The sequence below is a fragment of the Mesocricetus auratus genome, unplaced genomic scaffold, assembly GCF_017639785.1.
Source record: "Mesocricetus auratus isolate SY011 unplaced genomic scaffold, BCM_Maur_2.0 Super-Scaffold_100028, whole genome shotgun sequence".
NCBI lineage: Eukaryota > Metazoa > Chordata > Mammalia > Rodentia > Cricetidae > Mesocricetus > Mesocricetus auratus.
In genome coordinates this window covers 16,965,570-17,037,658 of record NW_024429209.1, presented here as the reverse complement: position 1 = coordinate 17,037,658, position 72,089 = coordinate 16,965,570, and the positions used below count along the sequence as shown (strand labels likewise).

At 44.9% G+C, this 72,089-nt stretch overlaps 1 protein-coding gene across 3 annotated transcripts; it reads right to left on the bottom strand.

Moving 5' to 3' along the window:
• Positions 1 to 23,660: 23,660 nt before the first annotated feature.
• On the bottom strand, positions 23,661 to 62,660 carry LOC110341720. 3 transcript variants are annotated; one of them, XR_002383701.1, is made up of 3 exons: positions 61,726 to 62,660; positions 61,003 to 61,064; positions 23,661 to 25,773 (listed from the first exon to the last, which is right to left on the bottom strand). XR_002383701.1 is itself a non-coding variant. In XM_021229750.1 (2 exons), exons 1-2 carry the CDS (start codon positions 61,914 to 61,916, stop codon positions 25,194 to 25,196), a joined length of 771 nt encoding a protein of 256 aa, XP_021085409.1. In that variant the 5' UTR covers positions 61,917 to 62,660; the 3' UTR covers positions 23,661 to 25,193. The 3 variants fall into 3 exon arrangements, 2 of the variants coding, with proteins under 2 accessions (XP_021085409.1, XP_021085410.1); XM_021229750.1 differs by lacking the exon at positions 61,003 to 61,064; XM_021229751.1 differs by lacking the exon at positions 61,726 to 62,660 and having other exon boundaries at positions 61,003 to 61,123.
• Between the last annotated feature and the right edge of the window lie 9,429 nt (positions 62,661 to 72,089).

Genomic DNA, 72,089 nt, shown 5'->3' with positions numbered 1-72,089 from the left:
TGAACTAAGTGTTTCTCCTGGTGTGCGGTCTTTCCTGGCTTCATTCCCAGGGTCAAAGAAGAAGAAGGGTTCTGGTTTTCCATTTCTTTTGCATTTCGTCTTCTCTGACACAGGAATTTGTTTTCCCTTAATATCTGCCAAGTCTTCTTCAAGGCTTACCAAATGCTGACCCAATGGGTTTTAGGATCCAGCTCAACTGACCTGCTCAGTGTCTGTGGGTGCATAAGTGATGTCACACTTTCCGACCCAGTTTCCTCATCTGCAACCATCTCCCTTTACCCTGTTTCTGGGTTACTGGGATTATTTTTAATTGGCATCTTACTAGAGGCGAACACATCAGTCACCCCGCTGTTTAATTCTCTAAGTAATTCAAGACATATTCTATAGGTATTAGCCAGAGTTTTCTAGAGGAACTGAGATAGTAGATTTTTATTACAAAAAGGGTTCATTAGATTGGATTACGTAAGTCAGTTTAGGTAGACCAACAGTGGCCACCTGCTCTGCAGAGTAGGCCTCTCAGCCAAGGAGTTTGGATTTCTCAGCCATCCAACCTACCCCTGAAGGGCTGAGGTTCCTGGAGAGCCCTTGGTCTTCATCCCACATGGAAAGATGGAGCAGACTGCCCTCATACGCAAAAGTTGAGGTGAGCAAGCAAAAGGCCACAGCCTCCCCTCAGATCTCACTAGATGCTGTCTCTCACCAGGAGGTGTCTCCAGCTCTGGGGGATGGGGTTCCACACTTCTCTCAGTTAACCATTCCAAGAAGCACCCACCCAGATGTGTGTTGTCGTAGATGTGTATCTCTTAGGTGCTATCAGATCCAATAAAAAGGTCACAACCAAGATGAACAAAGACACTACCACTGTCCCATTTTATGCCTTAAAACACAAGATACACCAGAATAAAAGGGATTGCTCAGACTCACAGTGCTGGGAGGGGAACTCCAGATCCCATTTCTCTTTTTCTCGCTCAATTGGCATTATTGAACACCACATCCATATTTAACAAATACCTGTCATCGCCATCATTATCATCCTGACTGTAATGCCATTATCCCTCACGGCCATCACCACCATCAACTTCATTACCATCGTCATCACCCATAATTGTTAGCACCACCATTGTCATCACCATTACCTATATCACCATCATCATCACCCTCATCATCACCATCACCATCATCATCACCATCACCATATCATCACCATCATCATCATCATCATCACCATCACCACCATCATCACCATCATCACCATCATCATCACCATCACCATCACCATTATTGTCACCATCATCACCATCACCATCATCACCATCGCCATCATCACCATCACCATCACCATATCATCACCATCACCATCACCATATCATCACCATCACCATCACCATCATCACCATCACCATCACCATCATCACCATCACCATCATCATCACCTTTAGCAACAGCACTACCTCCATTGTCCCTCTCTAGAATTCATTTTCTCTGCCTACCTTACTTGACTGTTTTATGGATTTCCTAAGCAGTATCTTCTAAATGCAAAAGGTTCTTCCTATTTTTTAATGGAGTCTTACTTAATCAGGGTTGTTGTTGTTGTTGTTACCAAGAAGTACATCTGAGTTATCTTGTTTGTTTATTTGCTTGTTTTGATCCATTAAAAATATTTCTGAGAGGCTAGATAGACAGATAGCTCAGTGGTTAAGAATACTTGCAGCTCTAACAGAGGACCTGGGTTGAGTTTACACCACACACGCTGGGAAGCTCACAGTCACTTATAACTCCAGCTACAGGGGACCCAATACCTGACCTCCGTGGGTACTGCACTCACAGGCACACACTCACAGATGTATATGTATACACACAATTTGAAACTCTAAAGCCAATAAAGTCATTCCTGAGCAGGATATTTGTCTGGGCTCTGTCCTGATCTGTATCCTGACAAACACATCCTAGGAAACGATCACGTCCTGGCATCTTTTACTGAGACTTACAGCCAAAATCAGGCCACTTGCTTCAAAGCTTTCCAGACACTGAAAACAAATTGACTCTAAGTCATTTCTCTTCGAAATGTGTTAGCGCTGAGAGAATCTGACATGAGCCACACTTCTTTTTTGAGGCAGGGTCTCATACATCCCAGATTAAACTTGAACACACTGTGGCTGAGGATGACTTTGAACTCTTGATCCTACTGCCTCTACCCCCAGAGCTGAAGAATTTACAGACACGTGCCTTAATAACCAGGTTACACCGGGCTGAAACCAAACTCACAGCTGCACACACACTAAGCAAGCATTCTACCAGCTTGGCCGCATCCCAGCCCACACCCATATACTTAAAGAACAAAAAGAAGCTCTCCCTTAGTGTTGAGAACATCCGCTATCTGTGCATTGCAAGACCCTTAGCAGTGTCTCTGCTCTTTACCTTCTAGAAGCTAGGAACCAAGTTACATTCCTACTTGTAAGAATCAAAAAAATCTCTTTGGATATTTCTGAGCCCCCTGAAGGAGCAAAACTGTCCCCTTGAGATTCTAGAGTGGCCCCTTGAGCAACTACTTCAGAATAAATATTTGTAAAGCTCTCTATGCTGTTCCCTATCAACCATATATTCCATACACGATCAGTGGAGGTCAGGGGTGTGGTGATTTCTTGATGATGCACCTAAATATAGTATTTTCCCTTCTAGACTTGAAGCCGTGCTTATAGATGCCGATGCCAAATCTCCACCACGAAGGATGGAGCCACAACCGATTCCACCCGATGTGGACACAGAACCAATTTGTTGCCCATGTTGTCACTTGTAACATGAGTCAGGCACTTGGGAAAGAGTCACACAGAGGTGGTCTCTCCACACTTCCTCTGCACCAGCCTCCCTGCTGCTACAGGAAGGTGGCCTTCTCCACCACAGACGAGAAGGGAGAGGGTCGCACACGATGGCCCGGAAGCTGCACAGGTGAGGATGAGCTGAGGACAAAGGGTCACGGCTCTCACTCTGAAGTCAGTATCAACTGCTAAGTTACAGTGCTCAGTTACAGTGCTGAGTTACAGTGCTCGGTTACAGTGCTGAGTTACAGTGCTGAGTTACAGTGCTAAGTTACAGTGCTGAGTTACAGTGCTAAGTTGCAGTGCTGAGTCACAGTGCTAAGTTACAGTGCTGAGTTACAGTGCTGAGTTACAGTGCTAAGTTACAGTGCTGAGTTACAGTGCTAAGTTACAGTGCTAAGTTACAGTGCTGAGTTACAGTGCTGAGTTACAGTGCTAAGTTACAGTGCTGAGTTACAGTGCTGAGTTACAGTGCTAAGTTACAGTGCTGAGTTACAGTGCTCGGTTACAGTGCTAAGTTACAGTGCTGAGTTACAGTGCTCGGTTACAGTGCTAAGATACAGTGCTAAGTTACAGTGCTGAGTTACAGTGCTCGGTTACAGTGCTAAGTTACAGTGCTGAGTTACAGTGCTCGGTTACAGTGCTAAGTTACAGTGCTAAGTTACAGTGCTGAGTTACAGTGCTAAGTTACAGCACTGAGTTACAGTGCTAAGTTACAGCACTGAGTTACAGTGCTAAGTTACAATGCTCGGTTACAGTGCTAAGATACAGTGCTAAGTTACAGCGCTCAGTTGTGCTGAAGTAGAACCGACATGTTGACTCTGAAGCTAAGCTAGAATGTGCAGGCACCCGTGGCAGGGGCATCCTTCCTTTTAAGAGCTGTCCACTTATTCCTTTAGGTGATTGTCTCTGTGAGTCATGTACACAGCTATTCCCCCAGTCACAGGGCTGGCAGGGCAGCAAGAAGCTCAGGCTTTGGTGCAGAGCTTGCCTGGCTGTTAAACCGTCCATGCAGGAGCGCTGTCCTGCCATGATCTGCCAAGTCCTGACTAGACCGGAGATACAAACACACAGCTGTGCTTCGTCTCCATCCCCCTGGCTCTGAGGATCCTGCGGACTTACAATAATGAGTATGGAGAAGGCTCTAGAAAACCTTAGTCAGGCAGGCACCATGCAAATCCCAGAACACATCCCTCCTTGATTTTAAATGCCAGACCTGAGCACTACTCTTTCTTTGGGGCTGGTTGAGACAGCACTACCCTGCCCTTGCTAATGCCCACAGAGGTCTAGGATGCCTGTGGTCCAGTATGCCTTTGACCCAGGATTCACTCAGCCACAGAAGCCAGGAGCTAAGCAGAACATTTTACATATCAGCAACAGGACCTCATCCTTCCAAAGCTCCTTTGATGTCAACAGAAGGCTGGAATGAAGGATTGAACACTGGATAACACATCTCACTCCATTACCCAACCCACCAACGGACAGAAGGATCTCCTGGCAGCAACCTGAGTTTGGCAGGCAGATAATAAAAGAGCTTTAATTTGTCCATCCAATGGCCACACTGCCAAGGAATAAGAAATGAAAAGGGGAGTGGAGGGGGGGGGAGGAAGGAAAGGAGGAGATAAGTGGGAGAGCGGGAGGGAGGGAGAGAGGGAGGGAGGGGGAGGGACGGAGGGAGGAGTATCCAAATACCTTGGGAATGGGGTTCACAGATTGCTAGAGTTCAAACAAAAGCCATCTAGATGGCTTTAAAATGCTTTGTCAACACTTTCAAGCTTGCTTCGGGACTCTGTGGTGGTAAAGGGGGGAAGTGATGCCCTCCTAGCCCTTGCTGAAGAAAGCCAGAATTTGCATACTTATTGCTGCTAGAGTCTGACTTTCTCTTAATGGTGTTTCCTGGCACAGATGGGGCAGAAGCGGTAGCGGCAGGGAATCCATTTGTTTCTTCCGCATTGGCTGAAATTTCTATTCATGAAGAACGTCTCCAGCATTCAGGAGAGCGCAGACAGGACTCACAATGGCTGCTCCAGGCGAGTTTGACTGTCTGCCGGGATCATGCTTGTGCCACTCGGCAAACAGATGGTGCAAAACAGCTAAGTCATCATTTCTTTACAGGCATTCCAGAATGATCTAGCTCCAGGATAATGTGCTTGGCAGACAGATAAGTCAGAGAACTCTGCCTACACTGCGGGCACCTGGCAAGGGCAGCCATGCTTGTTCTTAAGTCCCGCACCAGAAAGTTTGATTTTTACTTCATTGAGACTTTTTTCAGTCTTGTGTGAATACAAAACATTGTTCAATGACCCATTAATGTTTTTAAATTTCAATTCCTCTATTACCTTTATTTTTCAGAACAAAATATGATCATATCTGCTCCCCATTTCCCCTTTCAATTTTCCCCATATCCTCCCAATATGCTCTCCCCAAACTTCAAGCCTTTTTTTTATAGTCCTCCATGTCCAGTGAATACTGTTCATATGTGTTCAATGTGGGGCATCCACGGGATCACGGGAAACCCCCCAATGGCCACATCTTCAAAAGAGAATGATCCCTGCCCTGACCCCAACATCTATCTACGTCAAAAAGCTTCTCAGGAACGGTTAGGGGTAGGAGATCTTCTGCCGGTCTGTGCTGGGATTTGGGCTGCTTGATCTGGCATTGTTCTTTACAAGAATCACATCTGCTGTGGGTCCATGAGTGTGGTAGCCATGGCATGTCCAGAAGGCATTTCACAGCTCTCTTCCCATTCTCTGTCTCTTGCATTCTTCCTGCCTCCTCTTCTGGAATGTTGCTGACTCTTGACAGTGGTAGGATTAATATGGAGGTTTCACTTAGGACCACACACTGTTTCTGATTCGCCTTTACATGAGGTCCACAATCACATCCTGAGGGCCTGGAAATCATCAGTCCTACAGCACAGGACTCTGGTTGGGGCATAATTCAGCCCCTAAGAGCCCAGCTACCTATTGGTTCTTTGTGTTCTCTAACAGGCCTTGTTACTCAGCAAGTATAAGCTTCTTTCCACTTAATCTCCAATACACACACACACACACACATACACACACCACACACATACCACACACACACACCACACACATACACACATATACACACATACACAACACAACACACACATACCACACACCACACACACATACACACATATACACTCAACACACACACAACACACCATACATGCAACACACACATACACACGCACCACACCACACACACACAAACCACACACACACACACTACAACACACCACATACACACACCACACACACATATACACACACCACACCACACACACACAAACCACACACATACACATACTACAACACAGCACACATACATACACACACACACACACACACACACACACACACACACACACACGTACTGCTGGGAGACAGATTAGCAGAATCCTGATGTTTGTTTTGTGGACTTGGATGAACGCTCTGAGACAGGAAAGTCAACTCAAGCAGGAAGGGTTTGCTTTGGCTTGTGGTCTGAGGCACCCAGTGCATCATGACAGCAGGAGCTTGGGCAGCTGGTCACATTGTATTCATCATCAAGAGCCTGTGAGCAGTTTGCTTTCTCCTGTTTGTTCAGTCTGGGACCCTGGCCCACGGGATGGCACCACCCACGTTTAGCACAGAACTTCCTTCCGCAGGTTAAACTCTGGGGAAGCACCTTCAGACACACAGGGGTACATCTTCTGGGTACTTCTCCATGCAGTGATGTTGACAATGATGATTAATCATCACTTTAAGCTATTAACATATTCTGGAGGGGTCTTATTTTCATATAAACATAAGCAGACCCAGGTTTTTAGTGATCTATAAACACTGAGAGTAAAATACTGAGTTTTAAAATAGGAAATGTTTCAATTTAGGGCATATCCATCTTCATTCTAATATAAAAGCAGAAAACCAGTATGCCTTTAATTTCAAGGAAGAAAACGTACTCTGGTCAACCTGAGCAAAAAGAAATACACCTACAAGGTAGATCTGTGGTTTTGATTTAATTTTCTTCCTTCTTCCTTCTTCCTTCTTTCCTTCCTTCCTTCTTTCCTTTCTTCCTTCCTTCCTTTCTTTCTTGTGGTGATATAATGTTTATGATCTAATAAAGCTTGCCTGGAGATCAGAATGCAAAGCTATCCACAGCCATAGAGATCAAGCAATGGTGGCACATACCTTTAATCCCAGGACTCAGGAGACAGAGGCAGATGCCTCTCTGTGAGTTCAAGGCCACCCAGGGCTACAGCAGAGTGAATCAGACTAAAAGAGAAACAGAGCTGACACAGAGTTACCTCAGCACTTGGGAGCTCACGCCTTTAACCCCAGCAATAGAGATGTACATAAGACAGGAACAGGGTCTCAGAGCTGGCGTTCTAGCAATTAGTTTCCAGTCACATTGGGGCATTTAGTCTCTAGCCACGTTGAGGAAAGGGTCACACTAGCCTTGGTAGACGTGAGAGCTTTCTGGTAGTTTAGCTGTTTTGCTTCTCTGATTTTCAACTTGAACACCAGTATCTGTCTCTGGGAAACACAGAGATCTGCCTACCTCTGCCTCCTGAGCATTGAGATTAAAGGCGTGTACCACCACACCCAACTGAAAATACTTTTGAAAATCTGTGTTTTGTTTGTGCTGATTATGCAAAGGCTGTTTGTCCTTGTTCCCTAATAGAACATTTATTTACAAGGTATTCATGTTTTTGCTAGATTTTGTAAATAATCTAGAGATGTTGTAAGCTGACTCAGCTACAAGGAGAATGTGCGTAGATTGTGTATTATTTACTCAAGTTTTATATAGAAGGGGCTTAAACATGTTTGGATTTTGATGACTATAAGGCATTCTGAAAACAAACTCTTACAATAAAGGAAGGACACTATACTAGAAACTAACTAGAACTTTACTTTCTTACTCCTCTCAGTAGAGAGACAACTTCTACAGAAATTAAGAATTAACGAGTTTCCCTGTATTGAATGAACCCTAACACTACACTCCCATGATGAAAACCACTAGATTCACATGGAAATTAAGTATTGAAATGAGGCTTGTATGAAAAGTACAAGAAAATTAATGTAAAACACTCAGTGAATCAAAACTAAAATAATTATTTAAGTGACAATGTTTATAATATATCAGATTAAATAAAAAATGTGCTCAAAACTATTTCTTGTCACTTTTTAGTGGCTATCATTTCCTACCTAGTTTTTCTACTTAAATTCTTGCCTGCTAGGCACATATTTTCTAGCAGTTTCCAGAACATTCCCTATAAAGTATAAGTCATACCACATCACCCTTCTACTTAAGAACCTCCAATGTATTTCACATCACACAACATAAATTCCAAGGTCCAAAAAATGGCCTTCGGCACCATAAATGATTCAGAACCCCACTCCCTGCTGTCCTGTACTGTTCCTCATGCCTGTGCATGAACTGGCCTCCATGCTGGTTTCTGATGTGTGGGGAGCATGCTCACACCCACATGTCTACTCCGGCTCTTCCTCTTCCCAGGAGCTCTCTCCATCCAGAAACATATTTTGTTCCTGTCTTCACTCAAAGTTCCCCTTCTCAAAAAGAACTTCCCTGACAGCCAGGTTCATTTATTCACATTTTTAGAAAAACGACAACTAGTATGAAAAACTTTCATGAGATGACCTTTTGTTGACTTTGAATTTCTTATATGGTAATGAACAAGAGACAACAGCTACTGAGAGTTAATGGATTGTGGCGGGGCGGGAACCTACTAAATTAAACCAGCTTGTATATTTTTAAGGATATCTTAACACTTTAAAATGGAAGTCATAAAGTATGCTGCACTGGGGGACAGGTTATGACTTTATTTCCACAGGACACAAAAAGTTATAGATTTCTTAAAACTTAATAAAGATCAGAGTTGACCAGGGGCGACATCCTGAGGATCTTAGCTACCGACATGAGGGAAAAGACTGAAGGACAGGTGGCTTATCAGCTGATCCCTCAATGTGGGAACAGCTCTGAGACGTGACAAATCTTGTTGGCTACAGAATCCTCATGGCTTATTATTACATGCCGTCCTTTCATATGACATGGATAGGGGTTTATTTTATGGTTTGGTTATATAGTTAAAACAGACTTATAAAGTTAACAGATGCCGTTTACCAGCTCAAGCACAAAACAAAAACTCCTGTCTTTAGATAACTTGTGCAAACCACACATGCCATACTTGTGTTAATACAGATAAGTGTGTCACCTCTAAAATTTCATATGTTTTCAATCAAAAAGGAAAAAAACTACAAAATCCAACACCCCTTCATGATAAAAATGTTGGAGAGATCAGGGATAACAGGAACATACCTAAATATAATAAAAGCAATATACAAATCAACAGCCAGTGTCAAACTAAATGGAGAAAAACTCAATGTGATTCCTCTAAAATCAGGAACAAGACAAGGCTGTCCACTCTCTTCAACCCTCTTCAATACTGTACTTGAGCAATAAGACAAAAAAAAAGAAGAAGATCAAGGGGATACAAATTGGAAAAGAAGAAGCCAAACTTTCACTATTTGCAGATGATATGATAGGTTACATAAGTAACCCAGAAAAACTCTACCAGGGAACTCCTACAGCTGATAAACACCTTCAGCAAAGTGGCAGTATACAAAAAAATCAGTAGCTCTACTATATACAGACGATAAATGGACTGAGAAAGAAATCAGAGAAATATCAACCTTTACAATAGCCACAAACAACATAAAATGCCTTGGAGTAATGCTAACCAAACAAATAAAAGACCTGTATAGCAAGAACTTTGACTCTTTAAAGAAAGGAATTAAAGAAGATATCAGAAAATGGAAAAATCTCCCATGCTCTTTGATAGGTAGGATCAACATAGTAAAAAATGGCAATCTTGCCTAAAGCAATCTATACATTCAACACAATCCCCATCAAAATCCCAACACAATTCCTCACAGACTTTGAAAGAGCAATTCTTAACTTTATATGGAAAGACAAAAGACCCAGGATAGCCAAAACAACCCTGTACAATAAAGGAACTTCCAGAGTCATCACCATCCCTGACTTCAAGCTCTATTATAGAGCTATAGTCCTGAGAACAGCTTGGTATTGGCAAAAAAATAGACAGGTAGACCAATGAAATTGAATTGAACACCCTGATATGGACCCACACACCTATGAACACCTGATTTTTGACAAAGAAGCTAAAATTATACAGTGAAAAAAAGAAAACCCCTTCAACAAATGGTACTAGCATAACTGGATGCTGGCATGCAGAAGACTGCAGATAGATCCATATCTATCACCATGTACAAAACTTAAGTCCAAATGGATCAAAGACCTCAACATAAGTCCAGCAACACTGAACTTCTTAGAAGAGAATGTAGTGGTACCCTTGAACGAATTGGCACAGGGACATCTTCCTGAACATAAAACCAGTAGCACAGACACTGAGATCGACAATTAATATATAGGACCTCCTGAAACTGAGAAGCTTCTGTAAGGCAAAGGACACAGTCAATAAGACAAAATGGCAGCCCACAGAATGGGAAAAGATATTCACCAACCCCACATCTGACAGAGGGCTGATTTCTAAAATATACAAAGAACTCAAGAAGCTAGTCACCAAAACACCAAATAATCCAATTAAAAAGTGGGGTACAGAACTAAATAGAGCATTCTCAATAAAGGAATCCAAAATTGCTGAAAGACACATAAGAAAGTGCTCAACATCCTTAGCCACCAGGAAAATGCAAATCAAAACAACTCTGAGATACCATCTTACTCCTGTCAGAATGGCTAAAATCAAAAACACCAATGACAGTTTATGTTGGAGAGAATGTGGAGATAGGGGAACACTCCTGCACTGTTGGTGAGAGTGCCTACTCATACAGCCACTTTGGAAATCAGGACGGCAGTTCCTCAGGAAAATGGGAATCAGGTTACCACAAGATACAGCAATTCCACTCTTAGGCTTATACCCAAAAGACGCATATTGATACAACACGAGCATCTGTTCAGCCATGTTCATAGCAGCATTATTTGTAATAGCCAGAACCTGGAAGAAACCTAAATTGAAGAATGGATGGAGAAAATGTGATACATTTACACAATGGAGTATTACTCAGTGGGAAAAAACAATGGAATCTTGAAATTCGCAGGCAAATGGATGGAACTAGAAGAAACCATTCTGAATGAGATAATCCAGTCACAAAAAGACAAACATGGTATGTGCTCACTCATATATGGATTTTAGACATAGAGCAAAGGATTACCAATCTAAAATCCACACCACCAGAGAAGCTAGGAAACAAGGAGGACCCTAAGAGAGACATGCATGGTCCCCTGGAGAAGGGGAAAGAGACAAGATCTCTTGAGATAATTGGGAGCTTCGGGAGGGGAGAGGGAGTTAGGAGAAAGAGAAGGGGAGAAGAGGGGGGAAGGGAAGGACATGAGAGAGCAAGAAGATGGAGTCAGGGGAAGAATAGAGGAGAGCAAGACAAGAGATACCATAATAGAGGGAGCCATTGTAGGTTTAAAGAGAAATCTGGCACTAGGGAAATGTCCAGAGATCTACAAGGTTGACTCCCAGCTAACAATCTAAGCAATAGTGGAGAGGCTACATTAAATGCTCTTCTCCAATATGCAATCCTAGAGCCTTCATCTAATAGCTGATGGAAATGCAAGCAGACACCCACAGCTGAACACTGAGCTGAATTCTGGAACCCAGTTGCAGAGAGGGAGGAGTGATGAGCAAAGGGGTCAAGACCAGGCTGGAGAAACCCACAGAAACAGCTGACCTGAACAAGGGGGAGCTCATGGACCCCAGACTGATAGCTGGGAAACCAGCATAAAACTGTCCCAGACCCGTTGAATGTGGATGTCAGTTTGGAGATCTGGTTAATCTATGGGGCCTCTAGTAATAGATCAGTATTTATCCATAGTATACGAATGGACTTTGGGAGTCCACTCCACATAAAAGGATACTCTCTCAACCTAGACACACAGGGGAGGGTCTAGGCCCTGCTCCAAATGATATGACAGACTTTGAAGATCCCCCAGTGGAAGGCCTCACCCTCCCTGGGGAAGCAAAAAGGGGAAGGGATAGGGGGTTGGTGGAGGCCAGGGGAGGAGGGGAGGGAGATGGAACTGGGATTGACATGTAAAACAAGCTTGTTTCTAATTTAAATTAAAAATAACAAGCAATAATAAAGACAAGTATCCCAGGTGATCCAGCCTCTCAGAATGCCTCTGATACAAGCTCCTCAAAGTTCTGCATCCAAAACAACGTCAAAGCAGCTAGCTGATATGGTCCAGCCTCATGCACTACTCCAGCCAGGACTTCAGATAAGCTGTACACGTTCCCATCGCATAAAAGCAAAACAAAAATAATACAACTAGCTCTCCCAGGACTTGACGATTATCCCAACCTTCTTAGGGTCCCCGAAAGATGCTGTCACCCCCAAACAACAAAAAAACACAATGCCCACATTTCCAAAAGGTGAGAACGGTGGTTTTAGGTCATTCAGTGAATATTTATCATCATTTAGGGGAGTTGATTACAAGTTGTTACTGGTCATGGTCAGGAAAGGAACTAAACAAAAAAAGATTAGATTCAGGGATCTCATTCTGAAAAGAAAAAGGGGGGACTGTTGTGGGATTTGCACACTGTGTAAAGATGCATTTCTGTGATTGGTGCAATAAAAAGCAGAATGGCCAATAGGGACGAGGCAGGAGAGGATAGGCCAGAGTTCCGGACAGAGAGAGAACCCCAGGAAGAACGGCGGAGTCATCAGCCAGGCGCAGAGGAAGGAGGATGGGTGGTGTGGAGATGAGGTAAAGAACCTCATGGAAGAACATAGATTTAAAAATATGGGTTAATTTAAGTTATAAGAATTAGGCCTTGGGGGCTCTGTAGGATCAGCACAGCTCCACCCCAGGTCCCTAGACTTGAGGCTGGAAGAATTCACCCATGAGTCCACCAGGAGTCTCTGGCACTGAGCTGTCAGGCACCTTTGTACTCTCAGCAGAATCACCTTATCAGTCCGTGTGTCTGGATAAATGACTTTTGTTTGACGCTGCATAGTGTGGCCCTGAAGAGAAAACTGTGGCCCGCATAGCACCAGCAAGACTGAGCAGGAGAGAAAGACCAAAGGGCCATTCTAGTGCTCTCTGCCCTGGGGCTACCCAGGGGCTACCCAGTGCCTGCCGGGCTCTATTACGATGAGAAATGTATGGTGGGGTGTGCCCTGCAGAAAGAGGCAGATCTGTGGTGGGGTGTGTCCTGCAGATCTGAAGAGGAGACGCCAGTGAGGAGCACAGACCTACTTGCCACCTGGGGCCTGAGCTGAGGCCAAGGGCCATGCCTGCACCTGTGGCCACGCTGTAGCCATGGTCTGTGTTGAGATCCCTAGCTCCTGTTACCACTGAAGGCTGAGATGATAGGGATGCACAGAGTTGGATCCGCCCCGCCCCGCACCGGTGCAGCACCAGGGAGAACTAATCCTACCCCTCACCAGCTGCAGCACTAGTCATGCACCCCACCTGGGCAGCGTTACAGAGCTGACCCTGTTGGTGGGCGCATGGGCAGGCTGACCCTTAGGGCGTGAGAGCGGGAGAGCTGGCCCTGCCCCCACTGTCTGTCATGTGGTGGTGAGGTCAAGGGAAAGATGCCCCCACCGTCCCCATGGCCCCCCGCCGCCCCCACGGCCCCGGCCGCCCCTATGGGCCCCGCCGCCCCCACAGCCCTCGCCACCTGTGTCAGGAAGGGGCGCCGACCTAGCCCCTTACCAACTGCAGCACTAGGGAGAGCAGGCTCTGCACCTCACCCGGGCAGCACAGTGGAGCTGACCCTATTGACAGGGATGCATGCCAGCTGGCCCCGAGAATGTGAGCATGGGAGATCTGGCCCTGACTCTCATTTGCTCTATGGCGATGTGAACGGGGTGGGGGATGTTGGGGGGGGAAATCTTCTCCCTCTCCTACCCCTCACCACCTGTGGCAGGTGGGATAGCTGGCCCTGAGGTCAAGAGAACTAGCCAGCTGGGCCAGCATCTCAAAGGCTGCAGCATTCAGGAGAGCAGGCCCTGCTGGTGATGGTGTAGGTGAGCTGGCCCCGAGGGCAGAAGTGTGGGAGAGCTAGGCCCACTTCTCACCTGTCATGCAGTGTGTGGGGGGGGGGGATGCCCCTCTTGCCCCTCACCCCTCGTTGCCTACAGCGCTCAGGAGAGCTGGCCCTGTACCTCACCTGGGTACCACAGTAGTGCCAACCTTACAGATAAGGATGCAGGTGAGCCCGCCATGAGGTCTTAAGAGTGGGAGAGCCGGACCTGCATCCATATCTGCCATATGGTGATGATGGAGAGAGACAATGCCCTCCTCCCTTACTCCATGTGTGGCAGATGAGAGACCTGACTCTGCCCCTTACCAGACACAGAACCAGGGAGAGTGAGCCTTGAACCTCCCCAGGACAAAATGGTAGAGCTGACGCCATTGATGGAGATGTGGGGAAGCTGACCATGAGAACTTGAATGTGAGAGGCTGAACCCCACCCTTCACCTACTATAGGGTGGTTGAGCAAGAGAGAGAAGCTTCGCCCGCATGCCTCTTAAGGCCTGTGGTAGGTGGAGGAACCATCCTTGAGGTCACTAGAGTGAGAGAGTTGGCCCCGCCTCTCACCGGCTGCAGCACTAGGCAGAATGACCCTACACCTCGACTAGGCAACACAGTAGAGCTGGCTCTGGTAGTGTAGGTGTGGGTGAGCCAACCCCAAGAAAATGAGAGCAGGAGAATCGGCCCTGCCCCCCTTGCTACTTACTACGTAAGGGTGAGCCAGCCAAGGCAGTATTGAAGGACTCAGCCTGGTATTGAAGGTGAAGGAGAGTTGCCGGGCTGATCAACCCAGCAACCACCTAGACCCAGAACCAGAGCTATGTGTTGGCCCATCCCAACATGGCCCATCCCATCCACCCCATCTACAATCTGCTGGAGCTCTGCAGACTCAAAGTTACACCATCTCCATGGTATAGGACATCCAAGAGAAGTCCCAGTGAGGGCCCAGTATTGATGATGTTGCAAAAACCAGAGACCTCAAATCAGACCAACAACTCAATGAAATGAACACGTGCAAGTAACAATATATGTACTAAAAGACTGTGTAGCAAATTGTGTCACACTATAGCTCCCACAAGAAAAATGTGATTTTTCTTTTAAATTTTATCTTGTCTTATCCTGGGGGTGAGCATTGCAAGGGTAAATGGGAAGGAATGAGGAGATGGGTGGAATCGAGATGCATTATGTGAAATCCACAAAGAATCAATAAAAAGTTAAACTTGAAAGACAACTAGTTAGGAACAAGCCTAAGCTAAGGCCAAGTTTTTGTAATTAATAATAAGTCTCTGTGTCATTATTTGCAGGCTGGCGGTCCCAACAAGAAAGTACTACTATACCTCTAACTAGTGATCATCTTCATCTACCTTCTAAGTGCTGGAATAAAAGGTGTGTGCTTCCGCAACTAGCTACTCACCATTCTTGGTCTGTTTTAGCCGGATTTGTTTTCTGTTTGCTATCGCATTTTCCTCCTAGTGAGCATGTCATTGTACTGATGTCAGTGCACATTCTGCTCATCGCTCTTAGGTATTGGAGGTCTTTTGCATGACTTGAATGTAAATTCTATTAGAAATAAATTTCTAGGTCTCATTGTTCATTCATGCATCCTAAATGTCTAGAAAAGATGCCCAGCACATAGCAAGCCTTCACTAATTTGTTAAATGAATGAGTGACCATGAAAAGATTAAGAACCTGCCTTCAAAGACTCTGTAATGCAGTGTGCTTAGCTTCATAGATACTGGTCCTGATACAAAATTGCCCTGCAAGGCCTGTGAGTACCCATTCTTTTTTTGTTAAGATTTATTTTATTTTTAATTATGGGTATATGCTCTGTGTGTGTGTGTGTGTGTATGTGTGTGTGTGTGTGTGTGTGAGAGAGAGAGAGAGAGAGAGAGAGAGAGAGAGAGAGAGAGAGAGAGAGAGAGAGAGAGAGAGAGAGAGAGCAACATGGGGGGCGGGTGTCTCTGCAGGATAGAAGAGGGCATCAGATCCCTGAAGGAGAGCAGCAGGTCATTGAGAGCCATGTGGCCTGGAAGTTAGACTCAGACACCGTAAGAGAGAAGCCAGCGATCTTAATCCCTAGGCCATCTCTTCTGTCCCAGGAAGATTTCCATTCTTATCTAAAGTGACCATCTCCTTACCTGCTCAAGAAAGGAACTGGCCATAGTCACTTGAAGAAGAAAATGGGAAACATTTATTATCCCACTTACTGAAAGGATATCTGTTGGCTTTTCTTGACTCCTTTTCTGGAAGCAAAGGCAAGCCATGGACCCTCTTCCTGTCACGTGAGCTACAAAAGCATCTGATGTCAGTCAAAAGCAGACAATGACCTAGTCCCCACCGCTACATCCTCAACATGGAGGACGCGTTCACATTTTATGATGCCCATTCCATGACCTTAACATCTGTTTCTGTCTGTGGAATATTTCAAGCGACCAAATAACATTAAATTCATCTAAAGGAGTTTCTTTATTAGTTATAAACTTTTACAATTCAATTTAAAAAAGTTTATAGTCCTTAACGCTGTGGGAACTGCGGTTTCCCCAAGGGCCATCCTGTTCTTTATCACTGGGGGGGCTGACAGCATTTCTGACCTTTGCCAACATCTTCCCTGAGATGAAGATTTGAAAACTCGGTAACAAATGCCCAGGGTTTTTTATGGCTACTCTAATGTGCAATAGTTAAAACAGGTTGTGGTTATGAGAGCCTGGGAAATGACGCCTTATTGCTCATTTGCCTGCTCTCTACGAGCAGGATGCATTTTTTTAGTGACAAAACGTTTTCTTGTGAGTTTTAAAAATCGCAGAACAGATCAAACTTTCTAGGAGCACGGTGGACGACACCGGCTCAAGACATCCAGTGAGTCTGCGCATCTCAGGAAAGGGGGCGGGGCGCATGGTTGGGAGGGGGGAGGGCGGAGTGGGGAGCAAGGCTGATTTTTTTCAGCTCCCAAAGCCTTTCCTGTTGGAGCTCTGGGACAGGGCAGAGGGCGGGGGGGAGACAGGACAGTGGAAAACACCAAATACGCTTCCTGTTGCTTGTAGCTAAGGGAATACTGGCCGAAGGATTTGTGCACAGGCAGCCTCGCCCATGGGAAATCAAGAAACAGAGTTAGGGAGACAGCTCAGTGGGAACAGTATATCACAATTATGAAGACTTATCCCCAGCACTCATGTAAAAGTGGGGCGTGGCAGCATACATCTACAATCCCAGCACTGAAGAGGCAGAGTTATAGTAGGACCCCTGGGGACCAGCGGCCAAACTATCTAACTGAAATGGTGGCCCCTGGCCTCAGTGAGGGATCATGTCTCAAAAGATAAGGGAGTGATAGAGCATGACACTTGGTGTGGACATCTGGCTTCCACAAGCACATGCGCCAGTGAGCATACCTCACACATACATGTATTTATACATGTATGCCACACACAGAGAGGAAAAAAATAGAAACAAAAGTTTAAATTAAAAAAAATCCAGGCTTCCATATATAATAGTCCTAGCATTCGGGAGGCTAAGGCAGGAGGGCTGCTGCCAATGAAGGGTCAGCCTGGGCTACATTGTGAGTTCCGGGCTAGCCACAGGCTTTAAAGTATGCTTCAAAAAGACGATGGAAATATCATGTCTGATGGAGGTGATGGAGGAAGGAGCAGCTCTTACCTCACGGAAAGCCTGTACAGCATCAGCACTCTTCTGCAGCTCAATAAGGGAGGCACAGGCTTAGATACCCAGGACAAGCGTCCTGTGCAACCTTGAAACATTCTCCGTTCCACTCACGTCCTGAAATCCTGCTATGCTTTTTCTACTCTTCACAGCTCAGAAGGCATAACTCGAGTGTCACAAGTGAGGAGATTTAGTCATTGGACTGCTGGGTTAAGCCCTCTCACAGGCAAACCTAACAGGAACTTGTGTCTGGCACAGGAAACTCTCCCTTCCTCGGTTGTCATTACTTTAAAAAAATTAAGATTTATTTTCCCTTTTATGTGTATGGGTGTTCTGCCTGCATGGACGTCTGTACACCACATACAAATGGTTCCGGCGGAGGCCAGAAGAGAGCATCAGATCCCCTGGAACTGGAGCTACAGTTGTGAGCCACCGTGTGGGTGCTGGGATTTGAACCCTGGTCCTCTGGAAGAGCAGCCAGTGCTCTTAACTGTTGAGGCATCTCTCCAGCCCCTAAAATTGTTTTTTGGCCTTTTAAAACTTCTTCCAAATAAACTGCATGTGTTTCAAGTTTGAGGTGTTGGCTGTTTCGCGGCCTTCCAGTGACACTATCTCTAAAATGCCCATTGGTAAATTCATTGGGGGAAAATTAGCCTGCCCACAGTATCATGTTTCTCATCTAAAGCCACAGTCTGTTTCCATGAAATTGGGTGAATATTCACATCTCATGACACCTAGCAATTAAATCCTGCTATGCCATATTATAAGGAATGACATTCAGAAACACAGACTGTACAATACAATGAAGCCCATGTACGGATCACCAAACACAAGTGTGCTTGTGTCAAGAAGCTTCAGAATTGGGTGAGAGACCCTATAACTCATTTAACTTCTCCTTGGACATAAGTTTATTACACAAGATGGCCATACTGGCAGTAAGCATAAATAAATATTTTAAAAAAAGTTACCCCAAATGCTACCACAAATAAACCTGCTGACCTGGTGAAGGAGTGACATTTCATTATCTTCACTGAAAATTCACCCAGCCTAGTAAGTTGTAGGTTCTGCGGGTTACACAGAATCATCCTGGCCAATTTTCCAAGAAAGGAACTGTAAGCCTACGTGTGAATCTGATTGGCTACTGGGAACCTATGCTGTTTTATAAGCACACAGCTTGTTTACTTCTTGGAACAGTAAATGGTTTGCATCTGTGGCAGAGAGAAATTTACATAGGCCATCTCTAGAGAAAGTTTATTGGAGTAAAATAATCTGTGAACTAGATCTCCGATGCCAGGGCCTTGTGGGAGTTGAGATTTATATTGTGTGATTCAATAAGCATTGGCATTTTCATTTTGTTTGCTTATCAGCCTGAATCCATCAAAAGAAAGAAAATAAAAAATTCAATATCAGGGATGGGCCAAAGCTTCTGAATAAACATAAAATCTAAAGCCATCAGGTAAAAATTTCATTTGAACTAATAAAAAAACCTAGAGTCACATGGTTAAAAAAATAAGAGTATATAAAATAAGCAGTGTTTGAATATGCATATGGATACATTTACTTTTTAAAGCTTACTATGTAAAATTATAAGAGTTAGCCATCTAGTACATAGGTTTTAAAACTAGCATTCTCTTTTTAGTGATTTACTTTGTATGTGACGGTGGGCCCGTGTGTGGTTATATGCACATGATGTGAGATGGGTCGGATGCCCCTGCAGCTAGAATTGCAGATGGCTGTGAGACACCCGGCATGGGTGCTGGGATTCTAAGCTGAGTCCCCCGCAAGAGCAGTTGATACTCTACAGTGCTGGTCATCTCTCCAGCCTCAAACTGACACCCTTCGTGCTACCCTGAATTTCATAAAGCAAAGGTGCTGGCCACTCTAGGACAAATGGTGGCTGGCAAGTCACAGTTGGATAAATACACAGATAGCAGGCTAGGCTACTAAGAAAAACCAACATTTGGCTGATTATGTACGATACTGTCTGGTTGCTCTGAGTTTTGTGGAATGTCATCCCACATATAATGTACAAAACTCAAATCTTTGAGAGAGAGAGAGAGAGAGAGAGAGAGAGAGAGAGAGAGAGGTATTTCCCTAATGTTGTGTGAGACATACTTTTTTAACTGAAAATTTTATTTGGTTCTTTTATATGAAACCTAAAGTTAACTGGACATCTTGTATCTTATTTGTAAAATAATATACTCTAGAAATGGAGAAAGGCAAGGCAGGATTTGTCTCAGACAGGGAGTTGACATGAACGCCTTCTCCAAACCAGAGACACGTGAACAGGAGGCTGAGTTGAAGAGAGGGTAAGTCTCATGCCTCAAACCTAGAAAGGCCGACCACAGAGCTGTGGTGGCAATTCTGATGAGCTCCAGTCAGTAACAGAGGCGGTGACAGAGAAACCGCATGTCCTCCTGAATTCCACAGCATTCCAGCTAGAATTCTCAATCTGTGGGTCATGACCCCTCTGGGGTTCAAACAACCTTTTCACAGGGGTCACCATAAGAAAACACAAATATTTGCATTACGACATGGGGCAGTAGTAAAATTACAGCTATGAAGCAGCAGTGAAAAGGATTGTGTGGTGGGGTCACCACAGCTTGAGGAGCTGTGTTAAAGGGTTTTGGCACTAGGAAGGTGGAGAACCACAACTTGAGGAGCTGTGTTAAAGGGTTTTGGCACTAGGAAGGTGGAGATCCACTGAAATAGGTGGTTAAGTAAGAAATCAGCATTAAAGCCTTTATCACACTATTGCTTGGCTTTAATGAGCAGGACTTAGCTTATTCGGGTGTCAAGCACATCTGGTTTGTTGTTTTACGATGCTCTTAAATAACCACGGGAGAGCCAGCAGGTGATAAAAGCAACACGCGGAGCAGTACACAGTCACAGGAGGAGGAAGGCTGATGCATAATGAATGTGGAGGGCAGTATTTATGTTCATCCTCTGTAACAGGTTCATTAAAAACATCATAAGCTGGTTTATGACTTTTCAATGTTGTTGTTGGCATCCATTCAAAATAAGGGAGGTTTTATTTGATCTTTAAACCTTTATTCAACAATCATTAATGCTCGCTTGTTCATCAGGTCATCTTCAGTCACATGTTCATTATGGTACTAGTTGTTATAACAGAAAAATGAAGTATATCCAGTTCTGATGGCACACACCTCTAATCCTAGCCCTTTGGAGGCAGAGGCAGGAGGGCTGTGCTCCAGGGCAACCTGGTCTGCTGCTGTGGTGATAAAACACCCTGGTAAAAAGCAGGTGAGGGAACGAGAGCGTTATGCTGGCTTTCAGGCACAGACGTGTAGAGTCCCATCATGTCAGGGAAGGAATGGTGACAGGAGCAGAAAGCTGGCTGGTCACTGGTCACCACAGTTTGGCACCTCATAAAGTCAAGAGCAAGTGCTTGTGCCTGCGTGTGTGTGTGCGCACATGTGTGTACATGTGTGTGTGCACGTGTGTGCCTATGTGTATGTATGTGCGTGTGTGTGCATGTGTGTGTACTTGTGTGTGTGCATGTGTGGGGGGGTGCATGCATATGTACGTGTGTATGCACGTGTGTGCCTATGTGTATGTGTGTGTGCCTATGTGTGTATGCACATGTGTGTGCATGTGTGCATGTATGCGCGTGGGGGTGTATGTATATGTACATGTATGTGCGTGCGTGCAGAAATGCTTGAGCTGTTGTGTGTGTGTGTGTGCGTGTCTTCTTTGCAAATGATGCTACAATTTGCATTTGTGATTTAATATGCCACAGATGCACCGAGTGACCCCAAAAAGATACCTGCTACCCTTTTAAACAGCTGCATAATGTTCCTTCTAAAAACACCTTACAACTTATTCAAATATCCTTTAACTTGGGAAGATTTGGGGTTTTTTTTTCCTCCATTTCTCCCTTGCTCTGCCCTTTCCTTGTCTTCTCTTTGTCCCTCCCCCACGCTCCTTTATTTCTTCACATTATCTCAAACTATGTCTCAATAAACACTATTGAACATACATGAAAGAGTCACTTAAACAAGCCAAGGGTTCCAGGGTGGTGTTAAGATATGAAGGTACTACTATAAACTGATTTTTTTCACCATTATCCTCTTGCACCAGTTGAGATTTCAGAATAAACAAGTGTGGTGGTTACTTGTCTGTTGCTCTGATAAAACACCATGACAAAGAGCAGCATAAGGAGGAAAGGGTTTATTTTAGCTTATGGATCCAGAGGGATAGAGTCCATCATGATGGGAAGGAAGCAGTAAGCCGGCTGATCACATTTCATCTATCACCAGAAACAGAAAAATGTAAATGGCGTTGTTAATTGGTCTGTGTAATAAAAACCCAGAGTCAAATATAGAGGGAAATGCTGAGAGCCACAGCACACCTTACCTCCTTAGCATCCCAGCAGACAAGAGAGCGACTTCCTGTTTCTCCCTGCTTACACCCTGTTTCTGCCCAGATACCTCACTTCCTGTCTATCTGTACAGACCTCCAGATCTCTATGGTTAGCTAGTGGCAAGCTCCATTCTCTGACCCTCCTACCCCCACAGACAGGCTTTATTTGTAGAAGAAAGAAATCACCACAGAAAAAGAACAGGGAGTGGGGTGACTATTTAAGCCCTCAAAACCCACTCCTGGTGAGGTACTTCCTCCAAGACTCCACCCCTCAAATGTCCATAACCTCCTTTACCAGCACCACCCCCTGGGAACAACATGTTTAAACACTTGCCTGTATGGGGACTGTTTATCATTCAAACCACTACAGTGGAAAAAAAATAAAGGATGTCATAATCCCATCCTCACAAACATTTGTTCATTTTAAATACAATTGTGCATTGGTGAACAAGTTACCAGATAAGACACGTTTCTCAGAACACAAGACTTGTACAGAGCTGAACTTGAAGATCTAAAGCATGGTGGACATAGGCTATGGAGCTGTGGTTCTTCTAACAGCAGCTAGGTACAGATACCTAGAGACAGAAACTGTGGGATTGTTTGGGATACACACCTAAGCTCACGAATGAAGCTACTGAGGTGTCAATGATGACGGCATTGTTTATCAGCTAGACAGATTCATACAATTGTGTAGCATAACCTCTTTCCTCAGTGACTGGTGTGACCACCATCATAATGAGGCAGAGTAGCTGTGGTGACTTGCCAAGACCTTGGACTGCAGCTCTAAGAATGAAATCAATGAATTCTACAGTATGTGGCTAGGTCTGTGGGACTGGGGCTATTCAGATTACCACCTGAAGGGATGACAGGTCACAAGGTCTCCACGAGACCCTTTAAGATCTTTCCCTGAATAGTTCCCGAGATCCAAACACAGCTCCCTCCTGCCTCAGCTACCCGCCATTTTAGAAGTACCAAAGTGTCTATGGTAGAAGGTTCACTGGAGGTAGGACTTTTGGGTGGGACAACTGCCCATCCCTGGGAAGAGTTTCAACTGGGGAATCATCTAGACAAGCCTGTGGCATGTCTGTGGGGTGTTGTCCTAGATATGAATTGACATAGGAGGACCCATGCCACCAAGAGTGGCACCATTCCATAGGCGGGATCCCGAAAGAAAGGAGAGAGCTCGTGAGTGTAAGTGGGATGCAGGAGTGCTGTCTGTCTCTCTGATCCTAACGGAGGATGCACTGTGACTGGCTGCTTGAGTTCCTGCCCTGACTTCCCATATGTATGTATGCATGCATGCATGTATGTATGTATGTATGCATGTGTATGTATGTATATATATATATATGTGTGTATGCGTGTGTATGCATATGTATATATGTGTATGTGTGTATGCATGTGTGTATGTATATGTATATATGTATGTATGTATGCATGTGCATGCATGTATATGTATGTGTGTATGTATGTATATATGTGTGTGCATGTATGTATGCGTGTGTATGTATGTATATGTATATGTGTATGTATGTATGCATGTGCATGTATGTATATGTATGTGTGTATGTATGTATCTATGTGTGTATATATATATGTATATATGTGTGTGCATGTATGTATGTGTGTATGTATGTATATGTATGCATGTGCATGTATGTATATGTATGTGTGTATGTATGTATATATGTGTGTGCATGTATGTATGTGTGTATGTATGTATATGTATGCATGTGCATGTATGTATATGTGTGTGTATATACATATATATGTATATATGTGTCAAACTACAATCTGGAACTGTAAACACGTTGACCCTTTGCTCCCCCATGTTGCTTTTGTTCAGGGTGTTTTATCACTGCAACAGAAATGAAACTCATACCAAGTACACAGCTGTTTTATATGTCTCCTCAGGAAAACTTCACGACAGTTCTCTGGAGGTTTACACGTACAGGACGGAGTGCCATTGCTCTCTGTTCTTCAGCTCAGAAAACTGCCGCACGAGGTGTTTGTGCGGCAGAGGCGGGACCAGGACACAGCAGACCAGGACACAACGGACCGGGACACAGAGGACCGGGACACAGCCTCCAGTGTCGGGTCTCTAGGGTTTCTAGTGCTTGCATACCGTTGTTCCAGGGCAAAAATATTTTCGGATAATAATCTACACCGCACGAGGACATAATGAGGACACCGAGTAAGATGGATGACTCCTGTTCTCCCGGGGCATGGTCTGATGAGGAAAGCAGACACTCACCAGAATCCATGGCCACTGTGGGAAGGCAAAGGTAAGCCACGAGTGCTCAGGGCAGAGGCTCGCCTGCCTGTAGGGTGAGCCTCAGCTGAGAGTTAAAGTCACACGGGATGGAATGGGGAGGGCAGCGCAGCAGGTAAAGAATGTCACCTGAAAAGGCTACGAAGCTGGAAACATTCTGAAGAGCTAGAATGAAAGCCGCTGAGGCAGCTTGGATGAGAACTGTCCCCCACTGTCTTCTGCACTTGAACACTTTGTCCCCAGTTTGTTGTTGCCTTACTGGAGAAAATGCATCCCTAGAGCTTCAAGAGTAAAAAGCCTTGCACTACTTCTGCTTGGATCTCTGCTTTGAGCCTGCAGTGGAAGACATGAGCTCTCTCTCAGATTACTGCCCTGACTGCCAGGCCTGCTGCTTGGTGCCACACCTTCCAGCCGGGGCGGACTCACTCCTCTGGAACACTGAGCCAACATCAAGTTTTCCGTCCATAAGTCACTTTGGTCATGGTGATTGTCACAGCAACAGGAAAGTAGCTAATACGCAGGTGACCTTCTGGAGGGGAAACCACGAGGAAAGTAGCTAATACGCAGGGACCTTCACGAGGAAGAAGAGGTAGGCCAGGAAACAATTGTTGGGGATACATTCAGCAGCAAGTCAGAAGGGCACCTGGGTGAGTGAGTTCCACAGCTCGGAATCTACTTCTTCACTCTGCAAGGAGACTTGAGGCAAGGTGGTTGCATGGCCAGAAACTCGGAGTCCAAGATGGTCCTGCCAGGCTGCGACCCTCCAGCTGTCTACCCTGCCTTCCTCAGCGTGTGAGCTTTGGTCCTCCGGCTACAGACTCTGGGGTCTCAGAAATGGCTGCTGCAGTTTCTGGGGTTTTCTCCTTTCGTAGTTACATAGGGAAAATGGGGCGGCTCCCTAAATTGACAAAAATCGCCTAAGTAGATGGATGCTAGTGTTCATATCTGTATTAGTTACTTTCTGTTGCTGCATTAAAACACCACGATGAGAAGCAGCTTAGAGGAGGAGGAGTTTGGTAGAAGACAGTCAGTCCACCCACCTTGTGGCACAGGTAGTAGATGCTGCTGTGATAAGCAAGAGATAAAAGCAGCAGAGCGGTGTGTGCCCTGTGAAGAGAGGCGGAACCGGGGATGTGGTGGTGGTGAGGACCAGCCTGGTGTGAGCAGCCTGGGCTGCCATCTGAGGTCATGGTGATGTCCATACCGGTGCTGTTGCCCAGGGCTATGTGTGGGTCCGTGTTCCTACTGCAGCCAGTGTCTGTGTTGATGTCCATGGTCCATGTTGCCACCGGAGGCCTTGCAGACGTCCATGGTCTGGGCTGCCATTGAAAGCCATTGTTGATGTCCGAGCACCTTGCTGCCTCTGGGGGCCATATTGATGTGAGTGGCCTACAAAGCCACCTGAGGCCAAGCTGAGTGACATATGTGGTCCTGGCTGCCTCTGAGGGCCTTGTCTGAGTCTGTGGTCTTACTGTAGCCAGGGGCTGTGTTCGAGGTCTGTGCTGTTGCCATGGTCCATGTTCCTGCTGACTATAAAGAGCAAGGAAGTTACTTTTGCAGTGATGCCGGTGACCACAGAAGCACAGTTGAGGGGGATGCGGAAGCTTCTGTGCAACCCCTATCCCCACCCTACCCTCACCCTAAAATGTAACAGCCCAAACAGGAAGCCAGAGGAGAAAACGCTTAGAATGTGCAACAAGGATGCTGAAGTTAGCTCTCCGCAACTGATGGCTTCAGGTGGAGGCATGGGAGGGGAAGGCTTCCGGCAGGGGTGTGGGAGAGGGGTACTCATGGCAGGGGTATGGGAGGGGAAGGACTCTGTCCTAGTTAAGAGGCAGGTCAGTGAGTATATAGATAACACAAACTGGACCTGCTTGGATTTTCTTTGTCGTTGTTGTTTTTTTGTTTTTGTTTTTACGAAACAGGGTTTCTCTGTATTGTTTTGGAGGCTGTCGGTCCAGCCCTGCCTCGAACTCACAGAGATCCGTCTGCCTCTGCCTCCCAAGTGCTGGGATTAAAGGCGTGCGCCACCACCGCCTGGCCCCTGCTTGGTTTTCTATTGCGGGGGTTTACAAGGGTGACAGGGCGGCAGACATAGAAGGGCTTGGAAATAAGTGCAATCGGGGTGCATGATGCAAAATTCCCAAAGAATCAAAAAACATTCAAAAAACATAAAGAAGAAGAAAGAGTTTATTTTGGGTTATAGTTCCAGAGGGATAGAGTCCATAACGGTGAGGAAGGCATGGCGACAGAGGCCAGAACAGGAAGCTGGTTAGTGGCATTTCCATCTCAGAAAACACAGAGGAAACAGAGGGAGAGAACAGGATGTAGGGGATGGCTGTGAACTCTCAGGGCGCCCCCTAGGGGTGCAGTTCCTCCAGCAAAACTCCACCTCCTAAAGGTTCCTAACCTCCCCAAACAGCACCACCCTCTGGAAACCCAGTGTTCAAATGCATGAGCCTAAGTGTGACAATACTCACATGACCACCACAGTGTGCCTTTGTATAGAACTGGACCAGAAGAAGAGTGTGGTACCTCAAGTTCATCAGTCGTGTGAAGACAAGTTTCCCAGCTTCCATCATGTTCCTGCATTGATGTGCTCTACAGATTATCCCCTTTATAATTTACACTGCATCTTTAAGCCATTTATGACATTGCTTTATTCTTATATCTTTGTAAATTATGTTTTATAGGCAAATGGGTTGTATGTTTTATATTAGTATATTAAATATAAAGCCTGTATATCATAAACTAGAGGTTGAAAATATATGTAACTATCCAGGTAGTGATGGCGAACTCAGGAGTCAGAGGCAGGCTGATCTCTCTGAGTTCAAAGCCAGCCTGGTCTACAAAGCAACTTCCAGGACAGTCAGATCTGTTACACAGAGAAACTCTGTCTCAAACACCTAAAGAGGGAGAGAGAGAGAGAGAGTGTGTGTGTGTGTGTGTGTAACTAGGAAAAAGTAAATGTATAGAAAGGTAAATGCAGGGGGAAAAGATAATATAGGTAAACAAGAGCAGAGACACAAAGAGAAACAGATTAAGCTAAATTCGAATTATAAAATTCCAACCAAAGACTCTTTGTTCATTGTTCTGAAAATCGGTGTGTCCTTCATTTAGCTAAGGGATGAAGTTAGACATAGAGAGGTCTGATAACACATTAGCACCAAACAGATTTTTCAGTACTCCAGAAAACACCATGGGGAGAACACAATAAAGGGATGCCTTTACCCTGGTTTCCTGAACTGATGCCAGTCAAAGCTGTGTCCATCCACACAGGTCTTGCGCATGTCCTCTCTTTAGGAGACACCACTGTGTGGGGTGGGATTGCTGACTCCCTATAAACTAAGTGTGAGTGGCACAGTCAGAGTTCAGACTCAGGTAGAGGATGTGCTGGCATGGGAAGAAGCAAGCCCGCTAAGGGGCTCACTGGAAAGTGCTGAGGTTGACATAGGGAGAGCAGCACAGGTGATTCCTGTGGGGATACAGACTTGAAAGGCAAAGTCTCTCTCAGCACCTTCTTGAGTTCAAGAGCGTCATGGTGCCAGTGGTTTCTACCTCTTAAGTCTAGGAAGACATCCCCGTCCCGTGTGTTTGCAACCAAAGCCCATCGGCGGAATATGGAATACAATGAATTCCTGTGGAGCAGGCCAACATTACAATCTTTAAAAAAAAAAAGAAAAAAACTGTTAAATGTTTGTGTGTGTGGCCGTTTTGTCTGCATGTATGTGTATTTCCCATACATGCCTTGTACCCGCAGAGTCCAAAAGAGGGCTTACGATGCCTTGGAACTGAAGTTACAGATGGCCATGAGTCACCACGTGGGTGCTGGGAACTGAACCCAGGTCCTCTGTAAGCGCAGCCAGTTCTCTTAACCACTGAGTCATCCCTAAACTTCCCACGGTTACACTCTTACAGAGAGTTTTCTCTCTTCGGGGTGTTTTTAAAAAATAACCATCTACCAAGATCTCGAAGATCCTTCCTATATAAAGGTTGTTTGCAAGTATACTACATCACCAAGGAAGGCTTTGGGTTCAGCAGTAGCAGCAGCAGCAGCAGCATAATCATCTGAATCATCATCACCACCACCATCATCATCATTGTGAGATGTTCCTATGGTGTGGGGGCTGTGTGGGTCTCAGAGCTCATGTGGTGGCTAGAAGAAAACTTTGTGAGCTCAGTTCTCTTGTCCACCTTTGTGTGGGTTCCAGGGATCAAACTCAGGTAACCAGGTGTATATAGAGAGCACCTTTACCCCCCAAGCCATCTCACTGGCCAGAAGAAGTCTTTGGCTAAAGGGGTTAATTTGTGCCAAAATCCAATCGCTATCCAATACAAGATTATCTCTGTGAACAAAATAACTACAAAATACCTGAGTAATTAATCCAAGATGAATATAAGATAACTGATCTCTGAGAAATCATGGTGGAGACAGATCATAAACCTGCATGGCTGATCTATAGTGCACCACTGGGAACTGTATTTCATATCCACAAATGACTGTAAAACAATAGCTTCTGCTGTGTCCTCAGGGCATGAAGAAATATTAATCACTGCCAGAGAGGCTGGGGCATAAAATATGTATTATCTTCATTTCCCTTTTTATTATCAGATCTAAATCTTAATCAGGAAGTAAAGGGCTCTTTTGTGGATTCAATCTTTTCAAGAAAAAGGAACATGTGTGTGGCTTCCTTCCAAAGGTCCCCCTCCCCCATCTATTATCTCCACCCCAAAGTGGTAAATTCACATATATACAGAGAGAGAGACAGAGACAGAGACAGAGAGACAGAGAGAGAGAGAGAGAGAGAGAGAGAGAGAGAGAGAGAGAGAGAGAGAGAGAGAGAGAGAGAGAGAGAGAGAGAGATTTTCCTGTGGGTTGTCACAAGAAGTTTTCCCCTCAGTGCTCTGCTGTGGATCTCTGCATCTGCTTCCATCAGTTACTGGATAACGGCTCTGTGATGACAGTTAGGGCAGTCATCAATCTGATTACAGGCAAGGCCAGTTCAGGCACCCTCTCCACTATCGATAGGAGTCTTAGCTGGGGCCATCCTTGTAGATTCATGGGAGTCTCTAAATGCTTCCCCGCCATCAAAACATCTCTTGCATTACTCTCCCCCTCTATGTCACCCCAGTGTGGTCCTCATGTTCCCCTTCTCACCTACCCACGTTCACCCAGGGTATCTCTTCTATTCTCCTTCTCACCTACCCCCGTTCACCCAGGGTATCTCTTCTATTCCCATTCTCACGTACCCCCGTTCACCCAGGGTATCTCTTCTATTCCCCTTCTCACCTACCCCCGTTCACCCAGGGTATCTCTTCTATTCCCATTCTCACGTACCCCGGTTCACCCAGGGTATCTCTTCTATTCCCCTTCCCACCTACCCCCGTTCACCCAGGGTATCTCTTCTATTCCCATTCTCACCTACCCCCGTTCACCCAGGGTATCTCTTCTATTCCCATTCTCACCTACCCCGGTTCACCCAGGGTATCTCTTCTATTCCCCTTCCCTGGGAAATCCACGGTTCTTCTTTGGGCACTCCTTGTTACCTAGACTCTCCATGGCTGTGGATTATAGCATGGTTATCCTTTACTTTACAGCCAGTGTCTACTTATGAGCTGAGTACATGCCATGTTTGTCTTTCTGGGTCTGGGTTACCTCACTTAGGATGATTTTTCTTCTAGATGCATTCCTTTGCCTTCAAATTTCCTGATGTATTGTTTTTTTAACAGCTGAGAAATACTCCATTGTGCAAACGTAACACATTTTCTTTATCCATTTTTTGGTTGAGGGGTATCTAGGTTGTTTCAGGGTCTTGCCTGTTACAAAACATGCTGCAGTGAACATAGTTGAGCAAGTATCCTTGTGGTATGACTGAACATCCTTTGGGTATACTTCTAAGACTGGTATAGCTAGGTCTTGAAGTAGATTGACTCCCAATTTTCTGAGAAACTACCATACCGATTTCCAAAGTGACTGTACAAGTTTGCACTCCCACCAGCAGTGGAGGAGTGTTCTCCTTACTCCACATCCTCTCCAGCATGATCTGTCACTTGGGTTTTGATCTTAGCCATTCTGACAAGTATAAGATGGAATCTCAGAGTCATTTTGATTGGTATTTCCCTGATGACTGAGGATGTTGAACAATTCCTTAGGTGTCTTTCAGCCATTTGAGGATTATTCTATTGAGAATTCTCTATTTAGGTCTTTACCCCATTTTAAAATTGGATTGTTTGGTTTTTTGATGTCTAGTTTCTTGAGTTCTTTGTATATTTTGGACATCAGCCCTCTGTCAGATGTGGGGTTGCTGAAGATGTTTTTTCATTCTGTAGCTGCTGTTTTGTCTTATTGATGGTGTCCTTTGCTTTACAGAAGCTTTTCAGTTTTGTGAGGTTCCATTTATTAATTGTCACTCTCAGTGTCTGTGCTACTGGTATTCTACTCAGGAAGTGGTCTCCTGTGCCAAGGCATTTGAGGCTACTTCCCACTTTCTCTTCTATTATGTTCGTTGTAGAGGGATTTATGTTGAGGTCTTTGATCTATTTGTATTTGAGTCTTATGCAGGTTGATAGATATGGATCTATTTGCATTCTTCTGCATGATGACATCCAGTTATAACAGAAACATAGCAAGCAGTGTTTGATCCCAACAAAGCTCACTCTGGGGAACCATTGAGTTTTCCGCACTTTCTTACAGGGCATGGGTGATAGGTTGCAAGCAACAACTGAGAGACTGTTGGAGACTTTGAGAGTTACAGCAAATGACAACTAGTGTTCAACAGGCCAACCTACCAGATGAGTGACTCTCTGATGGGGAGCCCCACTTGGCATGACCATGGGGTCACTGACTGAGGATAACTGTCTGTCTCTGTGTGTAATTTCTCTCATGAGTCAACTTCATTTCCCACTGCTTGTGTGTTTATCTTGTGAAAATACTTTATCTACCAGGCACATATATTTGTGGTTAGTCAGGAAGATGATTTCTCTCTATACTATGTTCTCCACATGGTGGCGAGAAATTTAGAAGCCCATTCTCTATAATTAACTCCCTGACAGAAATCCTTGTGGAGTGATCACAGGAGGAACTTTCACAGAGCGGAATTGCAGGTGCCTGGCCTTGCTAGGTCTAAGTCCTTCAAAGCTTTATGACAAATTAGGGTGGTATTGCAGGTGTCTGTCCTTGTTATAGTCTTTCAAGAGGTCAATGGCATCTAACTGACTAACCATGTCCAGATATCATTAATCACACTTAAGAAATGTAAAATAATGCACATATTCTTTACCTTTTCCTTAGATCTCTCAATGTTTTGGTTTTCTCCCTTTGTAACCTGTAGCAGCCCCTTCAAGAGACAGCTGGAACCATCCCACTGCTGAGGTTAGCTACAAACTGACTGATATGTTTTGCTACATGTCTTCAAAGAATGCTTGTGTCCCCGAGAATTTTCCTTGTTTTTATTTTATTGCTAACAAGCTGCTAATGATTGAATATATATGCTTGGGATTTTTTTTACAACAGAAGAAATGAAATTGGAAGAGTAAAGATTGTAGAAGGATAAAGACTGAATGAAAATGGAGGAGGAGGAGGAGAATGGCTGGAACAAAAGGAACTGGAACAGAGATATGTAATTGTAATTAAAATTGAGGTAGAGAATTAGAGCTAAGAAATTATAGACAACTAGGGTAATAAAATTAGAATTAAAATGAACCATAAAGAGACAGGATTGGAACTGCAAGTATGTGAGTCTTTGCCCTCTGTTTAGAGCCATCCTGAGATCCCTTTCACTACATTGGGGCAACTGACGTGAACTTTTGCAGGAAGCCAGTAGAGCTGGACTCTGCTGGCTCCTGAAAGACACCCTACAGCAAACATTTTGGAATATGAACACCCAATATGAGTGCGGCCTCTCTCAGTTAACCTCCCCCGCCTATATACTCTAATCCTTCACCGAAGCTTCAGGCCATATGCAATTAGGGCAAAATTGCATACAAATGGTGGCAAGGAGTGGCTGGGTACAAGATTGAGGGTCCAATGACCCTCCCCATCCTCTCCTTACATGAAGGATGTCTACAGTGGTCCGGTGTGTCCAACTGTGATAGACTCTTATAAGCAGACACAGCTGATCTCATGAGGATGGCACCTGTTTTGCTAGGAAGACAGGCCTATATAACACGGATACATCTCAACCTTTGCAAAATACATCTTAACCTTCGTATTTTCAATGACTTCAAAGGCAAATTTAATAGCTATCCTGACAAGCCATCACACTGCTTCCGGCTGAGATGACTTCCCCTGAAATAAGAGTTGTGATATTACTGAGTTGTGTGTGATGATATCATAATGATCTATTGATCACAAAATTCTGTAACAAGTTCTTCACTGCTTGCTGAATCATAGCTGACTCAATGTACAACATTTTATAGAAAACCAATGCTTGGAAAAGCATATCCTAAGCAGAGTATCTGACTCAGCGCTTCAACCCTGACTGGGATGCATCACAAGTCACCCCCTAGACCTCTGTTGGGAGAAAAGTCCCCAATTTCAGAGTCAGCACGCCCTTCTTCTCGCACATTCTGAAGCTGTCAAAGAGTCTGTTGAAGTGAACAAATACACAGACATGTGTTTTGAAGCTCCGCCTTTCTGACATGGGCCTCCATGGTTCAACAAGGCAGCCCAGGAAGATGGGAACAACTGAAGTTGCTCAAGGAGAATAACTATCTACTCTCTAGGGGGCAGCAAAGAGCAAGGTTTTAGCCACAGCCTCCCAGAGCCACCACCGTAATTGGTGGTCCAACTTCCTGTCTGTGTCCATGCCCACCTAGGACAACAGTGTTTCCAAAGGGCTACTTTGAGACATTGTTTCTGGGTCCATAACCCGTGCCCAGGGATCCTATAAGCAACCCAGAGACTTTCAGGAAGTCCCTTTCCCTTTAAACAAACAAGCTGTGACGTGTGTTGCTTGCAACTAAGGGTCTCCAGTGCCAAGGCTCTGTACACCTGTTCTTATAATTTGAGGGTTATCGTTTCTATTTTTGAAAGTAAATTTAGTGTATTTTCAGAGGAAGCATGCAGTGGGTTTTTTTTCTATTTGCTTTAATCCAGTTAGACGATGCCTTTTTATTTACCTGTGATGTGGGTGTCTGCTCTATTTCTCTCCGACTTATTCTTTTGAGATAGCATCTCTCAATGAATCTGGAGCTGTGATGGCAGCAAGTCCCAGCTATCCTCCTTTCTCCACTTCCCACCCCTCAGCACTGCGTTTCCAGATGCACGCATGGGCATTCCTTCTCAGTGGGTTCTGGGGATTTGAACTCAGGCCCTCAGACTTGTGCAGTAAGAGAACTTACCTGTGGTGATATATATTATGTATGACTTAATAAAGCTTGCCTGAGGATTAAAGATGCAAAGCCAGCCACACTAGTTAGCTACAGAATTTAGGCAGTGGTGGTACGTATACACCTTTCATCCCAGGACTCGGGATTAAGAGGTAGATGGATCTCTGTTAGTTCAAGGCCACAGTAAGATACTCAAAATTGATCCAGTCCTGAATTTAAATAGCTCACACGAAGGTGATCTCAGCACTTGGGATCACACGCCTTCAAGCCCAGAATTAGGGAGGTATAGAAGACAGGAGAAGGGTCTTAGAGCTGGCATCCAGTCTGAGAATTAGTCTCCAGCCACACTGAGGAGAGGAGCAGTCTGGGATTGCAGTCTGAGGTTTGGTGGAGCTAGGATCACCATTTTGGTCTAAGGTAGAGGTAAGAGCTAATGGCCAGCTGCTTTGCTTCTCTGATCTTCATCTTGAAGCTTGAACACCAATATCTGTCTCTGGGTCTTTTATTTTTCATGCTACACTTAGCCATGGAGCCATCTTCCCAGCCTAAGTCTGACCTTAATGGGGACACTTCATGCTTGTCTTTAATTACGGGTATGGATAGGTAAGTGTTACCTTGTCACTGGCTTTATACTCCCTCCCATTCTTTGTACCTCTCCTTTTCCTGTCGTACACTATCCTGTTTTTTGTTTGTTTTTTGTCTGGGTTTTGTTTTGTTTTGTTTTTTTGATTGGCTGAGTGTTTTCACACAGTCTTTCATTATTTGTTTTAATATTCCATTATGTTTCATGTAGTTGCTATGGAGAACAAACTCAAATTATGTGTTCTTACTGGTTTCTTTAATTATAGCAAAGTGCATCCTTAAATTATCATGATACATTGCTGTCTTAGGTAGGGTTTCTATTATTATGAAGAGACACCATGACTATGGCAACTCTTACAGAGGAAACATTTAATTTATGTGTCTCCTTTATAGCTTCAGAGGTTCAGTCCATTTCATCATGATGGTGAGCATGGTGGCTCATTCAGACAGATGTGGTGCTGGCTACATCTTGACCAGAAGAAGGCAGGAAGTCAACTGAGTCACTTGATGGTATCCTAAGCATAGGAAACCGCAAAGCCCGCCCCCACGGTGACACACTTCCTCCATCAAAGCCACACCTCCTAATAATGCCACTCACTATGAGGTTACAGGAGCTAATTACATTCAAACTGCCATAGTTAGCAACTAATGTACCTTTGTTTAAAATGTAAGAAACTAGTGATGGTGTAACCCTGTTTATCACCTCTGTACTTTTGCCTCTTACTTTTTTATTAAATAACTTTGTAATATTGTTTTTAATTACATTTTGGAAAGAAATCTGATGAAAACTTAGATTTGGATACTTTACTGTGTATTTACTATTTCCAAGCTTCCCATTGCTTCCTGTTGGCTCAGAATTCAAAAAAAAATCTCCTCTCCTCTCAGATACAAAAACCAAAAACTTCCTTTAGCATTTCTTGAAGCAAGTGTATTACTGAGGAAGCCGGTGTTCCCTTATGTTTCTTGTTTAATCCCAGCACTCAGGAGGCACAGCCAGGCAGATCTCTGTGAGTTTGAGTCCAGCCTGGTCTACAGAGTGAATTCCAGGACAGCTAGAGCTACAAAGTAAGTCTCTGTCTCCCTCTCTCATTCTCTCTCTCTCTCTTTCTCTCTCTCTTTCTCTCTTTCTCTCTCTCTCTCTCTCACACACACACACATTTAGAAGGACTTGGAAGGAAACTTGAGGACTAGCAGAGCCCACAAAGGCCAAAAGAAGGCATTGAATTTCCTGGGCCTAGAGTTACAGAGAGTTGTGAGCTTCCGTGTGGGAACTGACCCTGGGTCCTGTAGAAAAAGAGCAGGCTTTCCTAACCTCTGAGAACTGCATCCAGCCCCAAATCGATATTTTTTTGCATCCCCTATCTTCCTATTTTTCTTTCATGCACATGAAATCTGCTACCCAACCACAGAGTCCCCCATACAAATTCTGAACTACTTCCTCCAATACAGATCACACGGGTCTGCCTATTTCTAGGTAACAGCAAAAAGCAGCAATATCATCATTCAGTGCCCATCTCAGAGGAGGTATATTGCACTTAACCAAGGAATAGCTTTTGCAGAGGAATAACACATAAACCAGCCACACCATCATCCTGGGTCTTCAGAAAACTGTTCAGAATTCATAAACATACACTTTCATCATACCTGTCCATCGCGAGTAAACTGGAAGCTGACCTGTGGGATTGTGTCTCTTTAGAAAGGAAAGTAGCAAGTCAAAAGCATGGGCTTGGCTCTGTAAGAGAAACTCGGGCTCTCCTTTCTCACGACACAGACACCCCAAGTTATCCCGAGTGTGGTAGTTTAAATAAGAATGCCCCCCTAGGCTCATTTGACTGGACTGTTTGCAGAAGACTAGGAGCCTCTTTAAAGACTCACTCCATCCATATGGTCTCTCTGACTCCTGCTTGTAGATCAAGATATGAGCTCTAAGCCATGCTTTCTTCACCCTTGTGATTCTAAGTCTCTGAAATCATAAGCCCAATTAAACACTTGATAAGTTGCCTTGGTCATAGTGTTTTGTCACAGCAATAGAAAAGTAACTAAGACACCCCCACACCACGAAGTTCTGCAGCTGACCCTTCAATGGCTACCACCTAATTCAACCTGATGGGAGCTGGAATCAGATCCCAGAGACTGAGGCCTCAGTTTCATAACACCGCCTCTCCACTTCAAGCACCAGACACAAGGACAGGTTGTATTGTAGTTTATGCAGCCAGCTATGCCTAAGAGTTCCCATGATCCCCCTGTGAATTTGATCTGCTTGCTAGAGTAGCTTGCATGGAGGAGCACTACATTACCTACATTTATTATAAAGGCTATTAAGAAGGACTCAGATGAACAGCTCCAGAGGGTCAAGAGGAGAAGCAGGCCTGTGGGGCTTCTGTGCTGTCTCTGGGCATGCCACTCTCTAAGGTCATCTTGTGTCCAGCTGTCTGGGAGTTCATTGCCTTTTCAACCCTTTGAGGGACTGTTTGGGGGTAGGATGATCTAGGTAGTTTTATGTCAACTTGAGACAAGCTAGTGTCATCTGGAAGGAGGGAACCTCAATGGAGACAATGCCTCCCTAAGACTGACCTATAATGCATTTTCCTAATTAGTGATTGATGTTGGAGGGCCCAGTCCATTGTGGGTGGGGCCACCCCTGGATTAGTGGTCCTGGGTTGTATAAGAAAGCAGACTAAGCGAGCCATGGGGAGCAAGTCAGTAAGCAGCACCCTCCACGGCCTCTGCATCAGCCCCTGCCTCCAGGCTCCTATCCTGCTTGAGCTCCTGTACTGACTTCCTTTGATGATGAACAGTGATGTGGAAGTGTGAGCCTAATAAATCCTCCCCCTCCCAACTTGCTCTGGTCATGGTGTTTCAACACAGTAATGCTAAGACAGAGGGCTAAATTTTATTAAATTGTACAGACATGTTGTCTATGTATGGATGTGTGCACACGTGTACTTTTTTTCAAGCCAGAAGAGGGTGTTTATGAGACATCTGTTTTGAGTGCTGGGAACTGAACTCTGTTCCTCTTCAAGCGTCATTTACCCACTGAGTCATTTCACCAGCCCCCTTTGAGTCATTATGGAAGCTTTGGTCCATGAGCATAGTCTCTTACTGACTAGCACTGACCTTCTAAAGCCCCAGTCTTCCTTTTGGAACAGGTTAGAAGCTGGAACGCAGAAGACCTACAGGCCATGGAATCTAATTCTAAAACTGTTTCTATGTTTAACTCCACCTTACACAAAACGCCTTCTTACCCTGAGTTAATCCTCTGCATACTGAAAGTGTTGAAAGCTCACAGTGTCATGGAGATGAGAATAAATAGTGAGTGTGATACCTGGAACAAAAAGAGAACCAGATTTTAAAGGGGCTTAATTCTCCTTTCAGGGTTATTGAGTCCAGCAACATTACAGTGGGTCTGATGTCTTGCAAAATATGTATTTATTTTGTTGTGTATGTTTGCATGTGTGTCTGTGTGTATGTGTGTATGTATCTGTGTCTATGTGTGTTTATGTGTGTGTGTATCTGTGTCTGTTGCATGTGTGTCTGCATGTGTGTGCCTGTGTGTATCTGTGTCTGTCTCTGTGTGTATCTCTGTGTGTGTCTGTGTGTGTGCGTGTGTCTGTGTGTGCACATAGGTGCAGGTACTCATGGAGGACAGAAAAGGACATCAGATGCCCCTTTCTGGCTTTTTTTGTTTGTTTGGGGTTTTTTGACCTTCTGCCATTTTTGCCTGCTTTATAAGTTACCTTGATAATCACTGATCACTTAGTAAAAAAATAAATAAATAAAGGACAGCTAAGAGCTCCTCTTTGTAATGTTGCCAGGGTGAACTTCTCTTTCTAACCCTTAAGTTACAGTCTTTTCCTAGCATCTGGTTGAAGGAATTAAGTTGTCTGCCATTTGGTTTTTTAAAAAAATCACTTAGAATCATTTTCAGTAGTTGTTGAGATCATCTTCATTATTACACATTTTCTTCCTCTCTTACTAATATTTCTGATAAGACAGAGAAACATTCATTGAATCATAATCTACAATGGTTACTTTTAAAATATAAGCATGACTCACATAAAGCAATGTCAAATTGTTAATCTCCTCTGCCCACATGTGATCTAATTAAATACTCTGAGGCATGACTTGTACCAGACAAAATGCAAAATCAAAATAATTGCTGACATCGTGGGTAGTCTAAAATAACTACATCAGGAAGCTTGCATATCAAATTACTTCCGGGCTCATAAGGGATCATTGTATCTGAGAGGACTTGGGAATTTAAAAAAAAATCTAATTGCTATAGTTATATCAAATGAATTTTCAAAGAGAAAAAAACTTCCCTTGTTTGATGCTTGGAAATCATGTAATATCAAGTTTGGAGGTACATTTTCAAAGCTCTAAAAATGCACGCCTTTTCTTCATATGGCAGATCCAAGACAATCAACTACTTTTCCATCACACACCTAGTGCTATGTTGATGGATATGGTAAAGAATGGAGTAGACAAGGTAACCCAGTAATGAAGACATTGGTCTTTTGTATACATGTGAATGTGGAGGTCAGAAAGTTGACACTGGTGTCTTCCTCTCCATGTCGTCGCATTCTTTTTAATTTTATGTTATGCGCATGGGTATTTTGGCTACAAGTATACATCTGTAATCCTAGCACTCCCATAGTAAGATGGGAGGTGGAAACTTGAGAAATCAGCTAGTCTGGCACATACAGCAGCAAACAAGAGATGCTGTCTCAAACATGGTTCAAGATGAAGATGGATACCCAAGTTGTCCATGGCACACGTGTGCCCTGAATTACACACCACAGAACCATGCACATGCACACTTACCACAAGCTGAATTGATTAAAATAGAATAGTGTATTCTATCACAACTGGAGAGGAGAGATGCGGGCAGAATTCATTCGTTTTGCATGCTTCAGTAGAATCTGCTCTGAGTCTTGGTCCTGGACTGACAGTGGCCATCAATTTCCTGTCCTTTCCCCCATCTCTATATACTGTCTTCCTTTTAAGGCTATATCAGTCAGTAGAGTTAGAACTGACTCTAATCAAATAGGACCTTATCTAATTACATTTGCGAAAGCTCCATTTCCAAATAGGGTTGTGATATAAAGTTCCAAAAGGGCATGAATTTTAAGAGTATAATGTGCAACTCACAATGATAATGATGATAGACAATAGATAGAAGGTTGATGGATGGAGAAATAAATGGATAGATGGATGATAGAGGATAGATGATAGATGGGTGGATGGGTGTGGATGGATGGATGGATAAATGGATGGATGGATAAATGGATGGATGGATGGTAGATAAATGATGATGATAGGTAGGTAGATAGAGAGATGATAGATAGATAGATAGATAGATAGATAGATAGATAGATAGATAGATAGATAGATGAATGAGAAAGAGAGAGAACATATTTTTTTCTAGAGCAATGGAACCTTTCATGGCTCAGTTGTGCATGACCCAAGAACCTAAGATGCCAGACACTCACAGTCATCAAAAATCAACCTGGGACAGTGGCTCTGAGATTGCTGTCTATACCAATGAAGGTTAATGATGCAGACCTTCACAGGCATATATAAAGCAGAAGCAGGCTTTACTAAGAATTTTTACCACCAAGCAGTGGTGGCGCACGCCTTTAATCCCAGCACTCAGGAGGTAGAGACAGGTGGATCTCTGTGAGTTTGAGACCAGCCTGGACTACAAAACAAGTTCCAAGACAGGATCCTAAAGCTACAAAGAAACTTTGGCTTGGAAAAAAACAAGAAAAAAATAATTTTCACCAAAATATGAGAAGTTGAAGGAAATTGAGAAATCAAGGAAAAGTGAGAAACTCTGGAGAGTGGGAGGTGTTCCCAAGAGAGGAAAAAAATAACCTTCAAACTTCCTTCTTCAGGGGTTTTCTTGGGGCCATAACAGAAACTGGACAGAGACTGAGGTCATCTCTTTTGAGATCAGTGAATCCTCTGGGCTCCCATGAGTCATCGAATGGAAGGTTCACACACACACACACACTGTGCATGTCCCATGGCCCAACCAGTGAGTGGGCATGTGTTGCCCACCCAGGTGGGAGTAGCTGAAGTCCTCCTCTGCCCATCTGTGCTTTGCTAACTGCTGATCTCGACTTCTGGCTAGCTGTTAGATGTCAGGCGGGGTGGGCGTGGCCATCTCAGCCTTGTTAACTGTACCAAGCATCCTTTGTTCTCACATTTACATGATCAGCTTGTAGCTTTCCCTTGGTAGAAAGTTAACTCATCGAGGCCTCCCAGACACAGCTGAATGCTTTCTCATACTTAGCTCCTTGTTTGTGGAGTGTTTTTGTTGTAGCTGCTTTTTAAGAAAACATTCCTATGTGTGACACTTAGATGCCTTAGAAGCAAGGATGCCTGGAAGGACAACAGCACTTACGTACAGTCCTCAAGGGCTTTGGAGAGAGAAGAGCCGAGCTACGGTCAGTGGTGCATAGCGTTGTTCTTCTTATCTGTTTGGCTTGGTCATACCCAGCTAAAGTCCTCCTATTCATTCTCTTCAGTGCCCCAGACTTTGCCATCTTAATCTTTAATCCTTTTAACCCCAGTCTTTTTTTTTTTTTTTTTGGTTTTTCGAGACAGGGTTTCTCTGTCCAGCCCAGCCTCGAACTCACAGAGATCCGCCTGCCTCTGCCTCCCGAGTGCTGGGATTAAAGGCGTGCGCCACCACCGCCCGGCTAACCCCAGTCTTAAAGACAAACTAAAATGAGGTTTCCGGGATGGTCTCCAAGCACCTTGACCTATTTTCTTGTATTTCTTGTAGGAGATGAGGAGGACCACAGGAGGGAGGCACGTGGATGCATAGCTGCCTACAAGCCAAAGAGGAAGGCTACAGAAGAAGCCAATCCTGCTGACGCCTGGGTTATAGACTTCCAGCCTGTAGCACTGTGGGAAAGTAAGTTATGGATGAAGCCACCCAGTCTGTGGTCCCTTAGTATTGCAGCCATACTACACCAGGGACTAAGCTGTCGTGATGGAACGAGATGCAGAAATATATTTCCTAAGAGGGGTGCAGAGTGGGGCTGAAGGAGGAAGGCAGCCAGCAGAGCTCTGAAGGTCAGGATTTCCACTAAAGAGAGAAGGAGGCTGTTTGTTCTTATCTCTCTGTAGGCCTTATTTTAGATTAAAAGGAAACTTTTTATGCATAATTGAGGGTGTGTGAGTACAGCGCCTGTGGAGGTCATTATGGGGGTATCGGGTTTTTTGGAGCTAGAGTTACAGCTAATTGTGAACCACCCATGTGGGTGCTGGGAACTGAACCCTGGTCCTCTGTAGGCAGACAGGAAGTGCTCTTAAGAGTTGAGCCATCTCCCCAGACCTGTAAGCCTTTTTTATGACTAAAACAAAATTCAGCAACTTACGAAACAGTCTTACATGTTATAACTGCAATTATGATTAAGTTTGGGAGAAAACTGCCCCTATTTGTCACATTCTATAACAAGGGCTGCTAAGCTCCTGGCATTGCAAGAATTACCTTGAACTTATCTGCTCCTTCATTGGAAATGTCACTGTGATAAAAAAAAAATCATTCAGAAATATCAACAATTTCGTGGCGGCAAGATTTGATGGTATTTAATATTTTATATATTGTATCTCTTTTATCTATATTTTAAAAGAAAATATAGCATAATTTGACTTACACCTTACTATCCCAAGCCTTCTCCTTCCTTCCAAAGAAATCGTTACTGTACATACTCTTTAGATTTTGTGCTTTCTTGTGTTGTGTGTGTGATGCACTTGTCTCTAAAGAGGGAGACGAACACATCCTAAGTGCGGCCTGCTGCACTTTGACTTGCTATGAATATAGAACTTACACAGACTTGCCAAGGCGTGCTCGGCTGTGAATGGATGGCAGTTTATTCACTAGTCACCCTGTTGATAAGAAACGAAGTTGTTTTGCTCTTTCAGCTGTGACAAACAGTGGTGATGACTGTCTCTACATCTGTCACTTCCTGTGCATAAGGTGGTCTTACTGCTGCTTCCCTCGACTCACTCCATAAACCATGCCTCCAGCCGTACCTGAGACCTTGGCCTTTATTGCTCTGTGTATCCCCTAGAGACACTGCCAGCCCTGTGAGGGGTCTGCTGATACAGGCTGAACAGAGGCAATGGCCTCTACTTTTGTGGCTGCCATTCAGATTTGAATTCCAGTCTCCAGATGTTGCGAGGCACGAATCACTTAATATGAAACTATATTGAAGGGATTGTACCAGTCCCTGGGTGAAGAGGTTGAAAAGACCAGAAGGCAATTATTCATCCTGTTAATCATTCTTTTGCTCAGGGGAAGAAACAGAAAAACAGCTCCGTTACCTGCTCTCAGACAGAGTCATGAATCCCTGCTCCCTGAACAAAGGCAATATTGGGACTAGGAAAAAATAAACTCATCCAGAAGTACATGGGAATTTCCCACCAAGCTCTCCCAAACTGCATTAAACAAGGAAAGGTGTGGGGGTTAGAGCTAATGTTTTTAGTCTATATTATGGTGTGCTTATAACATTCCATTGTTTACCTTTGTGCTAAATTTCAGGGCTTTCATGCGTGTTCACATGTGTTGTGTGTGTGTGTGTGTGTGTGTGTGTGTGTGTGTGTGTGTGTGTGTGTATGCTAGCAGTTAACCTTGGGTGTCATTCTTCCAGTGTCATCTGCCTCCTTTCTTGAGAAAGGCTCTCTCACTGGGACTCGGACCTTACTTACCTAGAAGACTAGGCTGGTTCACTAATAAGTCCTTGGGAATCTTCTGTCTCTGTTTCCCCAGGGCTGGTATCGCCAGTGTCTACCTTTGTGCCTGGACTCGTGTCCTTCTACTTACAGACTAAGCTATCTCACAGTTCCAGGGATCTCACTCTTGAAGGAAGGCAGAACTGTAGATACTTATGTCCTTCTCAGCTAAAATAGAAGTGGCCCCATCATACTCACACGGCAGTTTAATCAGGCACATGTACAAATGCATATCAAGCACTTACTAGAATAACAGCTGCCTATGACTATATAGCTTATTACATGACATCTAGAGAGGCTGACTTCATGTATTACCTTATTGAATATTCAAAAGAATCCAACACAATAGGAATCGCTGTCTCCAGTTCAGAGGGGGAGATACTGAAGTTCAGGAAGTTTCAGCAACTCATTCATGTTCACACAGGAGAACCGGGCTGGAACCCTGGTTTGTCTGACTCAGGTCCACACTCTCTGCTCTTCTTGGAGCTACTCTGTATGTTCTAGAGATACTAGAAGAAGCAGATACCAGCCCAGCCCTCAAGAGCCTCTCAGTCAGTCGCTATGAGCCTGATAATAAGGAGAGGAGATGTGTCTGCCTATTTTCCCAACGTGTGTTCAACACTGTACTCAGCATGTAGCATATACTAGATGGCCACCGATGGAATAATGAAGGAATATATCAATGAAGGCACACAGCGTGGTATGAGTTGGAGCTTGTAAAAGCAAGACTGAGTGTCTGGTCAAAGGACATCCCGGCAGACACCGTCACGTGTGCGAAAGCAGAGGTGGAACCCCGGGCAGTGTGAGGGGAGCAGTGTGGGTGGTAGCAGCCATAGGAATAGTAGAGGATGTGGCTGCAGACTGAACTGAGGATTCGTGGGGACCTGGTCAGAAAGATGACATTCCCAATTTTTAGTCAGTGAGCATCGTTCTAATTTGCTTTCTGTCACTATAATTAAAAATAAATAAGTAAAATAAAGCACTGACTAGAGCCAATTTCATGACGGAAAGGGCTTGTTTGACTTACACTTCCAGGCCACAGGCTATCAACAAGGGAAGTCAGGATTGGAAAACAAGCAGAAACCATGGCTGAGTATTGTTACTGGTTCACTCACAGATCCGTGCTTAGCTGGCTTTCTCTTAAAACTCAGGACTACCTGCCTATGGACGGTGCTACCCACAATGGGCTAGGGTCCTCCTACATCAATTGCCATTAAGACTATCCCCCCACATATGTACCAATCTGATACTGGAAAACTCTTAGTTGAGATTCCCTTCTTAGGTAGCTCCAGGCAGTGTTAGGTTGGCAGTCAAAGCTAAGTATAGCAACCATATCTCAACCTATTGACTGATTATTTCTGAAAAAAACTAACACAGACCTTAAAATCTTCGTTTATTAAACCCAGGTGGATGCTGGGCAGTGGTGGCACAAGCCTTTAATCCCAGCCCTTGGGAGGCGGCTCTCTGTGAGTTCGATACCAGCTTGGTCTACAAGAGCTAGTTCTAGGACAACCTCCAAAACTACACAGGAAACCCTGTCTCAAAAACTAAAACAAAAAAGAACAAGGGAGAAAAAACTAAATCATTTGTGTTGCCCTGATGGTGTACATGAAAGTCCACACACTCCCAGTGAACATCACAGAAAACAATCTTGACAAGGAATACTCCTTTAGTTTCTGATTCTTAATTTAAAAAGAACAGTGCAGAAGGTGATATCAGGGCAGGGGAATATCTCAACTAAAATGGTGTTAGGCTGAAGTATTCCACATGAGCAGGAGTTGGGAAACAAGTCTCTATTTTCTGGGCCCTTGGACATTTTACTGGTGCCAGAAAACTGCATTTTTTAAGCACTGTAAAGTGTCTCCCTTTCCCTCTCTGCACATGGGAAATGTCATCACACAAATAATCTAACTACATAACAATGGCACCAGAGAGACTGGGATTTATATTCACGAAGAATGCACAGACGCATAACTCATGAGCAGTACTGTCACAGTAAGTAGTCAGAGGGTCCCCGGGGGACCATACATCAGGCCTAAATCTCCCATATATTTAGTACATTGTTGAGTTGCACAACTTTTTGTCATATGAATTGTCATTGGGTAGATTGCATTCTGGGCTTGTAACTGCTGAACTATGGGGGCTTCAACTGATGGACACGCAAGTGGCCTGTGCTTTATTATGTTGAAACATAAAGTTTCACCCATAATTCTGTGGCGACCTGGTGGATGTGATTTATGGTGCATCCCAGATTCCAGAAGGACACTTTGCAACCTCAGGAGAACATGGCTGAAAGGACATATCATGAGTGAGTGTAAACCTCTGGCCTCTTGCACGGAGTTTATTAAAATGTCATTAAGTCTTCCCCTCTAGACTCAGTTTTGTCCTAGCATTTTTTAAGGAAGATAAACAGTCGAGTAATTTATGTTGGTATCATCGAGAGGACAAGGCCTCCCATCCACCTCTAAGTATAGAGCCACTGAATAAAGTAGCAGCCAAATCCGTGTACAGACAACTGCTTCGTCAATAAACCATCAACTTCCCCTCAAATTGAAAACTTCAACGGCAGCTTTGACGGCATCTCTCTCGCCCATTCCCATTCATTCCGTCCTGTGTAGTTTGTCCATTTGCTCCTGGGGACTTCACGACATGTCCACAGTAACAGTTTAGTATATAGCTTTAATTTTAATTAAAAATCAGTGGAAATATTAAAAACTTCAACAAGTGCACACAGGAGATGACTGGCTCCTTGTGCTTAATTATCCAACCATTAGGCGATAAATGAGAATCACTTTCTGATTATGCAATGTAATTAGGAAGAAGTGTCTTTCGCTATCAGAAGAGGGAGCTGGACAATTTCAAATTAGCTTCTGAAAAGAAACTGGGGAGGCAGTTCTAAATTAGTTTTTTGAGGATAAGATTGACAGTTAATATGTATGCTAATTGATGCCATATATTTCCTGGTATATACCAAGATTACATATAAAAATGTCCAGAGGATGCTTTTTAAAAGTCCCTTTTAATAGGTGAGGTTGGAGCCACGTGGGTAAGAGGCCCCGTATCAATCTCCTTTGGATTATTGGGTAGAGCAAGTCCTAGGTCCCACCCCGAGGAGCGTCCTTTAGTCCCAGGAATTAATAGCAAGCTTGAGAGTAACCTGGCCTACAACACCGAAAACATGCCAGTCCTCATGATAAGTTATCATACAACACCGAAAACATGCCAGTCCTCATGATAAGTTATCATACAACACCGAAAACATGCCAGTCCTCATGATAAGTTATCATACAACACCGAAAACATGCCAGTCCTCATGATAAGTTATCATACAACACCGAAAACATGCCAGTCCTCATGGTAAGTTATCATACAACACCGAAAGCATGCCAGTCCTCATGATAAGTTATCAGTGGGTGGTATTATGGGTTATCATCCTCACAACTAAGTAATGTAAGTATCGCCATTTCCTCTATGTGGGCAAAGAGACCAGGGCTCAATGAGGACTCACACTGACAATGGGTCTTTAAAGATGGAGGTTTCTGTCCCACCTGGTCCCATACTTGCTTTGTCCCAAATAAACACGCAAAGACTTATATTAAGTATAAAATGTTTGGCTAATGGTTCAGGCTTCGTATTGGCTAGCTCTGTCTTAATTATTATCCCATTTCTATTAGTCTATGTATTTCCACGAGACAGTGGCTTATATATATTCCAGCATGTTACTTGTTCGGCAGCATGGCGTCTCTTGGTGTCCTCCCTCTGCCTTTCTCTTCCCAGCTTTCTCCTGGTCTGGTAGCCCCACCTATGTTTCCTGCCTGGATACTGGCCAATCAGTGTTTTATTCATCAACCAATAAGAGAAACATATACAGAGGGACACCCCCTCATCAGGTCATTGTGTAGGGAATGAAATAATCTGGTTTACACGTATAGTATGGCAAGGTTTTCAACTGTTTCTGAGCTCCGCAGCTCTCCAAGACAACAAAACATGAAAGATCTCTAAAGCCTTTGAAATACTACCTTCATACCTGCTTCTTCTTATGAAAACGATGTTATCTGTGGGATAGAGAGAGATTACCGACATTTAAAAGTGACTTCACTCTTAGTCTTTTCTGTATTTGCATACGTGTGGGGGTGAGTACACGAGTGTGTCCGTGTAGAGGCCTGAGACTCACAACAAGAGTCTTCCTCAGCTTCTCATCATCCCATTCACCGAAGCAGAGTCTCTCACATGAACCCTGAACTTGTGGACACAGCTAGCCTAGCTACTAGTCTGCACTGACTCTGCCTTCCTTCTGAATGATGGAATTACTGACAGGCCACCACACCCACTTGACATTTGAGTGATTTCTGGAGAACGAAACCCTGGTCCTTACCCTTATACAGCAAGCATTTTATCCACTGAGCCATTTCTCCAGCCCACACTTTCAGAAGAAGTATAAATATCCACTCAACACCTACGGTTATCCGCTCCAAGCACCCACGAAAGAGCTCCACGTCATCACTTAGACATCTTAAATGCTTTGCCATTTCCTACTAAACTGTTTTTCCTGCCACATCCATCTCTGAATCCTATTCTAAAATGTGATCTTTTGTGCTTAAAATATTTTATTGATTTATCTACTTCTCAGCAGAAAAAGGTGTACAGGAAAACTGTCAAGTTGGAGTTAAAATATCTGTGACCACAGCCCTTCAGTATCAAAATGGTTCACCCAGTTGGTTAATAACTACAACCGTTATTAGCTCAACTGTGAACAGACAGCACAGGTGTTTCAATAATGCTGCCCCTTTCTGCCCTGTTGCCTCCTGACTTTCTTGATCCATGACGTCTCTAAATTCTGACCTGAAATTATAACCCTTATGACCATGCTACTTCCATCTCACAGGATTTAGCACTTTTGCCTCCAAGGAGGTCCTTGTGTCTATTCTAAATACCTTAGGAAAATGTAAGAGGCACTGAAGAGAGGACCCCCATCTTCTCTGCTCACCTCTGTATCTCCAAGAGCAGTGGGAGCCACAGAGACAGCAGCATGTATTTGCAGAATGCAGGGAAGAATGGATGTGAACATCAAATGTGAGGAAACTTGGATTTGGAAGACATCCGGAGATTAGTCCAACATCAGTTAGTTTGAAACAAAGCTTTCAGTCACTAGGCTTATTTTATTTCATACATATGTGGTCTGTGTGTACTTCTATGTATGCAATAATGCATGGGGATGCCTGCGGATGCCAGGAGAGGGTATCAGATCCCCTGGAGCTGGAGTTACAGGTAGCTGTGAGCTGCAATGTAAGAGCTAGAATCCAAGCACCAGTCATCTTAGAAGAGCAGCAATTGCTCTGACTGCTGAGCCATCCCACCAGCCGAGTCTCTAAGCTAATTGCTCTAATACAAAGTAAACCCAAGCAGCAAATGGAAAGATTAATAGCACATGAATAGTCACACCTTCTGAGAGCGTCCACACCCACTGGCTGTGTGTACAGGATGCACAAAATTTCCTCCCATATGATAGTTTAACAGACCATTTAAATGCTTCACAGAATGCATTTCAAATGCTAAGCAGAGGGGACGTTTTATAAGATAGTTCAGCAACAAACATAACCAAAAGTTTAAGAGCAGCAGTAATCTACCCTTGTCTCTGGAAAACAAAATATCTCTCGATGCTCACTGATCTGAGCACTTAGACTGAACATGTGACCATGTGTTCCAGACTAAATCTCTGCTATGGTCTGTTTTAGTTACCATGCTAGAGTTCCATGCTTTTGTCTCCAGCCAATAGCTCATTATTTACAGGAAGCTACTGTCTCTACTGAGCCTGTGGGTTGTATGGCACACTCCAAGATCAGTCAAGAGTTTATCTCAGGATAGTTAACTTGTTCTGAGATAACTAAGCACAGGGAATGCCTTTAGTTGATTGGATTTATCACTTACTAAGTTAATGGTCATTAAAAATGTGATCTCTGCAGGTTGGTTTCACAAGACAGAGGTATAGCCAGCCTTCAAGGGGGTCCTTAGCAATGCTCACTTTCTAATATGTCCCCCTCTGGGCTCTCAGAAGTTCTTTGGAGATGTCCCTGCCTCCCCAAGCACCTTTGTTTTTAGCTACTCGGCCCTGATACTGAAGGCAAAGCCACAGAGTGGGAAGCTGCAGGCCCAACCACATACAGCTTGTACCACCTCTGTGTCTACGATCCTCTCATCCTTAGCCTCTACCTTCCCTGGGACAGAGCTGAGGCACCACCCCCACACCAGGCACCAGCGGCCCCAAGACTGAGGATCATCATGCTAGGTCCTAACCCTGCACACAGAGCTGGAACCAGGGTGGGCTATACCTTGCTCAGTAGCTTTGTTTCTGTACATCCAGTAGGCAGCCAGCACTTGGTAACCACGTGCCTGGGCCTTTGGCACAGCTCGGCAGGATAGAGAGGAATAACCCACTCATGCTCTCAGGATGGCTTTCCTACTGTCAAAATCCCCATTATTGGGGTAACCCAAAACAAGGTGCTAACCCCAGAAGAGGAAAAAACAGATCGAAACAGAGTGTGACTTCTGATGCTGGTGATACTGTGACTCTCGGTTCTCATTTTCTGAGACTCCATGATTAGCCTGTAGATCGGATCTAAGACTGTCTCCTACCAGCCAGTACCACAAGATCAAGTATTCTGTCATTGAGTCCTCCTTTAGAAAGTGGAGTTCTCACTGACATCTACAGTAAGCCCAGGAAAGAACCTCCACCAGAAGGACCCGTGTAAGCTGCTTCTAAATCCCTAAGACTCCCTGAGAGGGCCTAGAGGGACAGCTCAGCAGTTAAGAGCACTATCTGCCCTCCCAGAGGACCCACGTTCAGTTCCCAGCACCCACATGGTGGCTCACAACCACCTGTAACTGCAGTTCCAGAGGATCTGATGCCCTCTTCTGACCTCTGTGAACTCAGGCACACATCACATATGGTGCACATATATACATATACGCTTGCTGCGGAATGCTCCTTTACACTGTGTTAAGATGTGTCACTGTTCGCCAAAAGCTAGGCAGGAAGAGGTTGGGCGGAACTTCCGGGCACAGAGAGAAGGAGAGGAGATGAATCTAGGTACAGGAGAGGAAACAGGAGGTGCAAGATGCAAGAGAGGCAAAAAGTCGAGAGACAAAACATGGATTAATGTAAACGGGTTAATTTACGTTATAAGACCTAGTGGGACAAGCCTAAGCTAGAGGCCAAACTGCCGTAATTGATAATAAGTCTCTGCTGGCAGCCCAAAGAAAGTCCCATCCACATACACTGCCAAATCACCAATACACATAAATTTTAAAATAAGAAGGAAACCCTGGGAGCTAATAAATGTTTATTGTTCAGTCAGAGTGTTGGGGCATTTCTGTGTCACAGCAGATCACCAGCACATTGTGTTAGTCACCGTTCTGTTTGCTGTGAAGAGGCAGCACGACCACAGCAACTCCGTAAAGAAAGCACTTAATTGGGGTTTGCTTACAGTCCCTGAGTTTGCTCGTGATCATCATAGCGGGAAGCATGGCAGCGTGCACACAGGCATGGTGCTGGGGCAGAACATGAGACCTTACACGTGACCCTCGAGTAGCAGGCAGAGAGGGGGAACTCGAGACTGAGCCCGGTGTGGGCTTTTAAATCTCAGCCCCACCCCCAGCGACACACTTCCCCCACCAAGACCAAGCATCCAAACATACGAGACGGTGGGGGCCGTTATTAGTCAAACCACCATGTATTTGTTAAGCCTCTTAAACACACACACACACACACACACACACACACACACATACACACATACACACACGATCATTCCCTAGGGGATGTGGACCAAATTCTAATCTATAACTACAAAACAGTGATTCTCCCAAAGGCGATAATTTTACAGTCCTAAGTGCATTTTTGGAAGCGAAAAGAGATGGCTCAGTAAGGAAAGTGTTTACCTTGCAAGCCTGAGGGCCTGAGTTTGGTCCCCAGGACCCCTGGCAGGGGGAGGGAGTTAGACATCCCAGTGTCGTGTGTTACTGGAGAGGCAGACAGGCAGATCCCTGGAGTTCACTGGCAGGACAGACCAGCCTACTTGGTGACCTCCAGGTCCAATGAGAGATTCTGTCTCAAAAAAGGGGGGGATGTGGACAGACACACCTGTGGTTGCACACATGTACACACACATATGTACCCATCTACCCCACCCACATCTTACCCACATGTACACAACCACACACACACACTTCTACACCTACACACACACACACACACACACACACACACACACACGACCAAAGAATACTGTTTTGAAATATTTCAAGACAGTGACACCATAAGCTACAGGATAAATTCGTACAAAGAAATCAGGCTTGCTTTGGTTGGTGTCTTGCTTCCCTAGGTATGACTTGAATTAAACTCATTCTCTTGCCTCTTTATTTAATCATCTAAAAAAAACTCAGGGGCTAAAAGTCAATATTTCAATAAACCCACACATTAGCTCACACCCTGTTTTCAGTTCACACAGGGATTATCTCTCTCTGTCTAGGTAATTTTGACCTTCATGGCAGGTTCTATTGCTGGGTTTTGAAAGAAATTATTTGCTTCTCTGTGATATTGTTTTGAATTCTTCAAATTGCAAGGCATTAAAATTGCACGGTAGGTGGAACAGTGAATGAGCTTAGCGCTTGCATTTTCCGTCTGTGAGCTATGAACACTAGGTAACGGCTAATTGCCACTGTAGATCTGTACTGAGAGGATGGACACAGTTGCTCTTGGAGGGAAATAATGTCCAACAGGACTGGTAATTAATTGGATTAATTAAAGTCCCTATCACCTGACTTCTTTACTTCACCTCCGTGTCTAAGCCAATGCTTAAGAAATAGCCAAAGCACTTCCACATTATCGTTCCTATAGAAAACTCTAGGAACAGATGGCATCTATAAAGCTGACTTCAGCTAAAATAAGCACTCGGGGTGCCTCTGAGATCCAGCTACCATTATGGAATGTCTACAAGCAGAAAAGAGATAATTCAGACATGCCAGATCTAAACACTCAACTTTGCCCAGACAGTCATCCTTTTTTAGCATTCTGTCTGATTTCAGCTGAGCCCAGAGTGGCTTTTACCTGATGGATAGCTGTTGCAAGCTCCCTCTGCCACAGTCTTCTTTGTTTAGGCTTGGCCTGAAAACATATTTCCAAATGTTAACTCGCCATGCCCTGTGCTCTTCGAACTTGTCAACAAGTCCTTCTTTAAAAACTCACAGTGGAGCTGGAGAGATGGCCCAGGGGTGAGGGAGCTTGTAGCTTTTCCAGAGGACCTGAGTCTGGTGTCCAGCATCCATGCTGGGCAACCCACAACTGCCTGTGCTTCCAGCTCCAGAGGCTCTGACACACCCTCTGGCCTGCACAGGCATCTGCATGCGCGCACGCGCACGCGCACGCACACACACACACACACACACACACGAACATACATGCATGCACACAGGAATACACACACACATATGCATGCTCACACAGACACTCCCATATGCACACACACATCCATTACACACTAAAAATAAGAATAAAAATTGTGCAAGTCTCTACACCATATTATTGTGTAAGTAGCTTCTCCTGTACTGAGGAAAGTGGCTACTCTGAGTATGTTTATTTGCAAACAGCTGTATTCCTTCATCCTACATAATGCCTTTCACAGTGTGTGTGTGTGTGTGTGTGTGTGTGTGTGTGTATGTGTTCGAGTGTGCATTCCTGTGCATGCATGCAAGTATGCGTAGGTATGTGAAAGCCAGAGGTCAACTTTGGATGTCATTCCTCAAGAAATATTGACCTTTTCCTTTGAAACATGGTCTCTGACTAGACAGTGAACCCCAGGAATCCAGTTGCCTCTGGCTCCACAGTGCTGGGATCACAAATTCATGCCACTATGCCAGCCTTTTATGAGAGTGAGGGACTGAGCTCAGGTTTACACAGCAAGCATTTTACCAAGGGACCCATCTCTCCAGCCCCATGTTTCCTCTTGTTCCTGGCTCCAAGAGAACATTGCTTCCTCTTTGCTATAGCCGGGCATGTCCCCATGAATTCCAGCCAATAAAACCCTCAGAAGCAGTGACAGGCAGGACTGCTGCGCCCACACCAATGCTTTTCTACACATCTTCCTTTCAGTTCCTGCAGATGAGCCAGACCCTTGGAGTCTGTGTGTCACAAACAAGGATACTCCATCCCTAAACCCTGGACTTGGCAAGGGGCCCTTCAGCCCGTGGATATTGACCAATTTCGCATCCATTAGACAAATTCATTTCAGCGCTTGATGGACTATAGATCAGTCTGTTCTTCTGATGGGCCTTTGAACCAATGGTAACGGCTTATTGCTCCCCTCGACAATAAGTAATTGAAGTAAAATCATTGACCTTCCATCTATATTTGTAGGGGAGTTGAGATTCGGTCCCTCCAAAGTATTACCACAACAGCATAATTACTGTCCACGGCAGAATCGCAAGTCATCAAACATCGTCTCTCTGCATCTGCTTGCTGAGGCTAAGATTTTTTAAGATTATGTTTAACTAAGCGTATATATGTGGGTCTGTGTGCGGGTATCTGCACGATAGTGCCTGTGGAGGCCAGAAGGGGATGTTTGATCCCCAAGAACTAGAGTTATACAGTGGTTGTGAGCCACCTAACGAGGGTGCTTGGAATTAAACTCAGGTTCTCTTCGAGAGCAAGTGCCCCTCCCCTCTGGGTCATCTCTATAACCCCTTGGAGTTACTTCTTTAAAAAGCGGATCAACGCAGGTGTGACCCCACCCCATGACCTGACCCAGCACCAGCTCCTCAAAGCAGTGCTGACGCTGCTCTTCTCTGAGGTCTCAAGGAGAGAGCCCATCTGCCCTGACTTTGCCACGGCACCCGCCTTAAGGAAAGCCGCTTCGAGCATGCACCCCACTGCCCGCCACTGCTCCCTCCACACTGGTGACTCTCCTCTGCTGAAGGACCTCGGTGAGTTACAGAGAAGGCTTAACTTGAGCCAGCCTGTGGAAGCTACCAGCAGGCAAGAGAGACAGAGTCGGGCAGCGTGAGGCGTTTTGCAGACACATCGGTGCTGGCTTTTCAAAGAGAAGAAACACCGAAGAATAAAATATACTAAGCACATTTCCATGCCGGGATCCTATTTTCTGAAACATTGCATATGCAAATTCTGTAGTACTCCACCCAGGTGGAATGACAAGTGCTCAGACACACAGCAGACATTGGTCCTTTACTCTCACAGACATTCCCTAAGCTTTGTTCTATGTGGAGCCGTCAGCGGGGCTGCTGTTTGGCTAATTCTCCACGGCCTTCTGTTCCCTACCTTGACCCCTGCATCTGCCCCAAATGCTCGTACTGTGGTGTCACATCTGCTTTTAGTTTTAATGAGAAGTGCTCCTCTTCCTGAAGATGGGGAAAGATATGTTTGGACCAGGAAACTGAACGGGATACTAATGGGATAAACTGTGAGGGATATGCTGATATGTACAATAAGGCAGACAGACACAACAGCGTGGATTCACTTGTCTGAGATACCTAACATGGCTAAATTCACTGAACCAAAGAATGGAATGCTAGGTGTCTGGGGCTAAGAGGTAGGGAAAATGAGGAATTACTAGTCATGGATCACAAAACTTCTGTTAAGTGGCATGAAAAAAGTTCTATGTAGTTCCTGTACAGTGCTGGGCCTGCAGTCAAAACTAGTGTGATGTATACTTAAATGTTTTTTTCTTGGAGGAATTGTTTCCTGTTAATTATTTTTTACCACAATCAAATGGACCTTATAGAACATTAAACTAATTGTATTAGCTACTTTACTGCAGCGGTAAATGCCCCTTACCAAGGCATCGTATGGAAGGAGGGGTGTCTGAGTTGCTCTTAGAGGAATGAGTCCATCATGGCAGGGAGCTCTGAAGCAAGTAGCAGGCGTGTCAGGAGGAAGACTGGGCAGGAAGCTGAGAGCTCACATCACCCAGCACCACAGGCAGGAGGCAGGCAGGGCAAACAGGAAGTAGGGCAAGGCTATGAACACTCAAATCTCGCCTCCACGGTCATACTTCTTCCCCCCAAGACTACACCTCCCCAAAATTTCCAGTCTCCCTCAGCAGCACCACCTCTGGGGACCAACAGTTTAATTACTTGAGTCTGTAGGGGACGACTCTCATTCAAAAACACCACACCGACCAAGTCATCAGTCTTATGTGACAAGAGATGGTTCCCACAGAATGTACAGTATGTAAGTCTATTCTTACATTCAAACTCCAAGTGGTGGGAAGGTATAGGCTTCAGCTCCTAGTCAATGCCCTTGTTCTAGAGATTTTGCTTTTCAGTGAATTACACAATTTCTGTTTTTTTTTTAAAGACTTTACCAGACAGCATGTTGGGAGAGGGAACTAATATGGATACCTAAGGACAGGTTTTTTTTTTAATGTGCCATATGGGCTGGAAAGATGGCTCAGCAGTTAAGAACACTGGCTGCTTTTCCAGAGACCCTGAGTTCAATTCCCAGTGACTCACAACCATCTATAGTAGGGATCTGATGACCTCTTCTGGTGGGCAGGCATACAGGCAGATGTAACACTCATATACATTAAATAAATCTTTTTTAAAAAGCTCAGTGTAAGTTTAAATCAACTGGAACATATTAGAAAAATAAAAACCAGCTTCAGGGCCAGCTGTATCCAGAAGCATCCAGTATTGGCACACATGAGGCTCTGCTTTGTCTGTCTGTGTCTGCTTGATTTCCAAGAAGCTAAGACTGCAGTGCACAGTCCTAAGGTTGTCCCACTAGTTTAGAAGGCTCATTCTTGAACAACTGTAGTAATACTAGGATGCACAGAAACTGTGTCATGATTGAAGTTAACTCCATTTGTTTGGGGGCTGGAGACATGGCTCTTGCTGCACAAGCATGGGGACCCGAGTGTAGATCTCAGTACCCGTGCGAGAAGCTGGGCACAGCCTTGCATGTGCTTATAGCCCCAGTGCTGGGAGGAGACCTGGGACAGGAAGTCAGGAAGACCACTGGAGCTCACTGGCTGAAAACACAGCAGCTTTGGGTTCAGTGAAAGACCCCATCTCAGGGGAACAAGGAAGAGAGTGAAAGTACAAGACGTTGGATGTCTTCCTCTGGCTTCCTGGGGGAGGAAGCCATCCCCAAAGTTCTACACCCTTGAGACACCGGGCTTCTTTATTCTGAGATTTACTTCCCATAACCTCCCTGTGTTGGCCACCTCTGCACGATCCAAGATCCGCTTTTGTTTTTCCTCTGCATTCTGTCTGAAGTCACTGAGCCGCAGCTCATGATGAATGCCTATCCCATGACTTCTTGACTTCCATTTGGAGGGGTAGAAAAACAATACTAGTATTTATGGCTAATATACTTAAGGTACTGCAGGAAAGCACAACAAGGCAAAGAAAGCCAATGAGTTCTGACAATAAAAGAAATGAAACTATTTGGCAAGCTCGTTGGGCCTCAGCTGGGAGGCATTTGGCTCAAGCAGAAGTCATCGTTGCCAGGCTAAGTCATGGCGGTCACGCTGATGCGTTTATAATGGCAAAGTTGGTTTTTCAATCCACAGAGCAGAACCCGGAAATGTACGCATCGCCCCTGACAATGGCCACCTACAGCTTTCACTCTCGTTGGGTATCCGGAAGAAAGGAAGCTTTGTCCGTGTGCGTGCCTACGGACCATGGATCTTCTCTATGTCCCCTACCCATTCCCCTTTGTACTGATGTTACAACGGCAGGGAGAATGTAACCACGTACTGCCTTCATTCTGACCCCACCTCTCCCACATCTGATTAGATAGATCCGCTTCTTCATGTCGTCCTCACAAAGACTCTTCCTACTCTGGGCCAACAAAGGAAGGCCGAAGGAAGGAAATAGAAGGCCAAGATGAGAGCGGTCAGCAGGGAACTGTATGTAAGTGTCTCAAACGGGGTGGGGCTGGAGGTGGGGCTGGCAGAAGCTCTGCTCGGTGCTGAGCTCCACAGAGCTGACAGGGTGGGGGAAGTCAACCAGCCTTCAGAACACACAAGTGCCATTTGCAGCAGTGCAAACAGCCAAGGGTAAATGAGAGAGGGCCAGGCCCACTTCCCTGCCCCAAGGTTACAACATGGAGGAGAAACATGCAGGGAACAGCTCTAAATGTGAGGGTGGTCCCACAGAACACTCAGGAGATGGGCAATCAGGAAAGACTTCTAGACCATTCTCACACTTGCATACATTCAATTTCCTAGGGATAAAAGCATGGGTTTCTATCAATAAGCCCAGGCTACCACTTGAGCCTCTATGCTTTTCTTTTCCTTAGATAGTATCTTGTATTTCTTGAGAATATTCATACATGGATACAATGTATTTTGATCAGATCCGTTCCCTACTCCACCATTCAACACCCCCCCCGCCCGCTTCACAGCATCCTCTCCCTCCCAAATTCATTTCTTTTTTTACTCAGTGAATTTAATTAGTGCTACCCATATGTTCAGGGATGTAGAGCCATCCACAACAGCATGAGCAACCTACCAAGACCCATTCCCCAGAAGACAGCTCTTCCTCTTCCCTAGCAGCCCCTAACTGCATATAGCTCCTCAGCAAAGAATTCAATAATGACCAGTCTGGCATGACATGCCCATGGGCACAGTAGTGGTATGAATGCTGTGGGGGTAACCAACCGCTTTCTGCTTGAGTTTAAGTCCGGCTCTCCAGGAATGAACTCAAATCTGGTACTACAAACATAGATTAAAAACCAATGGCTGGAGAGGTCATAAAAGCTGGGAGAAAGCCTACTACTATAAATGTGCTAAATGGATATAGTGTAAACTGCCTTCTAAATAGTTTTCTTTATCTCCATGGGTTGACACAGCCTTCAGCCCTCATCCCTAGCCAGATAATCTTCCTTTTGCAGGGGACAGCAGTTAATACAGAGGTTTGCAACTGGTCAAAGAACAGGGGATACCCACCTATGGAGTACTCAGCCATAAAGGAGACATCCGTATCAAATCTCTGCCTCCCTCAAGGCTCAGGAAAGCCAGTGGAAGAGAGGATGGAAAGGCTGTAAGAGTCAGAGGCTGGGGAGGACTGTGGCAAAGCCTTGTCTCCCAGACACGACAGGTCCATTGCACACATGAACCCCCAGCATCCATGTCTGCCTGCCCCCATGATACCTACACAGATCAAGGCGGTCACATTCCAACATGGATCAGGGAAGAGCTTATGAAGCTTCTGTACTTTTCAGGGGCTCCTTCGTAGAACAGCAAAAACTGTTGAGCACAGGCCACGCTTCTAGTAGCAAGCTTTGGGAATGCCCCTTGCCTGGCACTTTAAGAGCTGATGATATTTCCCTCAAGGGAGCATGGGTGATATTCATTTTTGGAAATAACTGCTTAATCTTAACCACATGAAATCATAAGAGATTAAAACTTACAACTTCCTTCAAGTAGTTCATGAGTGGAGATTAAGTTGGAAATAAACTTTTAGTGAAGATAATAAAAGCCTAACGGAATGTTCACATTATGCATTTCTTGACAAGAAACCAATTAAACAGCAAAAAGGTATGAGTTGTATGTTTTCTTGTGCTGTTATTTTCAATTGTAAGGTTAAAAAATCCTCAGTTAGTAGTCTGTGAGCTCCATGAGTCCAGAGGTCATGCTTTTTATATATAGTTTCCTACCTAGTATCAAAGAGTTGTTGAGCCATAAATATTAATAATAAATGCAAATCATAATTTTCTAGCATTGATTGTATGTGTTAGTACCTTCTTATAAAGTATCACTTAAACTACGTAGTAGCATGGTTATGTAGATGTTATAGGAATTTGATCCATTTAAGCCAATGGCATTTGGAGTGACTAGCCCTATGGGCGTGGTTTTCTCTGGATAATATTGAGGAGAGGGTAGTGTGCTCTCTCGCTCTCTCTCTCTCTCTATCCATCTATCTATCTCTCTCCCTCCCTCAGGTGGTCAGAGCAGGAGCAAGCTCCTTGGGCAGAATGACAAGACAACAGCAGCTGGATCAGCAGTTGCATCTGCCTTGTTCTGTATTCATGAATCTGTTTTTCCTTTACACCCTTAAGGAATTATTGACCAGACTTTGTGTGTTCTCACTTCAGGTAGATCCTACAGTTATCCTCAGACTACAGCCACGGAAACACAGGAGCATCTTTAGGTACACCAGAGATATTCACCTAACTATCCAAATATATATATATATATGTATATATATAATTGTGTCATACAGGTATTAAAGGAATATGTATCAAAGGTTAAACTTTCTGATAAGGGGATCAGTTGAAGTTACAACTAGCTCCAAAAGAGTCAGTGCCACACATTTATAATTGGATAAAAAGAAATGAGTTTATAAGTGGCCTTAAACTCAAAATGCAAAACTGTTCAACATCTCCAGGGCAATATCAATTGCATTTTACCAAACTCAATTTCCTTTTAATAGATGAGAAATATTTGCATTCCTCTAAGCGTCATTATAGAGCTCTGAAATCACAAGGCAAAAGCCCACAAAGGCAGAGCTGGGGTTGACAGAATGAGTCAGTTGGTACACCATACACTTCCATTTTTACAATCATCATGATGGAGGTCACGTCACAGTTAACTCTAAGCGAAACCAAACACAAAGAGATAAACACGCAGAGGGCACAGCTCCATGGCATTGTGGGAATATCTTTAAGTTCTGAAACTGTCCTCTTAGCACACAGTCAAAGCATGAGAATGGTCGCATGTTTCTAGAACATTGATCTTCCCAGAATGGAACAACAACAAAAATTTCAGGGAGCACTCAAGCTTCGTAGACATTGCTTAGCAGGGCTTCCTATTAGCTATTCTAACATCAGACAGTCTTTAGACTTTGTAGTTAGTATTTTAAAATGCCTGAGTAGCTGATAAATTACCCAGCATCAGCACCAGCATCCTCCTGCATTTACCACCTACATTAACTACTTAACCACAAACAGATGTGGCAGAGCTCATCAGGTCATCTCAGCACTGTCCTCATACAAGGTTCTAGAGATTAGCACTGTCTAACTCTACTGACATGGCTATGGTATTTAGGGTCAAAGCCTTGGTAGGTGCTGGGACTTACAAACTATGCTATGATCATGAAGGCATATGAGCAAAATAAAAATCTAAAATACAACCAATGTCAAGCTTGTTACTCAGACTTGGGTACCAGAACCATAGGCTAACAGAGCCCTCTGACATGGTTGCTATTTTGAAGCATAAAATCCTACATCTGTGTCTCAAGGGCTGCTTTGGGGTTGATTGTAGCAAGTATCTGTGTGGGAGTATGGGTGCCTGCACTGGTACGCAGGAGCAGATGTGACAGAAGTCCCTCCTATCCACAATGGATACATTCTAAGACACCTCCTCCCAAAAGATGCCACAAAACACAGACAATACAACCCTGTATGTGCTGTCTTTCCTCACACATACATACCTATGATAGAGTCTGATTTGCAAATTAGGCAACTAAATATTAACAATATGATGATGGTTCTACCTCAATAGTAAGAGAACTTCCTGATTTTATTATTAAAATGGAAAACATATACAATATGCTGAAGGTGAAATGTGGGAGCCAGGGGTTGAGTTTGGGGTGGTTCTCTTCCATCACTCTCCACCTCACTTTTGGAGACAGGGTCTCTCGCCTGGAGCTTGTTATCTCTGCTAGACTGGCCAGCAAGTCCCACAGTCCTCCTGTGTTCACTGCCAGAGCCAGGGCTACAGGCATGCACCCAGCTTCTACATGGGTCCGGACGACCTGCACACAGGGCCTTGTGTGTGTGCAGCAAGCCATGCTCAGCCTAAAATTCCCATCTATTCTGTGCATCCTAACACACCATTCATAGTGTCTTACACAACGTCTTCCTCGAGGTCTGCCTCGCTCAGTCTCTCCAATGACCCCCACCATGTTCTGTAGCACAGCGTAAGTTCAGAGATCCTCCAGAGATGCCAACTGGTGTCAGCTAGTAAAACCAAAACTGCCCCAAAGTTGTGTCTCTGGAATTGTCCTAGTTGGGGTTATCACAGCTATGGTGAAACATCATGACCAAAGCAAGTTGGGGAGGAAAGGGTTTATTTGACTTACACTTCTGAATCATTGTTGATCACTGAAGGCAGTCGGGACAGGAACTCAAGCGGGACAGGAACCTGGAGGCAGGAACCAGAGGCCATGGAGGGGTGCTTCTTACCGACTTGCTCCTCCTGGCTTGCTCAACCTACTTTGTTTAGAACTCAAGACCACCAGCCCAGGCATGGCACCACCCACAAAGGGCTGGGGCCCTCCACCATCAATCACTAATTAAGAAAACGTTCTACAGGCTTGCCTACAGCCCAATATTTCAGAGGAATTTTCTCAGCTGAAATTCCCTCCTCAGATGACGATGGTCTGTGTCAAGCTGGTATAAACTCAGCCAGCACAGTTAACCCCTTGACAACTTTTTAAAACACAGCACTTTTTAAGACATAACCTTTCCTTTCTTTTTTGTTGTTCACCCTCAAATTCTAAGGCTATTAAACATGACAAATATAAAATGTATTACAAACTTAAAAGTCCCACAGTCTTTACCAATCTAACACTTTAAAAGGTAAATCCCTGTAAAAATCCAAAGTCTTGTTTAAAATCCAAAATGTCTTTTAAAGTTTCAAAGACTCTCAACTGTGGGCCCCTATAAAATAAAATAATTTTTAAAAACTTAAGAACTTTCTTACTTCAAGAGGGAAGGCCCAGGGCACAGTCACAACCTAAACAAAGCAAAGCCACACTCCAAAGTGTAAATGATTCAGTGTCCAGCATCTGGGATTCACTCACCACTCACGATCTTCTGGGCTCCTCCAAGCTCCAGCTCCGCCCTCCGCTGTCTTCCAGGCTCTGCTGGCTCCACTCCTCTGCTGCTGCTGTTCTTGGTGGTCATCCCATGGTACTGGCGTCTCCAAACATCTGGGGTCTCTGCTGCAGCTGGGCTGCATTTTCACCAGTAGCCTCTCCTGGGCTCTCTTCATGAGGCAGAGCCCCAACTTCTCTCCATGACCCCTTCAGTCCTGAGGTTTCCACTGTTACCCCAGCTGCACCTTCACCAATGGCCTCTCCCGGTCTCGCATAGGGCCAAGCCTCAGCTGCTCTCCGTGACCCCCACCTTCAAAACCAGTACCACCTGCATGGCTCTTACTCAGGACCAAGTTCAGCTGCCAGCACAAGGTACAACCTTGGTCACCTCTGAATACAGTTCTGACTCTGAGGAAACGCTTCCCGGAAGATGTCACCTCGGTGATGCCAATTCTTCAGCCCCCAGCTGACCAGCATCCATTGTCCCAGCAAAACAAAGTCTACTTTAGCAGTTCTGGTCCCTTGTTTCACAGCTGATTCTCAGCCCCAGCTGGCAAGACTGCCACAGAAAATTTACGCAAATAGCTGGTGGAGTCTTTGCTTCCCTCTGAAATGGAATGTGCCAGGCCTCCCTCACCCATATTGTTCTCAACGTTCTTACCTTCAAAGCTCCTACAGAACAGCCCACTGAGCTCTCTCTACATTTAGTGGCTTTTCCAGCCCAAAGTTCCAAAGTCCTTCCACAGCCCTACCCGAAACAGTATGGTCATGTCCGTCATAGCAAATCCCCACTATGCTGGTACCAATCTCTGTCCTAGTCAGGGTTATCATTGCTATTATGAAACACCATGATCAAAGCAACTTGGGGAGGAAAGGGTCTAATTGGCTCACACTTTCAAATCAACTTTCATCACTGACGGAAGTCAGGACAGGTATTCAGCAGGGCAGGAACCTGGAGGCAGGAGCTGATGTAGAGGCCATGGAGGGTGCTAATTACTGGCTTGCTCCTCATCGCTGACTCAGCCTGCTTTCTTTTAGAACTCAGGATCATTGTCCCAGGGATGGCACCACCCACAGTAGTCTGGCCCCTCCCCCATGAATCACTAATTAAGAAAATGTTCTACAGGGTTGCCTACAGCCTGATATAATGAATTTTCTCAGTTGGGTTGAGTTCCTACATCTTAGAGGACTCTAACCTGTGTTAACATAAAATTAGCCAACACAAGAATTATCTTATAAAACATCCCCAAATAGATTTATTGTGGTTTTGTGTTCATTTATAACAGTAACAAATTTAAAAGTCCGTTTTAGTTTACAACTTTTTTGAAAAAAAATGTCCTCCAGTCTTGAGAATTTCATACATGTATATAATGAAATATAATTATATATACCCTTGTTTCCCCATACCATCTCCCTCACATCCTTCTCAAGACATTTCCTAACTTCCTGTCTTTTATAACCCACTAAGTCCAGTTAGTGCTTCTCATATCTGCATGGGAGTGGGGCCCACACTGGAGCATGGGAAACATATAATTTGCCATATACTAAAAAAAATTGTTCTCCCTCTCCTATTGCCCATTGCCAATAGCTCTTCAGTAAGGAGTGGAGCCTAGAGGTCATCTCCCCCACCTATGCTGTGATTCTGTCTGGCTTGATCTTGGTCAGGTCCTGTGGAAGTAACCACAGCTGCCATGTGTTCCTATGAGTGTGGACAACCACGTCATGTCCAGAAGACAGAATGTCACAAAACCACACTTATCCTCTGCCCTTTACATTCAACCTCTACATTTTTGACGATATGTTCCAGAATGCAAATGGCAGATGACAATGCTAAGTCTACCATATGTGTGATATGTTGTATATGTGTGTGCACATGTTCCTTTGTGTGCCCACACATGTATGCATGTGCTGGCCAGAGGCTGATAATGGGCATCTTCCTCGGTCACTCTCCACCTTACATCTTGAGACAGCATCTCTCACTGAACCTGAAGTTCACTGATTCATCTAATGTAACTGGCCACTGGGTCCCAGAGACCCCCCCCCACACACACACACTTCTACCCTGCCAGTACTGGGGCTCCAGATGTATGCTGCTACCATTCGCTTTTCCTTAATAGACCAGGGCTGGGGATTGAACTAAGGTCTAAGAAGCCCTGTGCCCTGGGCTTTCATGTCTACAGCACTAAAGAGTGCTATCTGCTGCTATTCTAGCTGTCTGTCTACAGCCGCCACTCTGTTCTCTGAAAAGAAAAGCTAGACACAGAACAGCTTCTCCACAGCTGGAGAAGACTCGAGGTTGGCTGTGTAGTGCATGGAATACAGACTCCAAAGAAGGAAGAACAATGGTTAACATTCTTAGCATGTGAGACCGTTTCGAACAGCACCCACTAAGCACATCCATAGCCCAGGAGAATTTCTCATCTCTTCATGAGGACACAAACTCATCTGCCAGGAGTGACTTCATCTGCGAAGGCAACCCTTACAGTAGGAGTTCAGACTCTTTTTTTTTTACTCTTTTTTATTTAAATTAGAAACAAGCTTGTTTTACATGTCAATCCCAATTCCATCTCCCTCCCCTCCTCTCCTGGCCCCCACCAACCCCGCTAATCGATCCCCTTTCTGCTCCCCAGGGAGGGTAAAGCCTTCCATGGGGGATCTTCAAAGTCTGTCATTATCATTGACGCAGGGCCTAGCCTCCCCCCCCATGTGTCTAGGCTGAGAGAGTATCCCTCTATGTGGAATGGGCTCCCAAAGTCCATTTGTGTACTGGGGATAAATACTGATCCACTACCAGAGGACCCATAGATTCCCCAGGCCTTCTAACTGACACCCACGTTCAGGGGGTCTAGATCAATCCTATGCTGGTTTCCCAGCTAGTAGTCTGGGGTCCATGAGCTCCCCATTGTTCAGGTCAGCTGTTTCTATGGGTTTCTCCATCCTGGTCTTGACCCCTTTGCTCATCACTCCTCCCTCTCTGCAACTGGATCCCAGGAGTTCAGCTCAGTGTTTAGCTGTGGGTGTCTGCTTCTGCTTCCATCAGCTACTAGATGTAGGCTCTAGGATGGCATATAAGGTAGTCACAAATCTCATTATCAGGGAAGGGCATTTAATGTAGCCTCACCACTATTGCTTAGATTGTTAGTTGGGGTCATCCTTACAGATCTCTGGACATTTCCCTAGTGCCAGATTTTCTTTGAATCTATAATGGCTCCCTCTATTACAGTATCTTTTCGTGTTCTCCTCCATTCTTCCCCTGACTCAATCTTCCTGCTCTCTCATGTCCTCCTCCCCCTTCCTCTTCTCCCCTTCTCTTTCTCCTAATTCCCTCTCCCCTCCCTTTATGCTCCCAATTAGCTCAGAAGATCTTGTCTCTTGATGGCTAAGGATGTGGAGTACTTTCTTATGTGTCTTTCAGCCATTTTAGATTCCTCTGTTGAGAATTCTCTATTTAGTTCTGTACCAGGAGTTCAGACTCTTAAGGCAATACAAACTAGATCTTACTGGTAGAATTTCCATATCCACAAAACAGTTTTATCTGTCAGTGACATACTTCAACCCTGGCTGACTGCAAGCTGCTCCTTGCCTTTCTTGGCATTTCTGCTTTGAGCTGTCTGCATGCCTGGGCCCAGAACAATGATGTCACAGTAGCCTATCCTGGGGTCCATCAGTCTGGGATGGGCTTCTAATGTAGTTGGGCCCAAAATATTCCAGAAATGAAACTGGTGAGCTTTGGGGAGCCCTCAGGCCTACACAGTGAAATTAGGGGGGTTCTAAAAGAAATGGGGCCAAGAAAACCTCAAATAAGTAGGCCAGAATGCTACAGAACAATGGGACAAAGACTACAGTAGTGTTTACAGCATGAGTCTCTGAACCCAGTCACCCCCGAGGTCCAGCTGCACTCCACCTAGAGTCACCTCAGAACCAATGTCCAAGCTTATTCGGGCTAAGTTCACATCGCTTACAACCCGAAGAAAATTCATCCCAGCTGCTGGGAACCTCAAGCCTATTAACACTGAAAGTGGCATCTCACTTCTCTTTACAGAGAAACAAGCGCCACCATCTGCTACAAGCGACATATTTCAGGCAGAACTTCGGAACTTAATAGTAACCCAAATTCTTCTTGTTAGATATATTCAGTGAGAAAGAAAATTAAAGCTATCTTGGTGCCTTGGGGGGGGGGGGGGGGAGCAACTACCACACAACCTGCTACTCACAACAACACAGGCTGGATTCTGGCATTTATATTTTAATTTTAGCAAGTGAAAAAAATTAGAGACAAGATAGAGTAGTGTGTGTGAGTGTGTGTGTGTGTGTGTGTGTGTGTGTGTGTGTGTGTAAGAAAAGATGGTCAATTCGATACCAACTAAAATGAAGGTACCAAAGTTAGAGTTAAAATAATTCCAAATATCCAAGGTCAAAAGAGGTGAAGACTGATTTTATTCACTCACTTGGGAATTTTTTAAAAATATCTTGATGATAGACAGATAAAATACTTCCTGAATACTCAACAACTTTTGCAAAGATGAGAGTCCCAACTGCCCAGCTTGGGTCAGAACTTGCTGAGTAGATAGAGCCAACCGTATGAAAGATCTCAGATGAGGGCTGAAGAGACACATGGAGACAGGTTGTAAGGGGTAAAGAGTTTATTAGATGAGCAACTCCGTCTATATTCTCCGTATAGACAAATGGATGTTTTTTTCATAGCAGCATCACCGCAATCCAAGGCAAAGTCTTGTCAGATGTAGGTTGGATTTACAATGAGACATGCCAGGCGGGAGAGATGCTATGGCACGCTGATAAACAAGCTAAAATAATGCCGTTTGTATGGTATTTGTATACTGGCAGCACGTAGATCATTCCAGAAATCAGCCGGCATAAATCCATCATGAGCCTGCCCGGAACTACCATCTGCATGCTGAGCTCTGATCCCCTCAGATTCGGTTAGGGATGGTTAGTGGATGGCTCTCCAGGCTCAGCACAAAGGCCACTTCTGCTTCCATTCAGCAGCCTTGACATTTAAATCTGTCGCCAGCAGGGCAGCCTCCTCCTGATGGCAGAATTCCTTGTGTTTTTGAGTCTCAGCTGCATATTTAATCATAAGACGTGTTCATGGGAAAGCAGACAGGAAGACTGGAATGCATTCAGTATCTCCAAGAGGGACAAACAAAGAATGTGGCCCCCTGGGGTTGGAGAGGTGGCTCAGTGGTATGGGCCATTCACAACTGCCTGTAGCTACAGCTCCAGGGAATCTGATGCTCTCTTCTGGCCTCTGTAGGTACACACACACACACACACACACACACACACACACACACACACACACACACACACACACACACACGCACAGTCCCACACAGACACGCATGCATACATAAGAGTAAAAATAAAATCAATCTTTCTGTAATGTAGTGCCTTCTTGGAAATGCAAACGAGCTGACAACTTGGAACCAAATAAAGACAGAGAGAGGGAGGAGAAAGGAAGGGAGGGAGGGAGGGAAGGAAGGAGGAGTAAAAGGAGTAGAATTAGATAAATAGAAAAAGAGAGCCAGTGACATAGCTCAGTAGGTAAAGGCTCTTGCTACCAAGCCTGACGACCTGAGTTCGAGCCCCAGAGCCTGCACAGAGGAAGAAGAACTCACTCCTGCAGATTGTCTTCTGAGCTCCACACAGGCACCATCCTCCCCCAACCCCCCCCCACACAATAAATGCAATTTAAGAAGAATTCAATAACTCCATGCCCTTTCCAGAAAACAATAAAAAAGGAAAAAGAAACAAAAACAGAAGTAAATAAAAATGGAGAGAAAGCAGTAGAAAGAGAACAAAAAGGTACTTGTGGTGCTCTTGGGTTGGTATAGTCCATCTTAACCCAAGCCCAGACTGGTTTCCTGCCATGGAGAACAAACAAGGGGAACGCTCTGTGACCCTCTGCTTGAGTCTGCCGTGTGCAGGGGTTGCTCGGCATCTGGCTATGTGTGTGGGTGAAGTGAAGGATCGGGAATGAAGGAGAAGCATGTGCATCCCAGACATCCTAGAGGTGGTCTTACCTCAGTAACAAAATGGCAGATCCAATTATCTCATTCAATAGACAAAAATATGCCTATTTGCTGCTGGAGATCACAGTACGGCCAATCAAATCCCATTCTTGATTTTATTACTAACAAGGTTAAGCTTCTGAGCCCCGGATGCCTCCCAGCCACCACTCCACACATGCTGTGGTCAGACTTCCCTTTAAATTTCGTCAAGTGCCCCCCTAAGTCACCGAAGAGCCGACAAATGGGGTTATGACACACGGCTCAAATCAGCGAAGCGTCTTTCATATATTCTAAATGGTTATTAATCTCGGAATTAGTTTAGAATACATTACCCTTCAAGGTAAATTAGATCAATAAGGGAAAATGACTCACAAGTCCTGGGTTGCCTTTTTTTAATTTTTGCACCCAATTCATGTGCCAGGCATGCCAGGCAGGCACATGATTGTGTCAGCTAGCATTAATGATGGAGTCCTGAGGTCGTGGAAGGATCTTATTTTCCCTGGGTCTGTTTCTTCCTGGAAAGTCGCCCGCCCCGGCAGGGAGGCAGGATGAACAGGCGTGGACATGTTTTCACACCCTCTATCTCAAGAAGAGTTAACTATTGTCGAGGAGAAGCAGCTTGTCTGGTCCCTGCCACCCTTGTTGGTGACATTTCAGAGTTCCCTGCTCATAGCTGCAGGATGGAAGAAAGTAACAAGTGACACCTTTTAAGGGATCCAAAATAATTGCTCTCCAAAACTCCTTCCAGGGCACACGTGTGGGAGTCAGGGGGCAACTCTGCAGACTCACTCATCTCTATGTGGGTTCCTGGGATCGAACTTAGATTTTCCAACTGCTGAGCAACCTCACCAGGCCCAACACGGACATCTTAACGTGAACAGACAATTTAAAGTAAATCACACCATACTCTCCTCAAGACTTCTTTGCTCCTCTTTCCTTCAAGACTCCCGTAGAGATAGATGAAATAAGAATGCAAAACAGGGAGGGAGAGAGGGAGGGAGGGAGGGAGGGAGGGAGGGAGGGAGGGAGGGAGGGAGGGAGGGAGGGAGGGAGGGAGGGAGGGAGAACCGTGATTTAAAAAGAAAAAAGAACAGGGAAAAAATAACTCTGGCTAGTGTTTCAGAGGAACACGTGAAGCTAGCAAAATGCTACCAAAATAAGCTCAACTGTTTTTTAAGCTACATAAAATTTGGAAATTAAATCTTTGGAAACGTCTCCCGATACATTTGGTAGTACAAAAGAGAACTGGAAAGAAAGACTCTCTGTTCATTAAGGCTGAGTGACAGATTACAACGTCAAAGACTGTGGAGAGGCTGGAACCCTGTAGGTCCAGAGCCCAGTCACAGTCTCTTTTGGGCTCTCTGCAGCCTCCTGAGTAGCTGTTCTTTGCCCACCTCTGCGTCAGACCTAATGCTCTGATAAACAGATAAAAACGTTGGAACATACTAGCTTTAAAAAAAACAACATTCTCTGCCAATCAAGGGACTAAGAGCACATCAGACAGCACTAAGACCCATACCTGAGGTTTCAACACTTTGCAGTAATGGCCACATAATGTTTCCACCAATGTATTTGAAAAGCCTCTTGATTCGTGGCTCTTCTTAGTTCTGTCACTGTAAAGCCTTCACGAAACCACTTCCGCGGTGGAACGTGGTGTGTCTGGGAAGAATAAACATGTGTGTTCCTGGGCCATGGTCACTCATATTTGCTCCAGGACAAACCATCCCTTGGTCTCTGTGAGGGGGAGAGCTATGAATTTGCATGGAAAATGGACAAAATAAGACATCACAGAGTTCAATTAGCAGGCACTAAAAAGGAAGTTAAGCAAGAGACAGCCTCCCCGAGATGAATACAGGGATGTCCACAGGAAACATTGCCCTCCTGTGCTCCTTGTGGCCAGCCTGGGGATGGAACCCGTAATCACTGCATGGAGACAGGCATGGAGAGAAGCCTTTTTTTCCCCTCTGTAAAAAGCGAGGCGACACCAGCTCCCCAAAAGGGGAACAATGCGCAGAGCCACGCCCTAGATGAACCAGATGAACCATCACCGGAGAGACTAAACTAACCCACGGTTTCCCCTTCTCCTGCTTCCTTTCCAATTAGAGACAGTTGGGAGTTGGCTCCTCTGGGGCCTTGTTTCACAGCGTAGAAGACAAATAATCCCTTAATGGTCTTGTTTCCCACACAAACACGGTGACTGACACAGCACACTGCAATTAAAAACGAAGGGGACATTTATCTGAGATAAATCATACTTTAATTGGCATTTTAAGTGGAGAAACGTTAAACACGTGACACTGTGGAGGGCAGACTGGGCTCTTTGGGGGAAGTCTCCTGCTACCCTTGGTTGTTTGTTGATAAACTTGAGCCAGCAAAGAAGCTTGTGTTTGACAATAACCTCAGTATGTGGCACTTTAAAAGCGTGCATGCTAATACCAGTGAGCCAGCTTCTCCCAGGTTCCTTCCTGCAGTGCTCAGGTGACATTTCTCCATGAGCATCCTGGCTTCTGTACTTTGGGGCCCCTCACTGGAGTCGGTGGGGCCTTCCTAGGAAAGTGCTAACCCGGCTTCCCTACTGCTCGGTGCTTCAAGTGTTTGGGCATGTGTGGGAATGCGTGTGGGGATCAGAGGGCAGCACCAAGTGTCTCCCTCTGCCTCTCTGCCTCGTTGTCTGAGGCAGGGTCTCTCACTGAACCCGAGCTCATCTATTCAGCTCGGTTGCATGTCCATTGAGCTCTGGAGAGCTACTGTTTTTACCACACCACCCCAGCTCTGGGGCTGCAACTCTGCAGCACCGTGCCCAGGTTTTTATGTATTTGCTGGGGATCCAACTCAGGTCCACGCTTGCAGGCCAGTCACAGTGTCAAACTGAGCTATCTCTGCAGGGCAATGTGGATTTTTTTAAACCCAAGCCTTTTGCCAGATTTTGTTCCAGGCTGCCTTTTCAAAGATTATGAATCAGAGGCCTGGGGACATAGAGTTGCTTACTCATGGGGCAGAGGGCAAATGGGTTTCTTGACCAGTAGAAGAAGGGTAATGTTTATTTCTTGGCAATGTTTGGGCAGATTTGCTACTGACCTCTCTAGAAGCCCAGATTTCTCAGCTCAGGCTTCCTTAGCTGTGACCTGTGCATACACACAAAAATGCACAAACACACACAAATGCATACAGATACACACACACACACACACACACACACACACACACACACACACACCCTGAGCAGCATCTAAGTTTGCTGCTGCGTCTCAGCCTTGCCAGGGACACTAAGAAGAAGGAAACTCTGGACACTCCTCTGCCTGAAGTGTTCTGAGTAGCAAACACCTATTGTATCCAGCATCCTGTGGCTGCTTCCAGCATTTGGAGAGCAATAGCAGAGCAGAGTTGCTGGCAGAAAACAGAATGAAGATCCTTTCACAGTGCTTATCAGAAAGGAGAGACATCTTTGCAGAAGAGGGAGGTATGGTGACAAAAAGAAAAATAGGATGGAATGGCCTCTAAGTGTTGTGGTATCAAACATCGGACCTTGGAAGTACCCCGGTAAAAATCTCATCAAGGCAGGAGAAGGCTACAGGGCCAGCCAGGCAGTGGTGGTACACGCCCTTAATCCCAGCACTCAGGAGGCAGATGCAGGCTGATCTCTGTGAGTTTGAGGCTAGGCTGATCTACAGAGCGAGTTCCAGGACCATGACTCCAAAGCTAGAGAAACCCTGTCTCCAAAAGAAAAAAAGGCTGCAGGGCCTTCACACCCCCCCATATCCCAGTGTCTGTGTCTGAAAGGTCCTCAGTGAGGGGCCCAAGAGGGACACCGTAGCATTTGGGTTACCAGTTTATTGGGAGAGTTGGGAATGCTGAGGAAAAGACAGGTTTTTCCCATTGCTCAGGTAGGGAGGACGGTACCCAGTGAGGATATAGTCAGGTACTTCCTGACTCCAAGGTTGTGGGAGGAGAGGTAAGAATTAAGGGGGAGGAGTCTTAGGCTCTGACTCTGAGGAAGGCCACATGTAGGTGAGGTGCACCCATTTTATGGATGGGAGAGATGTGCCACCTCAAGTGACTTTTTAATGTCAGTGAATCTGGTGGCTCTCAGGATGTCTGTCTCTCCATGTAGCATCAGGGACTCCAGAATCAACGATGAGGTCAGAGGGCCGCAGAGGGGAGCCCGTGAGAAGCTGTGGCCTGGAATTCAGGGTTCCCAGAATCAATGAGGGGTGCACTCGTACAGCTGTGGCCAGCAATGCAATCATTTCTTCCCTGGAGTCCTGGTACAAGAAAGCCTGACATTGAGTCTCATGCTCTCTGTGGGTGCTGGCCAGG

What these genes read in the sequence shown, in the direction of transcription:
- LOC110341720 (XM_021229750.1), bottom strand. Translation starts at nt 61,916, where the DNA reads ATGAAGAGAGCCCAGGAGAGGCTACTGGTGAAAATGCAGCCCAGCTGC. An exon ending in AGCCCAGAAGATCGTGAGTG is followed by an intron (nt 25,774 to 61,725) that starts GTGAGTGAATCC and finishes TGCTCTTTATAG; the next exon opens with TCAGCAGGAACATGGACCAT.